Source organism: Anastrepha ludens, chromosome Y (genome assembly GCF_028408465.1).
Source record: "Anastrepha ludens isolate Willacy chromosome Y, idAnaLude1.1, whole genome shotgun sequence".
NCBI classification, from domain to species: domain Eukaryota; kingdom Metazoa; phylum Arthropoda; class Insecta; order Diptera; family Tephritidae; genus Anastrepha; species Anastrepha ludens.
In genome coordinates this window covers 4,822,806-4,894,894 of record NC_071504.1, presented here as the reverse complement: position 1 = coordinate 4,894,894, position 72,089 = coordinate 4,822,806, and the positions used below count along the sequence as shown (strand labels likewise).

At 36.2% G+C, this 72,089-nt stretch overlaps 2 protein-coding genes across 2 annotated transcripts; one reads left to right on the top strand and one right to left on the bottom strand.

Annotated features, from left to right (window-relative positions):
* Positions 1-45,307: 45,307 nt before the first annotated feature.
* LOC128870593 (WW domain-binding protein 11-like) lies at positions 45,308-47,575 on the top strand. The gene is made up of 2 exons (XM_054113245.1): positions 45,308-45,479; positions 46,656-47,575. Exons 1-2 carry the CDS (start codon positions 45,308-45,310, stop codon positions 47,573-47,575), a joined length of 1,092 nt encoding a protein of 363 aa, XP_053969220.1.
* An 11,193-nt stretch (positions 47,576-58,768) lies between these two features.
* LOC128870592 (uncharacterized) lies at positions 58,769-62,396 on the bottom strand. The gene is made up of 4 exons (XM_054113244.1): positions 62,015-62,396; positions 61,625-61,882; positions 60,022-61,508; positions 58,769-59,311 (listed from the first exon to the last, which is right to left on the bottom strand). Exons 1-4 carry the CDS (start codon positions 62,394-62,396, stop codon positions 58,769-58,771), a joined length of 2,670 nt encoding a protein of 889 aa, XP_053969219.1.
* Positions 62,397-72,089: the final 9,693 nt, after the last annotated feature.

The following is a 72,089-nucleotide window of genomic DNA, read 5'->3' as shown; positions in this document are numbered from 1 at the left end:
CCACTCAGAGTAGAAGAGCGCTCCTGGCTAAAGTTACCCAGTCTACGCTCATGTATGCAGCACCCATATGGGGTAAAGCCCTGATACAGAAAACATACGCGAAGAAGGCGGAAATAGTTTTTAGACTTATTTCCCTTAGAGTTGCCTGTGCTTTCAGGACAGTGTCGTTTGAAGCAGTATGTGTCATATCGGGTATCATGCCACCAGATATAATGGCCTCTGAACTGGGTAGAGTGTACGACAAAGCCAAAAGCCTAAACAGGAGATTAACGGCGGAAGAGCGTAAAGAAGAAAGACTGGGGAGCATAATTGAGTGGCAAAATCGCTGGGACCTAGCGACAAAAGGGAGATGGACGCATAAACTCATCAGAAGCGTACAGGCTTGGGTTGAGAGAGGACATGGTGACACAGATTACTACCTCACACAGTTCCTGACGGGGCATGGATGCTATAGAGAGTATCTCCAAAGACTCGGCCACGAGGACGCAGCTGACTGCTCGTTCTGCGGCAACGGTAGTGAGAACGTGGAACATGTCTTCTTCTCCTGCCCGAGATACGCATCTGAAAGAATGTGCATTGAAGAAATCATAAAAGAAAAAATAACCCCGGGCAACATTGTAGATCACATGCTGCGGTCGAAGTTGGTGTGGGCCAAGATGAGAGAATGGTCCGCAAATGCGTTACAGGAACTGCGAAAAAAGGAATGGGAACGCAGTAAAGAAAGAAGACAAAGAAATAATGAAGGCTAAACGGAGAAAGAGATAAAAGTGAAGAGCCATAATGGCCAGCTTGGCCCTGCGATGCAATGCTTAAACGGCGGTACCGCAGGGCAAACTAAAGCTACAGAGGTCGGAGTTAGGGTTTAGTACGTAGGTGTACTGTTTCGCAAGTCCAGTTTAGTAGTAATACTGACTGTGCGTGGTCCCGAATGAGGTGCACCCTTAGCGATCAGTATGAATCGTGCATGCCATCTATATTGACGGTATCTATGTAAGATTCCCCCTTCGGATAAAAAAAAAAAAAAAAAAAAAAAAAAAAAAAAAAAAAAAAAAAAAAAAAAAAACCCACTGCAGCAACAACGACCTATCTCACGACGCATTGCCTTATCATATTTATGTGCATTTGAATATGCATTTTTTGTTCCTTTGCCAAACGAAATTTTTTTAAATTTACATATGTATGTATATTACAGGGAATAATTCATATATGTATGCATTTTATAGAGAGTACAAAACTTTGAAATTTAAAATAAATAAAAGAAAACTTCAAAGGAACGTATTTTCATACATACATACATATATGGGACAACTAAGTTCTATTGCATCTTTAATAAATATAGTTAGTGTTGCACGCATATGTATGCACTGAAGCAACATGGCCTACCTCACGAGCATCGCCTTATCATATTTCATGCAATAATTAGGGAGTAAATATTCGAATGATCGAATTCCTGCAAATGCTAAAACAACTTCTTCTGCATATGCATCGACATGTGCATGTGCGTATATGCACACTTGATGCCCTAACTATGTATACATATATATATGTACGTTCAATTATCAAATCAAAAAATTCTGTATACAAAACGCTTCATTACCAGGCACACAGGAAGATGGCATATGCAAATATAAATATGTGAATTGAATTCAAGCAAAACAATTCTTATTAATATACACATATGCATGTACATACAACCGCACACACAGGGCATTCGCTTTATTCCTCAAAATGCGTATGTCGTTCAAAGCTAAAATTCTATGCCTAGCGACTACAAGAACAAAATGCAGTCATAGACGCAGGCGTAGCGGCCATCATTCTAGTTGCCATAGCGCTGAACAGTCGCGGCGGCGCCGAACAGTTTCAACTATTGTACTGTGCAACAAAAACTCATCTTCAAAAAATTCATTGATAAATTCGAGCTCATAGTTCTAAGAGCAAGAACTTTCATTCATAAAACGAGCCGCCCATATGCCAATTTTCTCGACAATTCGAAAATAGTCAATATTGGAATATTTCGCGTAGAATTATTTGCCAATATTTGATAAATCTTGAATTTTTGTCAAGTCGAGTGCCCGCGGCTTCGTACATATGTATGCATCAATATATGTACGTAAATATGTGTATATGTACAATGCTGTGCCTATGAATATGCGCTGCGCCATGAGTGCGCGCTGGATTTCTTGCGAAGTTTTACCGTTTTATCTTGAGCTGTGGCTGGTGAGCACACATACACACAGCATATACATATGCGCAAATGTATATACATAAATTCACAAATTCACATTTGCATATGCCATCTTCCTGTGCGCCTAGTAATGAAGCGTTTTCTATAGAGGATTTTGATTCAGTTGAAGGGAATTCAACAAAGTTTTACAGACACCAGACAGACAGACTTGGATGATTTGGAGAAATTCAAATATATAGGTCATATTAAAAAGCTACCTAACATTCTTTGCTTCTAATCACCAACAAATTCTTATCGACTGCTGCTAAATTTACATAATTCAGCACCTCACTGTTAATTTTTGTTGAAAAATGTGTCTATGGTGAAATTGTCTTCGCGAGACGAGTACCCCTCGAAATTCCATACGTTCCTGTCATTGAGACTTCTCTATACATTAACGTTCTCTGTGATTCCTGCATACGAATGTGGTATAAGGCGTGCAACGAGCAGTTGGCTCCAAACGTAAATTTTCCAACCACTTCTGTGCTACAGCCTTATCCCGACGCAAAAGAAACATTTGTTTGTTTTTTTCACTGCACCCGCGAACTATGCACTTCCGAACTTTAGGCATTTTGTTTAAAAATTAATTATTTTAAATTTTTTACACAAAACTATCGAAAATTGCTTAGCACGAGCGACCCACTTTCAAAATTTTGCGTTCTGATACACGCCAACTTTTCTTTCGAATTCCTTCTTTTTGGCGCATTTGTTTATTCGACTAACAGTTAACCTCTATGACATATGTATGTACTTGCAAATTATACAAAAAACAAGTGGAGTAAAGTTGGTGAAGAGAAATATGGTGTATTAATTTTTAATGGGGTGTTTTCATTTTATGGTGGAATTGTGGTGTTTCTAATTTTTGTGTGGGGAAAAGTCAGTGAGGTTATTGGGCATACATGCATATGTACAAGTTAACGCCTCCTATACCACACACCACTAACCCAGTATGTAAACAATTAACCATAGATTAATAGCGCAAGCCACTTCCCAAAAAAATAAACAATAAATATAAGCACTTACCATTAGCGAAAGTGTCAAACATGTCATTGACACTTTGCTAATGAAGGAAGTGGACATCACATATCACGTATGGTTCGCTTTCAATAGAATTAAGAACACAATAAATATAAGCGCTTACCTTAGCAAAAATGTCAAACATGTCACATATCACGTATGGTCCGCTTTCAATAGAATTAAGACATACTAACCTAAGATTTAAGCTTCAGATTCTGTATAAATATGAAGATTAATAAAGTTTCGGATCAGTTTTTGATCCGGTGTGCAACGAAGACTCACAATGTTTTTTAAAAAAGCTTTTGCTATTTAAGCAAAAGATAATTGGCGATCCTGCCAGGAGCGATTTAAGTTCTGGTGGACCAAATAAAAGTTGTGTACTATAGTAGCCTGTAAAAAGGCAGTGCACAATTTAAATAAATAAGTATCCCTAAATCGGAAAAGGGAGAAAAAAAATTTTTTAAAGACTAAAAAAAGGAGAAAACTAAAAAGTATCCTAAGTCTAAAAAATAATAAAACAAAAAGAAAAATTTAAAAAAAAAGGAGAAAACCAGAAAGTATCCTAATAAAACAAAAAGAAAAATTAAAAAAAAAAAAAAGGAGAAAACCAAAAAGTATCCTAATAAAACAAAAAGAAAAAATTTAAAAAAGGAGAAAACCAAAAAGTATCCTAGTCTAAAAAAATAATAAACCAAAATATCGAGCAATTCTACAAAATATAATAATTCTACAAGGAAAAAAGCAAAGGAGGAAAAACGCACTCAATAGAGGGAAATCACTGTATGCAAACATCTTTAGCAAGCAAACACCAAGTTGGACCTGAAGGGATCTTCCAATAATGAGTAAGAAATTAAATAATTTTTAAGAATTAAAAGTTGTAAATTATTAATTAATTAAGAATAAATATAGCATATGGGCAATAGACCTAGTAGCTTAGGTTACGAGAGATTACACTACTGTGAAAAGTGTAAAGAAAACCACAAAAATTGTGTAAAAAATAAAGAAGTGATTAAAAATTTTTCAAATTTTACCAAAAATAAAGCTGGAAGAGTTGAGAAGTAGATTTGCAGATATGTCTATAGTGAATAATAACAACAGCACGCCCAATATGGATGTTGTGTCGCGACTTATAGCTGCTAGCACCGCCTCGCTGCGTAGCGAGGTAGAACAAGTTAGACGTCAGTTGCAGGCTTTAAGTAATTCCGACAATGTTGCTGAATATGCAACAGAATCAATAGATTCAACGATCAATTGTGAGGAAAGTTTAGATGTCATAAAATCTCTTCCTGAATTTCGAGGAAAAATCAACAATTATGTTAGCTGGCGCGAGGCTGCTAACAATTCAATGTCATTGTATACTAGGGGAAGCAAAAAATATTTTGCTGCCTTGACTATCTTGCGTAACAAAATTACGCAGGACGCTAACAATATTTTAACGAACCACGGTACGGTTCTTAATTTCGATGCAATTCTGAGTAGGCTAGATTTTGCCTTCGCTGATAAGAGGCCGTGTCACATAATAGAACAGGAAATGAGTGTGCTTAGGCAAGGACCTGGTACCCTAATAGAGTTCTACAACGAGGTCAATAAAAAACTGACGTTATTAATTAACAAAACGATAATGACGCACGGAACGAATTCCGCAATTACAAAGGAGCTTAATACCAAAAACAGGGAAACAGCTCTTCGAACTTTCATTACAGGTCTTAACCCTCCGTTGGACCAGATCCTCTTCACGTTGGCACCACGTGACTTACCAAATGCTCTTGCCAAGGCGCAGGAGCTCGATGCCAATCAAATGCGAGCACAATTCGCATTGCATTTTTCAAGGAGTAATAATAATAGTAATAATAATATTACAATAAACAGAAACGCTCCTCAGGGCGTTCGTAGGGGTGCGAATTTTCTGAACAATTTAAGGTATCCACCAAGGAATACCCAAGCAAATGAGGTCAAACAAAATCGTCCAGAGCCAATGGACGTTGATCCATCATTACAGATCACAAATAGGCCCAAACCGGTACAAACGTACCAGCAACAGGTGAGAGGCAATAGAAATAATTGGCAGACCAATTATAATTATCAGGCAAATGCTGTGCCAAAGAGGTCGAATGATAGTGCGCAAATAAGTACGCAACCTCAACAGAAGGTGCAAAGAATTAATAACATGGGAGAAAACCATTTTTTAGAGTAAGGTCTGATTTGCCCTACATTGTCAAGACGGATAGGAAGACGGGGCAAATCTTCAAAATCTTAGTTGATACGGGAGCAACAAGCTCATATATACGGGCCGGGCTCTATGTAAACAAAAATGTTTTAGAAAATAAGAAGAGGGTAAGAACCATTCATGGTTCGACCATCATAAACTTTTTCCATAATATCAATTTATTTGATGTTCAGGAACGATTTTACGAGATTGAAAATTTAGAAAGTGATCTCTTAATTGGAATCAATTTCTTGAGTAAAATCGAGGCCAAGATTGATATTCCAAATCGGGTGTTGATCTATGGTAATAACAAAACAGAAAAAATTCATTTTCTTGATGATTTTGATATACCAAACCCCTCGGGACAAGAAGGTCCTGAAACGTCTGTCGAAGATGTTATCAATAAACCCAAAGGGAAAAATAATGAAAGAAATACCAAAAACGGTGTGAAGAAAATTAATCAGAAACTAGTAGGGAAAAAAGGTCAGAAGGGGCCTGCCAAAAATTATACTAGAAACAAAAAAGATAATAAAAATTTGCAAAAAAATATATCGGAAAACTTAACTCCTAAAACTTTTGCTGAGGTAGATACCGCGAAAATAAAAAAATTTAAAAATCAAGATAAGAATGAAGCTTCCCAAATTGGAAATTCATTGAATAATTTAAGGTCGGATTCCTCAAAGATATCCTTTGAAGTAGATAGGAAAGGGGAGTCGATCGAAGGGTTGCAAAATAAGGTGATTGAGGAAATTTCAATAACACATAGTGATGTTAATTTAGATTTACCTTTTCGTACCGACGTAAAGGCGGAAATACGAACTTTTGAAGAAAGGCCAATTTGGTCAAAACAATACCCTTACCCAATGTCAGTGAATGATTTTGTTAATAATGAGGTTCAAAGCCTGTTGCAAAAGGATATAATTAGGGAAAGTAAAAGTCCATACAATTCTCCAGTATGGGTGGTTCCAAAGAAAGGAGTAAATGATGACGGAAGTCCTAAATTGAGATTGGTCATCGATTTCAAAAAAATTAATGAAAAAACCACATCTGATAGGTACCCAATGCCTAATCCAGAGGTTATACTTTCGAATTTGGGAAAGTCTAATTATTTTTCTACAATAGATTTGGAGTCTGGGTTTTACCAGATATTAATGAAAGAAGGTGATATAGAGAAAACGGCATTTTCGGTAAATAACGGGAAGTACGAATTCCTACGAATGCCGTTCGGATTGAAAAATGCACCAAGTATTTTTCAACGGGCTATGGATAATGTATTAAGAGAATATATTGGAAAGTTTTGTCATGTTTATGTCGACGATGTTATAATTTTTTCAAAAAATTTGGAAGACCATAAAAAACATTTGAGTTTGGTAATTAATATATTAAGGGAGGCAAATATGAAAATATCCTCTGAAAAATCTAAGTTTTACCAAAGAGAGGTGGAATTTTTGGGATATATAGTGGCAAAGAATATAATCAAAACGGACCCAAGAAAGGTTGAAGCCATACAGAATTATCCTATACCAAAGACATTGCGTCAATTGCGGGGATTTTTGGGGCTGACAGGCTATTATAGAAAATTTATACACAATTACGCGGTTGTGGCAAAGCCATTAACTAAGCATTTGCAGGGGGAAAACGGAAAAATTTCCCAGTATTTGTCAAAGAAAAAGATAGTTAGTCTAGATCAAGACGGAGTGGCTGCTTGTGAAAAATTGAAGAATTTACTGGCTCAACAGGTTGAATTGACACAACCTGATTATAACAAAAAATTTGTTTTAACAACCGATGCATCAAATGTAGCTTTGGGTGCAGTATTGTCACAAGAGGGGAAACCTATTGTCTTTATATCAAAAACATTAAATTCTACGGAGCTTAATTATGCTACAAATGAGAAAGAGTTGTTCGCAATAGTCTGGGCTTTGAAAGCATTGCGTAATTACCTTTACGGTGTTAGTGATCTGGAAATACACACTGATCATCAACCTTTGTCATTTGCGATTTCGGAAAGAAATCCGAATATTAAGATTAAGAGATGGAGATCATTTATTGAAGAATTTTCTCCAAAAATTATTTACAAGCCAGGTGCAACCAATGTCGTTGCTGATGCATTGTCGAGACAAATGCTTAATAATTTGACGAATTCCGAAGAACATAGTGACTCCAGTGATTCGTTAGCGGACACACAACATTCTGCTGAAAGCAGTAATGAATATCAGATTCATGAAACAAAAAAGCCATTAAATCATTTTAAGCAACAAATTTTAATAGATAACGGGGCGAAAATAACCGTGTTAGAGACAATTTCTTATTTTAATAATAAACGATTTTTGATCGAATACGACATACCGGAAAATATTGTTGGAGTTTTAAAAGAATATATTAACCCAAAGTTGGTTACGGGAATATATTGCTCACCTGAGGTGCTTTACGAAATAAAGAACGTATTGAGGGAGGCATTTCCAACTGTAAAATTTTTTCATACGAAATTGTTCCCAAACGATATTACTAATAGAGAGGATCAGGGAGCGATTATTGAGCAAACTCACAATAGGGCACATAGAAATTATAGGGAAAATTTGGCCCAAATTAGGCAACAATATTATTGGCCATTGATGATAAAACAGTTCAAGCAATATGTAAAAAATTGTAACATATGCAACAGTAATAAATATGAAAGGCACCCGAAACTTATTCCGATAGGAGAGGCACCTATTCCGGAAAGAGAGGGGGAACAACTCCATATTGATATTTTTTTTTGCGCAAAAATTAAAATTTTTAACTTGTATAGATTCTTATTCTAAATATTTAATTGTAAAATATATTGGGGATAAGCTTAATTTGGAGGAAAAAATTTTGGAACTTCTGCAAACATTTCCAGATGTTAAAAGTATGTTATAGTTATGGATAATGAACCAGGTTTAAGTACGATACAATTCAGGTCTTTAATGGAAAGACTCAACATACAAATCTATTATTGCACACCACGTCATAGTACGAGTAATGGTCAAATAGAAAGGGTTCATTCCACACTTATAGAAATATCTCGATGTTTAAAAGAGGAACACAGTTTAGTTAGCGATTTCGAATCAATTATGAGGGCGGTGCAGCAGTATAATAAAACTATACATTCAGTAACAGGTAAACAACCTTGTAATATTTTGTTTAATAAAGAGAAGCATGAGAATATAAGGGATATATTAAAAAATAATCAGGAAAAAATGTTAAAATATCACAACAAGAAAAGGCTTCAAAAAAATTACCATAGGGGTGAAATTATATATGAAAAAGTATATGGGGAACGAAATAAATTAAAACCCAAATATGAAAAGCAAGTAGTAGTAGAAGATTTAGGAAATAAAGTTAAAATACAAAACAGAAACAGAATAATTCACAAAGGTAGCATTAAAGTTTTCGGAATTTAAAATTGTACAAAAAAGTAATTTAATAGTTGTTTACATTAAGTATCCAAAAGTAAAAAATGTTTGTAAATTGTATAAAGCAATAGCTGTAGCGCAAAATGATGGAAAATTGTTGATTGAAAATGAAATAATAAAATGTGGAGATAAATTTTATTCAGTCAAATTTTGTAAAAAGGAATTAAATAATGCTTTTTGTATGATAAAAGGAAATAACACATGTTTGTCCGATATGTTAAATGATAAACATGCCAACTGCACAAAAATAAATGAAGCAAATGAATCAATAAATATTGTAATATATATTAAAAGATGGTGCTATAATAGCATCAGGAAAGCATAAAATTAATAATCACACTATAGAAGGAGTTTATTTGATAACTTTTCAAGATGATGTTATAATTGACAACAGAAAATATGAAAATCCTACAGGAAAAATTTTAAGATATTTAAGGGAAGGAAAATTAAAATCTTTTTTTGTAAATAAATACATTGAAACAAAAAATATTGATTTAAAACTAAACAATGTTAATATACTCACACCATTAAAGCAAGAAATAAAACGAAATCCTGTTTGGTGGGCATTTACCACTTTAATTGTAATAATATTATCTGCATATTTTGTCTTTAAATTTATCATATACATTAATCTAAAAATTAAATTAAAAAATGCAAAGGAAAAAGAAGAATTATTATTGCAATTATCAGACAGAATTAATCACTTAACAGCTTTATATTCGAAGACGGGACGCTTCGATTTAGAAGAGGGGGAGTTAACGCCTCCTATACCACACACCACTAACCCAGTATGTAAACAATTAACCATAGATTAATAGCGCAAGCCACTTCCCAAAAAAATAAACAATAAATATAAGCACTTACCATTAGCGAAAGTGTCAAACATGTCATTGACACTTTGCTAATGAAGGAAGTGGACATCACATATCACGTATGGTCCGCTTTCAATAGAATTAAGAAAACAATAAATATAAGCGCTTACCTTAGCAAAAATGTCAAACATGTCACATATCACGTATGGTCCGCTTTCAATAGAATTAAGACATACTAACCTAAGATTTAAGCTTCAGATTCTGTATAAATATGAAGATTAATAAAGTTTCGGATCAGTTTTTGATCCGGTGTGCAACGAAGACTCACAATGTTTTTTAAAAAAGCTTTTGCTATTTAAGCAAAAGATAATTTACATATGTATGAAAGGAAGATGATGTTCTTGCGCTTGTGCATTATTGTTTTTCATATACAAATGTACATACATACATATGTATGTAAATGCTGTCGAATACATAAACTATAAATTGACATACAATATAAAATAAGTGTTGATTTATCTTAAACCGTTCTTTTTTTCTGAATGCAAATACCTCCTATTGACATGTACATACATATTATGTACTTATGTATATTATCATATAAGTTAACACAAAATATGTTGAAAACTCTTGATAAATCTTGGCACACATGAATTCAAGTCATATTCATATTTGTTTCCCAATATTTAGTTTACACGCGCGGTTATAAAAACTATGTTGTCAGCGAATATCGTTGACAAGTGTGTTGACGACATCCGCTGCCCATATTCCCAGACAAAAGTAAAACGAAATTGAAAACGCATTTCCGTTCATAAAACTGCAGCGTCTGACTTACAATGCGAAAGCATTAACTGCAATGCTTTCGCAAAATTCCATGGAAATCCGAATAGACAGCTTATGGCTCAGGTAGTTGATAAGTTTAACCTATTGTCTAAAATTAAGTCACTCTGTATTTGAACTTTTAAGAATAAACTTCGTTTTGATAACGGAAGGCATTTTTATTTCAAACATTGTCCGCGATCTTTCTCGAGGAAAGTTCGCGTTAGTTGTTTTTTTTAAGATCTTAATTTAAAAAGATCTAACTGGCGCCCGAGCAAATTATTTTGCTAACTCGAAGTTAGCAAAACCGCGAAAACGAGCAAAGTATTTTGCTAACTCGAAGTTAGCAAAGCCGCGAAACCGAGCAGCCTGGTATAAAAGATATACCACGGAACCTAAGCCTGTACGTGTCCGTCCGCAGGCACCCGTTCGTTTAGTGTACTGTAAGTGAATCCTTAGTAGTGACAAACAAAACGGAAAAAATTCACGCAGTCGGAACGGTTTTAAAACTAAGTAAATTTAATGATAATAAAAAATAAAAAAATAAAATAATCATAAACTTTTAAATAAAATACGTTATTTGGTGTGAAAACTATTCAATATAAATGCAGTGCGTTCTAATCTAAATAAACAATTGAAAAATCAACTTAAAAAAAAACAACAACAATAGCGTCACCACAACCACCGAGCCATAGTAATCTCCTGACACATGTACAACAACAGCAACAAGTGTATCACCATCAACAACGTGCCCTAGCTTTGCAAAGACATCAACAACAACAACCAGCAGCAGCACAAATGTCATCGGCAGCTTTAATTATTGTGAAAGTTAAAATATATTAATTTTTTGTTTTAAAGAAATATTGTGGAAAAATAAATCATTGAATAGTAAAAGAAAAATTTTATAAATCCTGAAACGAAAGAAAGGATAAAATTAAGAGATAAGACATATTGATATTGTTTAGAAAAATTTTTTTTGAATAATTGAAATAGAAACAAAAAGCCGAAACAAAGCTTGAAAGAAATTTATTATAAATACAGAAATTTAATCGAAAAATAAGTTGGTGAATATTGAAAAGCAAATTTTGTAAATTTTAAAACGAAGAAAGAGCGAAAGTAATAATCGCAGACTTTAATTTATTATTAAAAAGGAAAAAACATTTACTGTCAAAACTAAAGCTGAAGTAAATCTTCACGGGAAATTATTACTCGAAAAATGTCAAACCCAAGCAATCTGGTACGAAAAGCTAGGCTAAGCACAAATAACACAGCCAACCCAAATCCTCAGGACCCATCCGACTCCAACAATCCTCCAACCCAAAGCCAAATAAATTTTTCAGATCTAAGAGAACTAGTTTCACAGATAACCTTAGAAGTCCTTAGCAGTCAAGCACCAACAATTGTGCAGGCCGCACTAAATCCTAACGCGAATTTTGTTAACATGGTAGACCAAACAATAGAAACACAACATCTAGATAGTTTAGGCGACCTCGACAAAATTCCCGACGTTCTTAAATGCTTAAGGGAATTTTCAGGCAGACCAGGGGAGTTTAACTCTTGGAGGAAGAGCGTTTAAAGAATACTCAGAATTTATGAGCCCTTACGCGGAACAGCAAAGTACTATGGAATCCTAAATATAATTAGGAACAAAGTCGTAGGAAACGCTGATATCGCGTTAGAGTCCTACAACACGCCGTTGGACTGGACAGCCATCGCCAAATGCCTTACACTGCATTACGCAGATAAGAGAGATGTGTCAAAACTGGAATATCAGATGACAGGACTCGTTCAAGGCAACTCTACAGTACAACAATTCTATCAGGCAGTGTACTCTCATTTATCCCTTATCCTCAACAAATTAGGTAGTCTGGACACAGGAAAAGAAGCCTTAAGCTTACTTACCGAGATGCGGACCTTCCGCAAGCTCTACATTTGTGTCTCAAACTAAAGAATCAGAAATTTCGAACTCATTATGCTCAAAATCAAAACGACTTACCACTAAGGAAGCAGTCTTACTATTCACCACCACCTTTGCCACAGAGAGGCCCCAATAATCAAAGACAAAGACAGACTTTTTACCCCCAATTAGCTCACATACCTGGATTCCAAAATAACCCAAGACTTTTTAATTACGAACAAGTACCAACAAATAGCAACCAGCCAAGACAACCCCCACCTAGACCCTTAGCACCCAAACCACTACCACCGCCAGAGCCGATGGATATCGACCGAAGCATTCGCTCCCAACAAATAAATTACGCGAACAGACCTCAGGCAAATCAATTCCTGGGGAAAAGACCACCCCAACCATCCCTTCAAAGGAACATCCAGCCTAACAAAACCCATCGCGTATTTCACATTGACGCAGGCAGCGAAGACACTTACGAAGGAAATGACGATTACGACCAGACATTGACAGAATACGTCGATTCCATAGAATCAGAAAACAGGGACGAAGAATTGGTATTAAGCGACGTACATTTTTTAGGATAACCAGCTCTTCGCTACCATACTTCGAATGTAGAACGAAGAGCGGAGAAGTGTTAAAATTTTTGGTGGACACAGGCTCCAGTAAAAACTATGTCCAACCGAGGTTAGTAAAAAAAGAAATACCTAACGACACCCCATTCCTCGCAAAATCAGTTGCAGGAGACATAAAAATTCAATCGCATACTTATGTTAACTTATTCAATTTAGACGATAAGCTCAAATTTTACGTCATGCCTACCCTAAAATCTTTCCATGCAATACTGGGAAACGACAGCTTGAGAGACCTGAATGCAGTCATTTTTACTGACAAAAACTTCATGGTTATCCGCGACAGAATCAAAATTCAACTTAAGCAACTTAGTAGCCAAAGTATAAACTCTATCGGACTACAAGACGAGCACTTGACCGATTACCAAATGGAAACTGTAGACACTTTAGTAAAGAAATTTCCGAATCTCTTTTCGGAACTCGACGAAAAACTAACTTACACGACAAAAGTCACTGGAGAAATACGAACTACTACGGACACTCCTGTTTATAGTAAATTTTACCCATATCCAGCTTCGCTTAAAAGTGAGGTAGAAAAACAAATCAGTAAACTTCTAAGTGATGGAATAATTCGACCATCACGATCGCCGTATAATTCCCCAATTTGGATTGTGAATAAGAAACCAGATTCACAGGGGAATAAGCAGTATAGAATGGTGATCGACTATAGAAAGCTAAATTCACTGACAATACCAGACAGATATCCTATCCCAGAGATAGCAGACGTCCTGTCTCAGCTAGGCAATAGCAAGGTATTCTCAGTGCTCGATCTCAAAAGTGGATTCCATCAAATTCCACTTAGAGCCTCGGACGTAGAGAAAACCGCATTTTCCATAAACAATGGAAAATACGAGTTTACCCGTCTGCCATTTGGCTTAAAGAACGCACCCGCGGTATTCCAGCGTGCGTTAGACGACATCCTTCATGATTTTATCGGAAAGATATGTTACGTCTATATAGACGACATCATCATTTACAGTAAGTCAGAAGAAGAGCATGTACGTCACATCGAAAGTATTTTCAAAACATTGGAAAACGCCAATATGAAGGTACAACTCGACAAGTGCCATTTCTTCAAACAGGAAGTGGAATTTTTGGGGTTTGTAATATCACAAACCGGCATAAAAACTAATCCAAAGAAAGTCGAGGCGATAGTTAATTTTCCTGTACCAAAAACTTTGAAAAACTTTAAATCGTTCCTTGGCCTCTCCGGCTACTATCGTCGGTTCTTAAGAGACTACGCTAAATTGGCCAAACCTTTAACAACAATGCTAAGAGGCGAAGAAGGCCATGTGTCAAAACGTCAATCTTCTAAAATTGCGATAAACCTCGAGAGCGCAGCAAACGAGGCTTTTAACAAAATAAAAAACTCCCTAGTCTCAAAAGACATTTTATTATCATACCCTGACTACGACAAATAATTCGAACTCACGACAGACGCATCGGACTTCGCGCTTGGAGCTGTCCTTTCCCAAAAGGATAAGCCCATAACTTTTATTTCTCGGACATTGAGTAAAGCGGAAGAGCATTACGCGGCAAATGAGAAGGAGATGCTCGCCATCATCTGGGCCCTACACTCTCTTCGAAATTACTTGTATGGTTCCGCCAAAGTAAAGATCTATACAGACCATCAACCGCTTACTTATGCGCTCGGCCATAAAAACAATAACAGCAAAATGAAGCGCTGGAAGGCTATACTCGAGGAGTATAACTATGAGCTTCACTACAAGCCAGGAAAAAGTAATGTTGTGGCCGACGCCCTGTCAAGAATTCCATTAGAATCGGGAGTCCATACTATGTCAGAAATGACTAAAAGTGACAGCAGTTCAGTACAAAACCTTATCTGCAGCGTCGAAACACCTGTAAATGCATTCAAGAATCAAATTATTTTTGATCCGGATTTAACCATTACGTATAAATTTGAAATAGTTTTCCCTACTATTCACAGACATACAATAGTTTTGACAGATTATACTCCCGAACAGCTAATTTCTATTCTGAAAAAATACCTCAATTCATCTGTTATAAATGCTATTAAAGCTCCAGAATCGTTAATGGGAAAAATTCAAGAAATTTATCCTCTCCATTTTGCTAAAATTCGAGTAAGATTCACAAGCGTTCAAGTGGAGGATGTGAAGGATGAACGCCAACAGGATGAGATAATTATAGGTACACATAAAAGAGCACATAGAAATGCCAAAGAAAATAAAATACAAATTCTCGAAAAATTTTACTTCCCTAGTATGAATAACAAGATTAATAGAATTGTCAAACAATGTATAGTATGTAAGGAGAATAAATACGATAGGCATCCATCGAAACCTGTTCTCAAAGAAACACCGATACCGACGTACTCTGGGGAAATTCTTCATGTGGACGTTTACACAACCGAGAACCAACTCGTTCCTACAGCCTTAGACAAATTTTCAAAATATACACAGGTCAAGGTCATTAAGTCAAGAGCCGTCGAGGACGTGAAAGAACCCCTTCGAGAACTTATTTTCCTATTCGGCGTTCCGAAATGTATCGTTTTCGATAACGAAAAATCATTTAACTCAGCTTCAATAACCTTTATGTTACAGGACCAACTAGGAATACAAATCTACAAAGCTCCTCCTTATACGAGCACGGTCAATGGACAAGTTGAACGCTTTCACTCCACCTTAACGGAGATTATGCGTTGTCTTAAAACCGAACGCACTTACACTACTTTTATAGAATTGTTAAATAGAGCAGTTTATGAATACAACTATTCAATACACAGCACAACGGGCCAAAGACCACTTGAAGTCTTTTTCGGACGGAGAATAAGTACTGACCCTGAAACGTACGTAAAAGCAAGGCAGGACAACATTCAAAGACTAAAAGATAAACAGGCAACTGATCTAAGGATTCATAACAAAAACCGAGAGCCCATCAAACAGTTTGATCCGGGAGAAATCGTTTATGTAAGAATTAATAAACGCATAGGGACCAAACTATCACCTAAATTAAGAAAAGAAATAGTCAAAGAAAATAGATCTACCACAATAACTACAGAGTCTGGAAAAATAGTCCACAAAAGTAACATAAAAAATTTAAACAATATTTTATCTTATTACAGCACCTTTTTGACAATTTGCTTCTCTGCTGCAACCGATATGCAAATTTTGAACTATACGATGTCACACCTTGTGACTATTTTTAATGGACCAGCGAGAATACAGGACGGTACATTTAAACTAATCCACATCATAGAAATAGACAAGTACAGATCCATTGTTGACGATGCACAGGACCAAATCAGACAAATCATCCCAAAATCCAATCTCTTTTTCCCACTCCTAATGCATGAAATATCCCAAATTCACAATATCCTAATATAGAAACCATCGAACCTGTGGAATCATCCAGGAAAAAAAGAGCCATTAACACTCATAACGAAACATCGGTCAAAATGACCGATAGTGAATTTCGTGCTGGAATAGTGGCTAAACTGCTTGACCTTGACAGCTGCCCCTCCTCCTACCTTCCTCCCTCCCCCTACCATCGCCACTGAACAGGTTTTCATTTAGTTGGCGTGACGCTATTGTCTTGTGCACATCCCAAGTTCGATTTCGGTCGGTCAGATTTACCGTGTGTGCACAACAAGTGCTTCAGATGCAATGTGCCAATCTGCGGTAGCTGTCAAATCCGGTCCTGCTTTGAATGTGCCGCTTTGTGAAAGATTTGTTGAAAAGTGAGTAAAGTACAGTAATATGTAAAAATGTTATGTCGTTCACATGATTAGACTGAGTTTCTACAATATGCTTCAATTTATAATTTGTATTCAAGCTTTATAGGTTTCTTTAATTTCAGTTTCATGTTTTTTTTAATGATTGACATGTCAATTATGTAAAATAAAAACTTTTTTTCATTGTAAATGCTTAATAATTATTGTAGTACCTTATTATTTACCTCATTTTAACTGAAAAAAAAACATAACAATAAAAAACATAAAAAGTAACGATTTCGGTCAAAATTACCTTATGTTTCGCTTAGTGTCACAAAAATCATGTTTCGTTATAAGTGTTAATATAATAGGTACTGCCTGGAAATACATTGCCGGATCTCCGGATCACGACGACTTTGAAATGGTGAAATGCGCATTAGATCAAACTATCCAAAACAATAACCAACAAATCATTATAAACGACATTTTTACAGAAAGGCTAGAAAAACTTACTCAAATAACAAATCAAATATCCAAGGTTATGAAGAACAATAATGATTACGTAAACGAGGCTGCACTCACTATGCAAATCAAGCTCAGGTTTACAAAAGAAGAAATAACTAACATTAAATATGCTATACAATGGGCAAAACAAAATATTATAAATTCATTTTTGTTAGTTAAAAAAGAAATAAAAGTGGCATTAGAAAAAATAACAAATGACAATATTGTATTTACATCCATAGAAGAAGCTCTTGAATTTGTAAACATTAAGGTTCTGTACAATCAGAAAAAACTTTCATATGTTATTATTATCCCGCTCACTAGTAGAGAAGAATTTTATAATATTATAATTAAGCCTATAAAGAAAAATAATAGAATCATAAGTACTAAGTTTAATGAAATATTAAAGAAAAATAATAAAATATTTGGCATAAAAAATGAGTGTACTACAACGAAAAATTTTAAGATTTGTAAGAATGACGAATTGGTAAACATATCCAACGATACTTGCATCCCACCGCTATTAAACGGAATGAATTCATCTTGTCCAATTTCTTACGGTTACCATATACCTAAAATAGAAAATATTTCTCCAGGTGTAATCCTCCTCAATGATTTTATCGGGACAATAAATAATAAAACAGTTAATGGGACATTTTTAATCAAATTCCACAATGTTACGTTGCAAATAAATGACAAATTTTATAGAAACTGGGAAGCTCCACTTTTGGAAGCTTCACCACCCACAATTGAGCAAACGCCGGTTGAAGATGAATTCATAAACCTATTATCCTTGGAAATGTTAAACCACTTGCATATTAATAATACCAAGCGTATCCATGAGCTTAGGTCAGACTCTGCAATCACCAAATATACAACTTATGCATTATTCAACCTTTTAACTATTTGTCTTATCCTGATAAAGCTTTTTACAAGAAATAAAGAAAAGGTAATTATCCATACCATAGATCCTAACATGAAATTTATACAATCTTCGGTTGCTAGAACGAAATCATATGAGCCAAAGCCACAAAAAATTGATGACCTACCCTACTTCTAACGATTGGGGACAATCGTTTTTAAAGGGGGAAGAGTTAACACAAAATATGTTGAAAACTCTTGATAAATCTTGGCACACATGAATTCAAGTCATATTCATATTTGTTTCCCAATATTTAGTTTACACGCGCGGTTATAAAAACTATGTTGTCAGCGAATATCGTTGACAAGTGTGTTGACGACATCCGCTGCCCATATTCCCAGACAAAAGTAAAACGAAATTGAAAACGCATTTCCGTTCATAAAACTGCAGCGTCTGACTTACAATGCGAAAGCATAAACTGCAATGCTTTCGCAAAATTCCATGGAAATCCGAATAGACAGCTTATGGCTCAGGTAGTTGATAAGTTTAACCTATTGTCTAAAATTAAGTCACTCTGTATTTGAACTTTTAAGAATAAACTTCGTTTTGATAACGGAAGGCATTTTTATTTCAAACATTGTCCGCGATCTTTCTCGAGGAAAGTTCGCGTTAGTTGTTTTTTTTAAGATCTTAATTTAAAAAGATCTAACTTATACCATCATTTATTTACATATGAAGTACACGTTCATTTATGTACATATGTGTGTAATGAAAAACTTCATGAATTACTTTCAGAACTTTATTAAAATTTATTCGCGTCGCGCGCATGCACAAAACCTTTTGTTCAAAACGCAGGCGCAGAAATAAACGCTCTGCGTATTTATTCTCCCCACGTGACTCGCCATCAATTCTCGATGGACATTTTTTTTTTTTCGTTTTTAAATTTTTTTTTTAATGTAATCGTAAAAAAATGTGTAATAAATTTTATGTATCCGTTTATCATTTCAAAAGCAACAAAATGGTAAAAAAATAAGCAGTCGAAGAAATAAACGCACCGCCTAATTTTCCTCGCCACATGTGAGACTCGAGTTCAATTCCCGGCGCAAACTTTTTTTTATAAATTTTTTTTTTTTAAACCGTTGGTTTTTTATGTAATTGAAAAAAAAAAATTATGTAATAAATTTTACGTATTCGCTTATTATTTCAAAAATACGAAAATAGTAAAAATTTAATTGGTTTAATGTCAAGGTGAGAAATGTGTTGTGTGTTGAGGTGAAAGATGTGTGGTGTTTCTAATTTTTGTGTGGGCAAAAGTCAGTGAGGTGTCTATAAACTCGGTGTGCTAAATGACCTTATTACAAATCTTTCAAATCTCAATTGTACTAAAAAAAGTTTACAGTAACATTTGCACCTTCTCATTGCATTAACATTCTCTGTTACTACATTCATGCACGTTCATACATTCATGCATACAAATTATGTTTTCCTTACTGGAATAACATTTTTAAAAAAAACGTGCTTCAGTTGAAGACGAAGTAAAAACTAAACTTTATTCTATAAATTCCCTTATTTATATCTTTACAATTTGTTTACTTAAATCTATGTGTTTCACAATGATGGTTTGGCATTGCATCAGCCTGGTCAAAGAAGATATCAATTTCATTTTCAATTAATTTTTATTACGCAGCAGCATAATGCTGAGCTGGCGGATTTGTAAGATGCAAAATATGTTTTCTCAATTGTGTTTACATTTAGCATTGTAATGGGGTAAGTGGTATGCCGTTAACTCCCCCTTCTCTAAAATGAATCGCCCTCGATTCAACGATTTTTTTTTGATAGAATATTTATTTTATTTTGCAACTCAAAATATAATTTTTCTTGATTTCTTTGGAACTTTTCTTGCTTTTTCATTTGTATAAACAATATCAATTTATGAACTGTATATGCTATTATTGCCAGTGACATGAAGGTCAATAATGACATTGATTTGGGATTTTGAATATACGAATTTCCAATTTTTTCTAAGAAATTTATGTTAGTGAACTTTAAAGTGTCGTCATTTGAGTTTACAAATTGAAGTATTTCATAATTTTTAAAATGATTTTGTTTTATAAATTTTACAATTTTTCCTTTGGGGTTTTCATATGTTTTGTTATCTATATTCACACTTGTATTAAAAGTTAATATATTAAATATGTACCATTTATTACAATTTTATTAACTGTATGTTTCCCTGAAACTAATATAGCCCCATCTCTTATTTTATCTATTTGTTTATTATTTTCTTTGATTTTAGTGAAATTAGCTGGCTTTTTATTTAACAAATTTATAAAACATGTATTTTGTAATTTTTGCTTACAAAAAATATTACTTATTTCAATTTTACATTCTTCAATAGATATAAATGTGTTATTACATAATGCTACTTCATTCTCAATTATTAATTTCCCATCATTTTGTGATATTGGTCTGGCTTCAAATAACGTACAAATATTATTTATTTTGGGATATTTAATATACAATATAATTAGATCTGATTTTTGTATGATTTTAAATGTTGAAACGTCTAATAAGTCTGTCAAGGTTACTGCTTGTAATTCGTTCTGAATTATTTCTCTTGTTTCATCTGTATGAAGTATATGTGAGTTTAATATTCCTCCTTTTGCTAATGTAATAGTTTGCAAAATATTTTGTAATTCATATATTATCATTTTAATTCTCTGTTTACGTATTATTCTTTCATGCGAAATTCCTGTGATACTGTTTACTAAATTCGTTAAACGTCGTATTTCCTTAAATATTTCAGAATTTGTCGTTAGTTGTTTATTGCTATTTTCAATTAAATCATTAATTTTATTTGAAATAAAAATTTTAACTTTTAATGTTATCCTTATTCTGTTTCTGTTATTAATTACTACCTTATTTGCTAAGTTCTCTTTTACTTGTTGTCTCTTATATCTGGGCTTTAACTTATTTCTTTCACCTACAATTTTTTCATATATTACCTGACCAGAGTGGTATTCCTTATTTAATCTATTTTTGTTATGAATCGCAAGCATTTTCTTTTGCGCCTGCTCAAGAGTATCATGTAATTTTTCATGATCTATTTTATTATGAAAAATATCTGTTGGTCGGAATTTTGTAACGGAATGTATTGTAATATTATATTGTTGTGCAGCTCTTAGAACTGTTTCTAAATCACTTACTATGTTGTATTCCTCTTTTATACATCTAGCTATCTCTATTATCGTAGAATGAACTCTTTCAATTTGTCCATTAGTAATACTATGCCTTGGATTGCAAAAATATATTTCAATATTTAATCTCTGCATTAACGATTTGAATTGAGGTGTTGTAAAACTTGGCTCATTATCTAACGTTATTCGTTTCACATCTGGGAAAGTTTGAAGAATTTCTAAAACCTTTTCCTCAATATTAGATCTGTCTTCTATATTTTTTAATATTAAAAATTTTGAATAAGCATCAATACATGTGATAAACTTCAACCCCTGAGCATAAAAAATATCTAGGTGAAGCTGCTCTCCCTCTTTTTCTGGAATTGGAGCCTCTTTTATTGGAATTTTTTTCGGATGTCGATCATATTTGTTCCTATTGCACGTTATGCAATTGCGTACATATTCCTTCATTTTCTTTCTCATTTCTGGCCAATAGTATAGTTTTTCTATCTGTTTTATATTTTCATTGTAATTTCGATGCGCTCTGTTATGGGTTTGCTCAATTATACCTGCTTGATCTTCCCTATTGGGAATGTCCATAGGAAATAGCTTAGTATATACAAATTTATTTTGAAATGTTTCTTTTAGAGGTCGCTGTATCTCATACAAATCCTCTACTGTGCAGTGTATTGCTGTTACCAATTTAGGTTTTATGTATTCTTTTAAAATAGTAAGTAGATTCTCAACTGTATCATATTCAATCAAATGTCTTTTTCTTCCAAAAATTTCTATCATTTCATGTATAGTGAACCTATTTTTACATAATATAATTTGTTGTTTAAATTGATTTACAGGTTTGTATGTTTCCTGTATTTGATCATTTTCGCTACTTTCCGCTGAGTGTTCTGATTCACTTGACAAATTGTTTATTTCAAGGCGTGATAATGCATCAGCCACAGCATTCGTTTTGCCTGGCCTATATACAAATTTTGGAGAAAACTCCTCAATTAAAGCATGCCATCTTTTCATTTTAGAATTCGGGTTGCGCGTAGATAATGCAAATGTTAACGGTTGATGATCCGTGTGAATTTCAAGATTAGTTACTCCATAAAGATAATTACGAAGATTCTTCAGTTCCCATACAATCGCAAACAACTCTTTTTCATTTGTAGCATAATTTCTTTCTGTCTTATTAAGAGTTTTGGAAACAAAAGTAATGGGTTTATTTTCTTGAGAAAGGACTGCGCCTATTGCAACATTCGATGCGTCAGTAGTTAACACAAACTTTTTTGAATAATCTGGTTGCGTCAATTCCATTGCTGATGCTAAACTTTTCTTTAGCTTTTTAAAAGAAGATACCCCTGCTTCATCAATTTTCACTAATACCTTTTTTGACATATTTTTAGAGACTCTGCCATTTTCTGCGGATAAGTATTTTGTCAATGGCTTTGCAATCGTTGCATAATCTTTAATGAATTTCCGGTAATAACCGGTAACACCTAAAAACCCCCTTAATTCCCGTAAACTTTTGGGTAGCGGGTAATTAAGCATTAATTCAATTTTATTTGGATCTGTTTTAATTGTATTTTGAGCTATAATGTAACCCAAAAATTCTATTTCAGTTCTGAAAAATTTAGATTTTTCAAGAGAAATTTTCATATTAGCGCTTCTTAATATTTCAATTATCATTTGCAAATCCTTCATATGTTGCTCTAAACTTCCTGAAAAAATTATTATATCATCCATATATACATGACATGTTTTTCCTATTTGATCACGCAATATATTGCTCTTTGAAATATTCTGGGAGCATTTTTTAGACCGAAAGGCATTCCTAAAAATTCATATTTTCCGTTATTAAAATCTGGTGAAAACCTGACTCCAAATCAATGCTTGAAAAGTATCTTGATTTCCCTAAATTTGACAAAATTATATTCGTATCCGGGATGGGATAGCGATCGGGAATAGTATGAGCATTCAACTTTTTGTAATCTATCACCATTCTAAATTTTGGTGACCCGTCGTCGTTAGTACCTTGTTTTGATACCACCCAAATGGGTGAATTATAAGGACTTTTACTAGGCCTTACAATATTTTCATTCAATAATCTTCCAATTTCTTTATTTACGAAAGAATTCACAGACAGAGGATATGGGTACTGTTTACTCCATATCGGCTTTTCATTTTCTGTTCGTATTTCCGCTCTTACATCTGTTCTAAACGGAAAACTTGTATCAATATTTGCGTGTTTTTCCACTATTCTCTGCTTTATTAAAATTCTAAATTCCTCAAGGTTTTTACCCTGATTTCTCCTTTCTGGAGTTTTATAAGCTCTTACTAAGTGAGAGTCTTCACTGTTTTCATCAAAACTTTCATTGACTGCCTGATCTGAACCTTTTTCAGTTTTCATGGAATAGTTATCCCTTATATTACCTGAATATTCATCAGCTATTGCTTTAGGATCTTCAGGTGCCAAAGACAAACATTTATATGGCATACTTTTATCGGTAAATCCCTCGGTATATGCTGTAGAAATTTTCTGATCCACAGTGTTTATTTTATAATTAATTTTTTTATTATTTTTTCTTTTCTTATTGCCGGTATTTTCTTCGGCGGGCGCCTTAGGATCCTTCTGTCCCAAGGGGTTAAAATTTTCTTTTTTGTCATTTTTATTTTCATACTTTTCTTTTTTGTTGCAGGTACTATCATCTGCTGGCGCCTTAGGACCTTTTTGTCCCAAGGGGTTAACATTTTCTTTTTTCTCTGAGTTTACTCTTTCTTTATGGATGTTAACATTCATACTTTCATCCACCTTTTCGTTCTCATATTTTGTTTTGTAAATTATTTTGTTGCTACGTATATCGATACGTGCTTCTATTTTCTTTAAAAAATTATATCCTAAAAGGATGTCCGAATCCAAATTATCTATTTCATAGAATACTTGTCGAATTCCGAATAAATTTATTATATGGTAATATTTTATAATAGAATAACCATTTACAGTTCTCACTCTTTTATAAATGGCTAATTCATTTCTATTTTGATATACTCCCTGCTTAATATAACAAGAAGTTGCTCCGGTATCTACCAGTGCTTTCAATCCTTTATTGAGTTTTTTATCATAAACTATGATGTAGGGGAGGTCGTTCCCCTTTTCCCTAAAAAATGTTCTTCATTTAAATTGTTTATTTTAGGAGTTTTTCCTTGCGGTCGAAAGCTATTATTACTTTCTCTTCGTCTCTTGAAGCCTTGCATATGTTGGTTCTGAGACCCTGAACTTTGTTGAGTAGTATTTAACCCATTGCCTGAACTACTTGTCTGGGGTTTGTTATTCTGATTAAAATATCTGCCACCTTGTTGACCAAAAGGGTTGTAATTCTTATTGTATGACCTGGAGTCAGATGGATCTACGTCCATTGGTTCTGGTTTTGGTACGTTATTCCTTGTTGGGAACCTCAAATTATTATTGGGATAATTTGTTGTCCTAGCTCTGCTTCTTTCATTTGCAAAATTTTTAGCAAATAATGCCCTTTGGTTGTTTGATTCTAGTTCCTGTGCTTTTGCCAAAGCATCAGGCAAATCCTGAGGATTGAGAGAAAATATTATGTCTCTTAAAGGTGCATTGAGACCAGTTACAAATATTCTTAAGGCATGATCCCTATTCTTTTTATTAAGTTCTTTGGCTATATCGGATGAGCTACTATGAGTCATTATTGTTTTATTTATGAGTAAGGTCAATTTTCTATTGACCAAATTATAATACTCGACAACTGTCATTGATCCCTGGCGTAAGACACTCAGTTCCTGTTCTATAATGTGTATTGGCCGTTTGTCTGAATAAGCAAAATCTAATCGCGCAATTATTGCATCAAAATTCAACACCGTACCATGATTGGTGAGCGTGTCATTCGCATCTTGTGTGATCTTGTTTCGCAAAATAGTAAGGGCTGCAAAGTATCTTCTACTTTTCCTTATATACAGGCTCATAGCATTATGTGCTGCCTCCCTCCAACTAACGTAAGAATTTAATTTCCCTGAAAAATCTGGAAGGGATTTAACAACATCAAGAGATTCTTGGCACTGTATATTTTCGTCAATAGACTCAGTCACATAATCCGTCACCCTACGAGTATCTATCTCAACTTGAGATCGTAATCGTTCAACTTCCTGCCTTAAATTTATTGTGCTCTCCGCAATCGATCTTGTAATTAAATCAACTGTTAAGTCAGCCATTTTTATATCTTATTCTTTTGTTCACTTTTCTTAAAATTTTTCTTAAATAATATAGGGCACTTTTCAATTTTATGATCCCCACTACATTAAATCAACTGTTAAATCAGCCATTCCTATATTTTATTATTTTGAATACTTTTTATTCTTTTGTTCACTTTTCTTAAAATTTTTCTTAAATAATATAGGGCACTTTTCAATTTTATGATCCCCACTACAATATTCACAATATAATAATTTTGAATATTTTATTTCACTGGGAGTATTCCCCATTTACTTATTATATGTATATGGTATAACTTACATATATCATTTTTTATCTTCGGTGCATTTGTGTCTCCTCTTCTGCGAAGAACGTGCTGCGCCAGGAAAATGCCCGCTACAAGGAGCGCTGCCAAATCGGGCAAAAATGTCTTGTCGTTTCTATCACGGGGAGTTGCTGCAAAAGCTGCAAGCCAAGCCGCTGATGGTGTTAATGGCAAAATTGTTGCTGTTATTGTTCTTTGCTATTGAGTCGCTGTTGGTAACTTCGCTGAAGCTGCTTAGTTGAACCGGAGCTCGATGCCCGCACTGCGATCACTTTTAAACGCTCTGGAAGTGGAGAACAAGGCCCTTTACGTTGGGCGCCAATTATGTTTTTCCTTACTGGAATAACATTTTTAAAAAAAACGTGCTTCAGTTGAAGACGGAGTAAAAACTAATCTTTATTCTATAAATTCCCTTATTTATATCTTTACAATTTGTTTACTTAAATCTATGTGTTTCACAATGATGGTTTGGCATTGCATCAGCCTGGTCAAAGAAGATATCAATTTCATTTTCAATTAATTTTTATTACGCAGCAGCATAATGCTGAGCTGGCGGATTTGTAAGATGCAAAATATGTTTTCTCAATTGTGTTTACATTTAGCATTGTAATGGGGTAAGTGGTCTGCCGTTAACTTACATATATGCGCGAGCACAGCGCTCACTTCTAAAAGTGCACAAAAGCATATGCATATTAGCAGCAAAGAAATAAACTTACTGTAAAATAAGAGTGCGGTTTTTTTGTAGGCTACTGTGCAGACATTCAGCCTTCGCATGAAGCACAAAGTGCCAAACATTTAATATTGAAGAAATCACTGAAGCTTCTGCGAGTTGTGTTGATGTGCAGTATTGTTCATAACAAAGGAGACCAATGTCTCAAAATTTGTAACGAAAATTTTTCAATCAATATGTATGTACTTTTTATTTCAAAGCTGTAACACTTAACACTCGACATTAATATATGTATGTAAGTATTCATATACCAAATAATAAGTTACACTTCATACAAAAGATCTAAAAAGGTATCTAAGTACAATATATTATGGGGCAGTTTTGTTTTCGCTTCATAATTCATAATTTTCGGCACAATGCTGTGCCTTTGAATGCGCGCGGATTCCTTTTTAGCGAATCGTGTGTGAACAACCGCATATGTATTGTAGATATACCGTATTTTCCTGAAGGGTAAGGAGTAGGCGGCCACAGCGAATGGTTGTTGTTCTTTACATGCCCTGTGTCAAGTGCAGAGAACGTAAATTCATAGAGAAGGCGCAGGAACGAATGGACAGGTTAAATGTCAAAACACATCAAAACGAGGGTAGGAAATTAACATAAGAGAGTTAACATAGCGGAGCGTAGTCAACATAGCGGAGCGTAGTCAACAGAAATAAATATAGCGTTTGCATTGAAATGTAAAATGCCATGATTTGATGTTAGGGAAAAGAAAATAACAGCAGACTTGTACATTTTTCTTTCATGCTTATTTGCCGTCGGCATTTTGCATGCGCAAATGGATTTTTTCTTGTGAGATGAATAAATTAATTCTAAGTAACGCAATAGCACCGTAGGCCTAAGTAGCTAGAGTGCTCTATCAGTTAGTGTTATATTTCATATTTCTCTAATAAATAATAATAATAATAATTCTAAGTATATGCATGCACGAATATGAAATTTTAAGTATCTCATTGACTAAATTGTATTGAATTTAGGTCTATTATCAAAATTATTCAAATATCATAACACAAAAAATAACTTTGTAAGCCATTCATTTACATCAAGGTTTATTATTCAGCAAAGTGTTGAATTAATATAACATCTACCATCCATATTCATGTGGGCAGAAAAAAACATGACTTGCCTCAAAACCCAGCTCATACACCTCTCATACAGATCTACATATAAAGAATTCAAAGCAAATAGACAAACGTATGCAAACATATTTCTAATATACATATGTATGTATGTATGTATGCAAAAATCACATTTCTTTTTCATGCTTATTTCCCGTAGGCATTTTGCATGCGCAAATGCATTATTTCTTGTGAGATGAATAAATTAATTCTAAGTATATGCATGCATGAATGTGAAATTTTAAGTATCTAATTAACTTAATTGTACCTATTGATATTAAGTGCATTATCAAAATAATTTCAAAATATCCACATAAAAAATTGGCTTTGTAAACCATTCATTTGCATCAAAGGTTATTATTCAACAATATGTGTCCTTTTTAAATTTTTATATCCATATATATGTATATTCATATACAGTCTAATCTTGGTAATTCGGACACTTGATAATTCGGACAGCGCGGTAATCCGGATACCAAAACGTTTTCTATTGAAGTCTCTGTAATCCGGACACCACGTAATTATGTACCTCTAAAATTCGGACACTTCTTTATTTTCCAGTGAATATGCTGAAATAAAAAGGAATTCCGTTATTTTTATTTTATTTTATAAAGGGGACTCCCCTGCTAACTGCGAATAGTGCGTTTAAGTGCTCGTCAGCCTCCTAGTTCATATTCATAAGCATATTTGCGTAACGTGTAGTTCAGTAGCTAATTTCAAACATTAACTCCATCATTTCTTTAACTGTGGACTGTATAAATTTAACTATGGCACCACCAGCTAAGAAAAAACATACGTTTTTAACGATAGACCAGAAAAAAGAAGTTCTTAAGAAACTAAGTGAAGGACAGTCAATTCGACAGCTAGCTGCGCAATACAATGTAGGTAAATCTACAATTTCGGACATAAAATCAAGTGGATTAAAGATTGATAGGTAAAAAATGAAAACATTTTGTAAGAAGAGTTTACACTCCTTTGATTATATTTTGCAGTTACATTGCTAGAACAGAATGTGGCCTTTGAAAGCGTAAAACTATGCGACCTGCGGAGTTTGAAAAGATGGAAGACCACTTGTATAAATGGTTTGTAAACGCAAGACGAAACAATGCACCGATTTCCTCGGAAATCATCAAAGAAAAGGCCAAACAATTCTGTTCCCAAATTTACGGACAAAGTGTGGAATTTGTGGCTAGTAATGGTTGGTTTAGTAATTTTCGCTCCCGATATGGAGTTAAATTCTTAAAAATATCTGGCGAAAAACTTTCTAATGATTCTACTGCTGTGCAACCCTTTATTGAAAAATTGCGAAAGAAAATTGCAGAAGTGGGCATTACGTATGCTCAGGTTTATAATGCAGATGAGACTGCTTTGTTTTGGAGAAAACTTCCAGAAAAAACCCTTGCATTGCATAATGAAAAGTAATAACACTTCTAGTTTGCTGTAATGCAACCGAAGAACATAAATTTCCATTGTTCATGATAGGGAAAGCCAAAAACCCCAGAGCGTTTAAAAAAGTAAACCTTCCTCTTGGGTACTCCCATACCAAAAATACTTGGATGACAGAGCAAATCTTTAAAAATTGGTTTGAAAACTCATTCGTAGAAGTAAAGCGTTACTTAAAGCAAAAGAATTTACCAGCCAAAGCCATTTTACTGCTAGACAATGCAACTTGCCATCCCCAATCACTGTCGGATGTCGATAAGGACATATACATATGTTATGTTTTTGCCACCAAACTGCACGGCTCTTATACAGCCAATGGACCAAAATGCTATCCGAATTTTAAAGACAAACTATCGGAAGAGTTTTTTGTCTCTACTTTTGTCCAGCCCAACGAGCAATCTCCCGGAATCTTTAAAAAACTTTACATTAAAAGATGTGGCTTTTTTATAGTCTAATGCTTGGAAAAATGTGGATGAACGCGGGCTCAGAAAATGTTTTAACAAAATTCTTTATGACGAAGAATGGGACTCAGACGATGATTTGCCTCTTGCGATGCTACGGCCCAGCAGCTCAACTAAAATAATTGATCTTCTTCTTGAAATATCCCCTGATGTATATAATGATAACGAGATTACGGAGTGGTTGAATGACGACACTGATTTCGATATCAACGAGATTGAGGAAGAAGATACTAAATAGATATAACATCTACCATCCATATTCATGTGGGCAGAAAAAAATCTTGACCTGCCTCAAAACATAGCTCATATGTATCTACATACAAAAATTTAAAAGCAAATAGACAAACGTATGCAAACATATTCCTAACATATGCAAAAAAACTCATCTAAACGGTATTCGCGTACATATACATATGTATGTATGTATGCATATACATATGAATACATATGTTGGGACAAAGTACATATGTACGTAAAGGTTTCTATTCTAAGCAAAACAATGAATATTCGTATATACCTACATATAACCGCACATACTTACTTTATGCCTCTACATGTGTATGCTTCCAAAACTAAAATTCTAAGCCTAGCGACTACAAGAACAAAATGCAGTCTTATGCGCAGGCGTAGCGGCCATCATTCTAGTTGACATAGCGCTGAACAGTCGCGGCGGCGCCGAACAGTTTCAATTCTTGTACTGTACAACAAAAACTCATCATCAAAAAATTCATTGATAAATTCGAGCTCATAGTTCTAAGAGCAAGTACTTTCATTCATAAAACGAGCCGCCCATATGCCAATTCTCTCGACAATTCGAAAATAGTCAATATTGGAATATTTCGCGTTGAATTATTTGCCAATATTTGGCAAATCTTGAATTTTTGTCAAGTCGAGTGGCCGCGGCTCCGTACATATGTATGCATCAATATATGTATGTATGTAAATATGTGTTCTAAATTCTCGACAGCAATAGCAAATCGAAATATTTTTTTTGTCGCAAGTGCTCGCAGACTCATATGTATGTATGGCTATGGAACTTTGTATGCATGTATTTATGTATATGCGTGTTTGCTTTTGCACGTCCATATGAACGATTTTTCATATGCAGGTATTCATTTGATTTTGCTGAACGAATATATTGCTTTTGTAGGGAAATCCTGTCGAATTAAATTATTGGTATATGTTCATTTAAGTTCTTTTTACCAAATAAATATTATTATCCTTAAGAAAATTTAAACACTAGTTTTTTTAATCTCTATTTTTTATTTTTACCAACAAGTAAGTTAACTACTCATATATGGTATATATATATTACAATACTATAAATAATAGGTATTTATTGTACATTTCCTGAAATGAAAAAAAATATAAACTTGTGAAAGCACGAATTGCGAAATTGTTCTTATATTATAACAATTGCTTGGATAAATAAGAGCCTCCGTCAATTTTGGGCAAATTTTAAAATTCGAATTCTTCTGATCAATATCAAATAATTTCCTAATGACCTTAAAGCTTGCAGTGGCCATGGGCGATTGGAATATTTTTTTTTCGTAAATACATTACGGATGGACTTTATGAGATGGCAATAGTCAAACATGCAAAAATTGGATATTTATGCACGACAACGATCCCAAACATACTGCGGGAGTGGTCAAAAACTGGCTTTCGCAGGAAAATATTACCCAGCTCGATTGGCCAGCACAATGTCCGGATTTAAATCCAATCGAAAACTTGTGGAATGATGTGAAGACGATGGTTGGACAAAAAAAATTAAAAAATATCGATGAACTTTGGGAAGGTGTACCGAAAGCATGGAACTCTATTCCTTTGGGCAGGTGCCAAAAGTTAATAGAGAGTTTACCACGCAGGCGTGAAGGAGTTATACAGAATAACGGCTATTCTACCAAATATTGATATGTTAAATAATAATAGTCAACAATCTTTTCTCATTTCTTACAAATATTTCATATTTTTTACAGAAATCAAAACTGCGCTAAGTCTTTGTCCAAATCCCACTATGACCAAATAAGAATTACTTCTATTCTATCATATTTTTTCTAGGGAAAACTGTCTACTTTAAGTTATTTTGTCTTATAATAAAGTGTTAAATATATTTAGTTAAAAAAACTGGATTTATTTTGGTTTCATATCATTTAATCGAGCATTATATTGAACTCTTTTTAAGTGCGCTAAACGTTTGACCATAGCTGTATGCATACTACAATTACGCGCAATTTTCATAAAAAGACCAAATCTGTACACATGCATACAAATCATATGGATATATCAAATGAACAAATATGTTCTGTACGCAAGCAAATGTAAGCTAATGTAAACTACATTTTTTTACATTTACGTATCACTCTCTCCCTCTCATTTCTCTCCGGCAGCCATATTAATTAATTTCCTACTGTTAACTTGTGCTTTCCTACCCATATTTTGTTAGGAGGAACGGGCCGGGACTGCGCCTTCTCTATGAATTTACGTTCTCTGTCAAGTGTGCGCAGAAGCTTGTGTTCTGGGTTTGTTAGAATGGTGGTAGTTTGTACATATATTTATACACATACATATGTGAGTATGCGCGTTAGGCTTCCTGGATGGATATTGGAATATTTTCTCATCAATATGTGTATGTAAGTAGTTCAGATTTGACTGAAGAGATTAAATACATACATACATATATGAATGCATATTCATATGCATTGCCTTGATGGCTTTTTTACATATAAAGAAAAATATCTAAGGGACTTGACCCTGAGTCAAATATGGGACGATGTACTGCATACACGACACGTCTTTTACGATTGCGCTAAACTACAATTACTAATGAAATTTTCTAAATCACTCATTTATTCGATGCGCAGTTTTATATGCACATATTCTGCGCTAGTTGAAAGTTTGTAAGCGTAATTATATGCATATGTATGTGTGTATGCGCGTTTGCCTTTCTGGAGGGATATTAGAATGATATTTTCTCATCAAAATAATTTGGATTTGATAAAAGAGATTAAAGACAGATGTACATACATATGTACATATTTTCTGTTTTGATTGTTGTACATATTTTCTGTTGTTTCTGCGACGTTAATATTATTGACATTTATTCAACACGGCTTACGTCCCTGGTATATTCGAGCAAGATGGCATAGTATTTTGCTTGCTTAACCCTGTGTATAATTTCGTTAATAACTAATTTAGACATTAAAGTAGTTAATTCGTTTTGGATGTCGTGGCTCAGATAAAGTTGATTAGATAACAACTTAACTAAGTCTAGAAAATTGCCAGAATTTTTACTATTGTTCAATTTCAAGGATTCTCGATGAGCTCTAAATGCCAAATTGTGTGAGGCCAAGTAGTTTATTATATCTATCAATCTTTCAAACAAATTATACCAATACTTTTGGGATTCCCTAATCAATCTCTCGTTATCCTTATATATTGTTTTACCGTGTTTGATTCCTTCAAAGAGTTCCGTCCATTTCATCATGCACTCCATGTGTCCTTGACTTTGTTCAATCACAACATCCTTCTTTTACTATCTGTGTCTGCAAATGTGAAAAAAGTCTATATGGAAAGCAATAAACTTTATCTTGAGATATGGAGTAAGGTAACCATCTGCGATGTTGCGTTTCGCCGTTACTGAATTTTCTAGTATAATGAAATTTAGAAAAATTTCTTTTACTTTGGTCTTTTGGGTAATTTTCATCAGATCACTCTAGGTCTTGATCGGGACGTTTTGAATTAAGAGAAGGCGCTGCGCATCATTTAATGGCAATACCCACTTCCCCGGATCTAGGTCTATTAAGGGCTCGCTTAAATTAACTTCTTGCTCTTGATTTTCTGACTCACACATATACTCACTTTCCAACTCTTTATTGGATTCGGAAATTTGGGTCACAGCAGATTCACTCGATGTTGAAGGTAAAGTTGTATCAAAAATTTGACTAAAAGTTTCATTGAACTATGTAGCTGATTCTGTTTCAGAAAATAAAGATTCATCACATAAGTCTGAAGCAGTGGCACCTGAAGAAGGCTTTTTAAGAAATTTCATCATACTGGAACTCAGAGCTTGGTTGTATACAACCGTTTCAGCCTTTCTTTTTCTTTTTGACGCACCGGATTCCCATTTTCTCCCTACATCTCTGTCTCTAGAGGGTCCTCCAGACATGATAACCTTAAATATTTTTTAGTTAAGTTTGGTAAGAACGCAATGTTACAGGATACAGATTATAAGAGTTGGTTGATGATTATTACACAGGTAGGTCTTGGATAAAGTGAAAATACGAAAACCATGGATTACGATACATACCCGGAACATTTTTTGTCAAACTTTTTGTCGGAAATGAAAAAAAAACCGACTATACAAAATTTACGAGTCAGCTGCCAACTTTGTATCATCATCATCATTATCTCAACCGGTAGGCATCTACTGCTGGATATGGGCCTCCCCTAAGAGCGCCACCTTGATCTGTCGCGGGCCGATGGTCTCAATGGTATTTGCACTTTATACATGACCACCCTGTATATGTATGTACGTACATCCCACAGATCGAATATTTTTATTTTATAGTCACTATTAAAGAAGGCAAAGGTAAGTAGTACCAACCTACTTATTTTGTTGAATACGTAATGCAGAAGCAACTTATTATAAGCAAGGTCTTTCTATGGAGAAGTGAAATAATTCGTTGTAGGAGCCTATTCATTCTGACCGCATTTGACTCCAGGAAGAGCGACTTTTGAGGCCTTCTCGAGCCGCAGCGCGCTCTAGCGGATTACAAGACTTTCGTGGCCGGCTCGGCTTCGTCTCGGCTACCATCTCACACCCGCCAAGAAATCCAACTTTCTGGCCTTGGGTTGTAATATACTATCGTTAAAGTCGTTAAAAAGTTGATGTTGACTTACCTTAACATTAGGTATGAAATTAATAACAAATAACGTAAAACTTTTATCCACTAGAACCAGAGAATGTTAATGCAATGAGAAGGTGCAAATGTTTCTGGGAGCTTTTTTTAGTACAATTGAGATTTGAAAGATTTGTAATAAGGAAATTTAGCACACCGAGTTTATAGACACCTCACTGACTTTTGCCCACACAAAAATTAGAAACACCACACATGTTTCACCTCAACACACAACACATTTCTCACCTCGACATTCAACCAATTAAATTTTTACTATTTTCGTATTTTTGAAATAATAAGCGAATAAGTAAAATTTATTACATAAGTTTTTTTTCACTTACATTAAAAAAAACGAATTTAAAAACAAAAATTAATAAAAAAAGTCTTCGCCGGGAATTGAAATCGAGTCTAACATGTGGCGAGGAAAAATAGGCGGTGCGTTTATTTCTTCGACTGCTTATTTTTTTACCATTTCGTTATTTTTGATGTGATAAGCGGATACATAAAATTTATTACAGTTTTTTTACGATTACATTAAAAAATTAAAAAAATTTAAAATGAAAAAAAAAAAATTTGCGCCGAGAATTGATGGCTAGTCACGTGGGGAGGATAAATACATTAAACCAATTAAATTTTTACTATTTTCGTATTTTTGAAATAAGAAGCGAATATGTTAAATGTATTACATAATTTTTTTTTTCAATTACATTAAAAAAAACGAATTTAAAAAAAAAATAATAAAAAAAAGTTTGCGCCGGGAATCGAAATCGAATCTAACATGTGGCGAGGAAAAATAGGCGGTGCGTTTATTTCTTCAACTGCTTAGTTTTTTACCATTTTGTTATTTTTGATGTGATAAGCGGATACATAAAATTTATTACAATTTTTTTACGATTACATTAAAAAATTAAAAAAATTTAAAATGAAAAAAAAAAAATTTGCGCCGAGAATTGATGGCGAGTCACGATAAATACGCAGAGCGTTTATTTCTGCGCCTGCGTTGTGAACAAAAGGTTTGTGATGTCGACGTAGATACATACATATGTATACGCGCGTCGCGAACAAATTTTTTATAAATTCTGAAGGTAATTCATGAGGTTTTTCATTACATACATTCATAAATGAACGTATACTCTATATGTAATATACATAAATGATGGTATATGACAATAAAAAAATAAATAATTGATTGGCGCGTACACTTCTGTTAGGTGTTTGGCCGAGCTCCTCCCTCCTATTTGTGGTGTGCGTCTTGATGTTGTTCCACAAATGGAGGGACCTACAGTTTCAAGCCCACTCCGAACGGCAGATATTTTTATGAGGAGCTTTTTCATGGTTTTTACTATTGTTGTTGTTGTTGTTGCTGGAAGTAAGTCAATTTACAATAAAATTGCTTATTTACTAAATTCTTATTTGTGTAATTCAATATTACTATTGTTGTAGTTGTTGCTGGAAGTAAGTAAATATTGGCTAATTGCAAATGGAACAGATAAGTAGGGCTCTTCACATTTTGTCGCGATCACTTCCGTTCGCACAAAATGTGAATTTGCTGTTCTTGCATTTTTTTGAGCAGCGAATATTGACTGTGTTAACTCCCCCCTTTTTAAGTATCAGCGTCTCGCTGATAAAATAAACAAAGATGATATAATCTAGCATTTACTTATTGCGATTGGTTTGAAATCTATTATTGGAGGAGTGAATTGAAATTTTCTGTGGTAAGCTGATCTGGTGTGGAAATAGAGTATTATAAATAATACAAGTCCAAGAAATATTGCTAAAAAACTGTAACTTATTGACATAATAAACTTGGATGAGATGTAATTTAATTTTGTTACATTCGTCAGATGGAGTTGGTGAAGGTATTCTAAATCTATTTTTATCTCTTTTTCAGTTAAGTCGCTTGAGAGTATAGGAGGTAGGATTTGGTGACACGTAGTTTGCCAATTTGTATAATTTATACCGCCTATAGTAATAGTTTCGTTATAAAAATTTATGATAAAGGAAAGAAATGAAGACTGTTCCATCTGTGATTAATTCTATTACAGGATCATTTCGAACTTGATAGTCGCAAGTTGCTTTCCCTCCCGCAAGGATTTGTGGAATACAATGGTTTTCATCCAAAGGTTCTAATTGATTTCTTTTGCAAATTGTTATGTCGTCTATGATCATGCATTTTTCACGAATGCCGTATTTTCCTTCCTGTGCAATAAAAAAATTATTAAATTGAAGATAAATTTGTTTGTTATTTTTTACTGTCGACCGGATGAGAATTTTGTTATACAAAATATCATCGGTTTGTGGCAAGGATATGACGTATAGGAGAAGCGAATCTTTGACTATCATTGACGGCTCTGCGTATCTGAGAGCTTCTAATTCATTTTTGAAAGGTAGAGTTTCGGTTTGGGAAATTATATTGGCTATATCTGCTTTATTTAATAAATGAGAATGAACTATACCTTTTTTTGCAAGTTGAGTAGCTAAAACTATTTGCGAGATTTCATATTTTATTAATCCTAACTTATTATATAAAGATTGTTCGAATCTAACTGTATCGTTTGCGTCGATTTCGTCAAGTATTCTATTGTAATTATCCAGTATTTTATTAGTCGTTTTAATTAAGTAGTTATTGATCGTGTACTGTTTGTTGCTATTTCCTGTGAGGTCATTCGTTGTAGTCACGATTTCGTCCCAGTCGGTTGCGTCTGGATTACCCGCGAGCCATTTCCAGGCTGAGCCAATCCAATCGATTGATCGTTTGTTCTTTTTAACGTTTCTAGTCCGTAACTGGTCTACAAGGTTATCGATTTGCGAAATTTGGTAGTCGAGTTGCGGAGTTAGAGGACTTGTTCTGCTAGTCTGATAGCGTATAATGGGTTTAATGTCATTGAGAATACGTTCATAATCGTCCAAGTCGATGGCGTGTATGATTTTGTAGTAACCGTTTGATATTTTTCCTGTGCCCTGTTTTATAGTCACCAATGGGCTTTTGTATTCGTATATGTCCACTATTGCTTTTGTAAACCATGGTTTCAACCTAGTAAACGAAAATTGTCAATTTTTCAGATGAGATTTATGAATCTTTCTGTTGTTAGTAGTGGTGATTGTTATATTATTGTCTTTCCCTACGGTTTCTTTTTTATAAATAGGTTTATTTTTCTTTTTTATTTGTTTGTCTTTCTTGAAAACGATTTCGACTGGTTCATATGTTTTAATTTTAGTTCTTTTTTTGTTGTGCCAATTTAGCATATTTTTTTGGTTCCTGGCGAGTTCGTGCTTGATATCGTTATTAACAATATCCTTGAAGTCCTTCAGTTCTTGATATTTTATTCTGTTAATCCTGCCAAGGAAGACGTCAGATGGTTTCTTGTTCGTTGCCGAATGGATTGTATTGTTATATCTGTCAACAGCTATGTTAATGATTTCATTAACAGAAAAGTCGGGGTATTCGGCTTGAAGACATCGAACTATTTCGATTATGGCACAGTGGACGCGTTCCACCGCACCGTTTACTTCGCTTTTCTGAGGAGGGGTCAAATAGATTTCTATTCCTAAGGCCTCCAAGTAGTTCAATGTGATTGGGCTAATAAAACTGCCCTCATTATCCATTACCAACGTTTTCGGGACAGAGTAGAAATGAAGAAGTTTTATCAAATTGTCTCGGATATGTAGAACAGATTTATTTTTTATTCGAAAAAATTTCACAAACTTTGATAATTTATCTAAGCAGGTTATATATTTTTCCCCTGCAATTTCGATAATATCTATATGGAGAATCTCAGTGGGATATGATGGAATGGGTGTGGCTTGGATTTCGGGTTTGGGAGGTCGGCGTTCGTACTTGTTACAATGGCAAATTTCACACGATTTTGTGTAATCTTTGATTAATTTGGCCATTTGAGGGAAATAAAATTTTACCAGTATTTGTTCTTTATTTTCTCTCCCGTTCCGATGAGCTCTTTTGTGTTCTTCTTTAAAGATGCGGAACTTCTCTTCATCGCTAGAGACATCGCTCACTATCTTCTGGGTGATTCTAATTCTAAATTTTGAAAAGTATTCCTTGACGATTTCTTGTAACAAGGGAATGTGTTTTTCTGGGATTTTGACCCCATTGACTAAATTTGGGCTGAGGTTATTTTTTAATATTGTTCTTATATCCTCCTTGTTAAGTCTTCTTTTTGACACGTAGTGTCTTTGATAATTTAGGTGTGGCCGTTCATGATGTTCTAGTTCTTGTCCTTCAGAGGAGCCTCGCAATGAGGAATCAAATCTGTATTGTCCTCTTCTGCGCTATGTTGGGAATTATTATCTGAAGACGTTAAAACGTTAACTTCAGTTGGTAATCGCGATAGAGCATCGGCCACTGTGTTAGTTTTCCCAGGTTTGTAATATATAATAATTTATAGTTGTATTCCTCTATTCTTGCCTTCCATCGTTTTAGTTTAGCATTGTTATTGCTATTGCTTAAGGCGAAGGTAAGGGGTTGATGGTCAGTTAATATTTTTATTTCCTTAGCACCGTAAAGGTAGGTCCTAAGCTTGTCGAGTGCCCATATAATAGCAAGCATCTCCTTCTCAATCGTTGAGTAATTCTCCTCGGTTTTATTAAGGGATCTGGAGACGTATGTAATTGGCTTATCTTTGCCAATTTCGCCCTGAGAGAGGACAGCTCCAATAGCTACAATGGAAGCATCTGTTGTCAGGATGAAGGCTTTGGTGAAGTCCGGAAATGTAAGGATCTCCGAAGACACAAGTAACTCTTTTAAGTCATTAAAAGATTTCATAGCCTCTTTGTTTAGTGAAATGCTAACCCTTTTCGATTGATTTGCTTTTGTTTGAGCGTAAATACCTCTTTTTGGGTTTGTAAGGGGCTTAGCAACTTTCGCGAAATCCCTTATAAATCTTCTGTAGTAAGAAGCTAAACCTAGGAAGCTTTTTAGTTCCTTCAAATTTTTGGGTGGCAATATCCTCTTTATGGAGGAAATTTTTTCAGGGTCGGGTAGGATTCCATCCTGTGTGACAACATGCCCTAAAAATTCTACGTTTGTCCTGAGGAATTTCGATTTTTCGTAGTTGACTTTTAGTCCTGATTTTTGAAGTAATTCAAACACAAGTTCTAAATTTTTTATATGTTCTGCCATATCTTTCCCTACGATGATAATATCATCAATGTAGACGTAACAGCTTTTGCCGATTAAGGGTTTCAGAACATCATTAATCATCCTTTGAAAGATCGATGGCGCGTTTCTAAGTCCAAACGGTAGCCTGGTAAATTCGTATTTACCATTGGCCGTTGAAAACGCTGTTTTCTTTATATCCTTTTCCTTCATTTTGATCTGGTGAAATCCAGATGTTAAATCTAGTGTGGTGAAGTACTTGGATTTGCCTAAACTTGCTAATGTGTTATTTATATCCGGTATGGGATATGTGTCAGGAATGGTTACTGCATTTAAGCGTTTGAAATCACCAGTTAGTTAGTTAAAACCAGACCCATCTTTCGTGCTATAATGCAGCATATTAGGAATAAAATAAGAGGACCGGCGGATACAGCCCTAATCTCTTACAACATATTTAACGATGACTGGGAAAAAATTAAGACCTGCCTCTCCAGACAAGCGTGATCTCAGAACTCTAGAATACGAACTAACAACATTAAGCCAGAGAAATTCTAGTGTAGACCACTTTTACGCCAGGATTAACTACCAACTCTCACTTATAATAAACTAGCAACCCGCCCAGCTTCGCACGGGTATAAAATATATACCCTATGTCACTCACTGAAAAAATGATTAAAATCGATCCAGTAGTTTTGGCTTATTCATTACTGCCCGTGGTCCGCACGCGTTAAATTTGGAGTAAAACAATTCTCCTTTCTTTATAGCATGAAGATTTCCTGCTATCTTTGGGATATCTAAATTCATACCCTACATTTTTGCATATTAACTTTTTGCATTTTTGCATATGTATTCATTTTATTTTTACAATAATTAATATGGTATATTACAGAATGTCTTTATATACAACGTTCATAGCCTTCTTGTCATTAGACAATACAAACATGTTTTCTCTAGAGGTTACTCTTGAAAGAGCGACATACAGTTGGCCATGTGAAAAACAGTCAACACTCAAATCTAAGCCTGCAACGTTGAAGGTTTGACCCTGAGGTTTAATAATGGTCATTGCAAAAGATGTCTTTACCGGAAATTGTAAGCGTTTAAATTGGAATGGTAGATCCGATGGTATCAGAGGGATTCGGGGAATCAATACATCTTCTCCGGTACCACATCCTGTGAGTATTGTGCACTCTATTATGAAAATTTTCAGTGATTTTACCAGCAAACGCGTGCCATTGCAAAGTTTCGGTGGACTTAGGTTTCTTAATAAAATAACAGGACAACCTATTTTCAGCTTCATTTTGTGAGGAGGGAGTCCAGACGGGTTCAAAGAATTTAGAAATTCTGTAGGAAAATGAACAGCTTCTTCCAAATCGAGAACAGTATCGACCGAGTAGTATATTTTCGTCGGCGCATCAATCTTTGAAATAATCAAGTTATTTACTTTATCTACTTGTTCGTTAGTTGGTGACAGAATAGCTCTTTCTTTAAACCAAGATATTGTCTTATAACTTATGTTATCAATGTCAGGATAGACATTGTTGACTAACTCTTGGATGTTGTCTATCGAAACACAAAGGTTTTCTAGGTTAATCCTTTCTTCACTTTGTGTAAATTCTCCATTACCAACTTTTTACAGCATCTCTGCAAATAGCCTGTCCTCACATGAAGATGGCGAAACCCTCATATTAGTTTTAAGCTCTAATTTATTGACATACGACTACAGGTGGGATCTTTTTAGCGAAGCATTTATTTCGTCAGCACGTGTTCCTCGAGTCACAACTGGTAGGATTTGACGGAAATCTCCTGAGAACAGAATTGTACATCTACCCATAGGTGAATTGTTGTTGCGCAAATCGCGCATTGTCCTATCCAGTGCTTCCACAGACGTCTTGTTTGACATGGTAGCTTCGTCCCAGACTATTAATGAGCAGTCACGCACCAATTTTCCTGTATTGCTCTGTCTAGAAACACTACAGACGCTGTTATCATCATCGGTTGCGATTTTCAGCGGGTGCTTGATTGTAGAGTGTGTGGTTCGGCCTCTTTCCAAAAGAGTAGCGGCAATGCCGGATGACGCAATTTTTCCGGTAGATCTCAATTACTAATTACTGATGTAATATCTTGATAAATATTGTTTTTAATTATATGCTGTAAAGAGCCATATACATAGATTTATATGAAAACAATAATGTATTTAAGGTATTTAATTGGATAAGGATTAATGTTGTACCTATTTGTTGAAATCGCTTCGAAAATAAGCTATTAGTTGTCGTAAAAAGTAAATGACAAAAAATGTTATTGTATGGAATCGATAGCAAACTAAACGCGTTCCGAATCAATAAAAACTATTCAAAAACTGTATTTTAATTATGTGCGATTTACTAATATAGAACGTGAAAATAGCGTTTTATTTCGCTGTAAAATTGTATGTACATATAATAACATGGAATTCAGTACATACATAGATACATATGTACATACGTCCAAAATGAAATAATGCGAGCGATTCGTAAATACATACATACATACGTCACCATACGATGTAATTCAACATTAATGAGGTGTGGTGAGATTATCGCTTAACGCCTGTTGCTTCATTCGGTTGACAGCGAACAAACACACAAACAGCTTTTTTTGGAAAAAGAGCTGCTTTTGTTTAAACAATTTTGGTTAAATAACAAATAAATCAATTATTTTTTTTGATGCAGAACGAAAGTAAATATTTCAAAGTTAAACTTCAAGAAAGTTTCATTTTAATTGGTTGATTCGTTTATGATTTATGGCCGTGAAAACAAAAAATTTATGTTTTTTTGCCACATTTTGACCGATTGCCACGCCCCCTTTATATATTTCTTCACATTATATAGATATAAACCTTCCTCTTCAATCAATCTATCTTTAAAAAAAAACCGCATCAAAATCCGTTGCGTAGTTTTAAAGATTTAAGCGTATAAGGCGACATAGGGACAGAAAAAGCGACTTTGTTTTATAATATGTAGTGAATATATATTTAATAATAATTTAGTTGTGATTTTTTGTATAAAGATACAGTACTATCTCGATAATCCGGACACCCTTAATGTTAGGGGTCGTCCGGATTATGGGGGTGCCCGGATTATAGATGATTTTTGTTTTTCAACTAAACGTTGTTTTTTTGAAATGAACATAACGCAATTCAGATATATGTATGTACATAAATAGTTTTATTAAATACAGTACAATCATACTTACATAATAATATGTACATCTGTACATAATCAAACATTTTTTTATTTAGTATGTACTATTTCATTTCACATTTAATCGCGAATTTTCTAATGGCATCACGTTTCTTTTTTATGTCAAAAACAGTAGATTTGTTGACACCAAATTCTGTTTCAAGCCATCTTAATGATTTTCCTTTATCAAGGAGATCTAAAATTTCAAATTTTTTCTGAAGAGTAAGGGTTTTATGAGCCCTTTTATTAAATTTTCCACTGCTCATAATAATAATGTCCACTCAATTCAGTTTGTCACTAAAGAATAAACACAACGCGTTATTTATGCTGTTGCATTTCGTATACATATATAGTTGTTAAAGTACCGCTATTTTACGAAAAACTCACAAAGCAAACTACAAATTAAAATACATACATATGTATGTACATATTGGGAAGCAAATTTGAAAAATGTCCGGATTATAGAGTAAAAAATGTTAAACTGTCCGAATTATGCAGTTGTCCGGATTATAGATGCGACCGGACTACCGCGTGTCCGAATTATCGAGATAGTACTGTAATTTCTTAATATATTAACTTACAATAATACGAGGAACAGCGTCACTTTCACTTTGGTCATCACTGGACGTCCTGGTTCTTCCGTTTTCGAAGGCTTATCTCCGTACTCAGGTACATGTTGTGTCACGGTAGTAGGCGGCTGCAGGCGGTTGTACAATACTTCAATGCGGTCTCTTGGATATTTGATCCTGATGAATTTTTTGTGGTTTAAGGATTTTATTACCAGGTAAATTTGTATCCTTTCCAAATAAAAATCTTGTAGGATTTATCCGTTTCAGCTTTTTGAAAGCTAGGATATTGATAAACTTTTCGTGGTTTTAAGGTTTTATTTCACACTCTCTTTTTTTTTTTTGAGCTTAATTAATTACTCAATAAACACTAGAAAATGTTGTATCCTTTTTTGTTTAAAAAATCTTCTAGGATTTATCCGTTTCACTTTCTTGAAGTTTTAATTTATGTTGGGCGCCAGTTATCGACTGCGGGCCACGACCATTGAAAATGATTTTTAAGTTTAAACTGAACCTGATTACTTTATTTACTGATGTCTTAAATAGTAAAAAATTGCTTACTCGCTAATACAATTTTGCTTACTTACTAAATTCTTAGTCTGCTAGAATTTACAATAAAATTGCTTATTTACTAAATTCTTATTTGTGTAATTCAATATTACTATTGTTGTTGTTGTTGTTGCTGGAAGTAAGTCAATTTACAATAAAATTGCTTATTTACTAAATTCTTATTTGTGTAATTCAATTCTACTATTGTTGTTGTTGTTGCTGGAAGTAAGTAAATATTGGCTAATTGCAAATGGAACAGATAAGTAGGGCTCTTCACATTTTGTCGCGATCACTTCCGTTCGCACAAAATGTGAATTTGCTATTCTTGCATTTTTTTGAGCAGCGAATATTGACTGTGTTAACTTATATACATACATATATACCTACTTGCCTTCTAAACTTCCTACAAAATAATTGTATTCATATGTTACTACATTCATGCACGTTCACACATTCATGCATACATATATGCGCGAGCACAGCGCTCACTTCTAAAAGTGCACAAAAGCATATGCATATTAGCAGCAATGAAATAAACTTACTGTAAAATAAGAGTGCGGTTTGTTTGTAGGCTACTGTGCAGACATTCAGCCTTCGCATGAAGCACAAAGTGCCAAACATTTAATACATATTGAAGAAATCACTGAAGCTTCTGCGAGTTGTTGATGTGCAGTATTGTTCATAACAAAAGAGGCTAATGTCTCAAAATTTGTAACGAAAATTTTTCAATCAATATGTATGTACTTTTTATTTCAAAGCTGTAACACTTAACACTCGACATTAATATATGTAAGTATTCATATACCAAATAATAAGTTACACTTCATACAAAAGGTGTAAAAAGGTATCTAAGTACAATATATTATGGGGCAGTTTTGTTTTCGCTTCATAATTCATAATTTTCGGCACAATGCTGTGCCTTTGAATGCGTGCGGATTAATTTTTAGCGAATCGTGTGTGAACAACCGCATATCTATTGTAGATATCCGTATTTTCCTGAAGGGTAAGGAGTAGGCGGCCACAGCGAATGGTTGTTGTTCTTTATATGCCCTGTGTCAAGTGTGCGCAGAAGCTTGTGTTCTGGGTTTGTTAGAATGGTGGTAGTTTGTACATATATTTATACACATATGTGAGTATGCGCGTTAGGCCGGAGTCACACTATGCGTTTGCACCGCTGCGTTGAAAACGCTCCGGCGCGAAAGGATGGCAATGACGTACGCGTTTGTATGACAGTTGTCACACTATGCGTTGTCGCCGCACCTACCGGACGGTTGCCGCAACTTGCTGCGGCGATCCGGCTTGACCGTAAGACCGGAAGACATCGACGACACAAGTATTCTTACGAATACCGTCACACTGTGCAGTTCAAACGCAGCGTTTTGCAATCATGTTCGATACGGATAAATTTATAATTTGCATTCAAGAAAAGCCGGCCCTTTGGGATAAAAGTGCAAAAGAATATAGTGATAAGAATGCAAGAGAAAAAGCGTGGATAGAAGTTGGCGAAAATTTTTATCAAGAGTGGGCGGAATTGGATGTTAATGAGCGGGAAGAAAAAGGTAAGAGATTTTTTTATTTTCATTTCAATTGTTAGTTTATCTATATAATTAAACAAATTATAATCTTAATACATATATTGGGCCTGAAAAGGCACGGCTCCGGGACCCATAAAATAATTCGCGAAATAATCACGAATTTCTAATCCATGTCCACGTGGGCATTGCCCAACTTCATCACAGTCCACTAAGGTGCATGTGTCACTTTCTTCGTAATTAATCCCATCTCTTTTACGAACAAAATTATGCAAAATGCAGCAAGCTTTAACGATTTCATCAATGAAATCCGGTTGTACGAGAATAGGAGTATGGAAAATTCGCCATTTGTTGGCTAATAGTCCAAATGCACATTCCACGGTCCGTCGACATCTCGTAAGTCGGTAATTGAAGACCCTTTTGCATGGATCAAGGCCTCGTCCCCAACCATTACGAATGGTTGAGGATTTTCGTCCGTATTTGGCAATAATTGAGGAGGTGGTAAATTTAATTGACCTGAGTAAAGTTTTCTGCCTAATGGACTGTCCCTAAATACTGTAGAGTCTCCTTCACTTCCATAGGCGCCCACATCAATAGCAATAAACCTCAGGTTAGCGTCGACTACCGCCATTAACACTATAGAAAAGAATTTCTTGTAATTAAAAAAATTGGACCCTCCTTGTCGAGGATTAATACAACGAATATGTTTGCCATCTATTGCACCAACACAGTTCGGAAAATCTGTCTTTCTATAGAATTCCTCAGCGATGTCCAACCACATATCTGTCGTAGGCTCCGGCATTTCCATTGTTTTTAGACATTGCCAAATAGCATTACACGTTTCTCGAATGATTGCTCCTATTGTGGGTCTTGCGATGTAAAATTCAAATTGTAATGCCGAGAAACTATTTCCTGTAGACAAGTACCTGCAAAAAAATAAAAAATAATGAAATATTAATAATTATAATAAATTCTATAGTAGGGCTTACCCATATTTAGATGTATAATTAAAATTTATAGTATTAATTATCATGAAATTTATTGATTTTTTTATATTCTTACAGGAAAGGAAATGAAATGCAAATGGCGCCATATCAGGGACAACTTTTTAAAATATCTAAATAGAGGGAAAAAGTGGCGATCCAGCAGCAAAAACAAAAAAATATATATACGCTGATGCTCTTCAATTTCTATTGACTACAGTAGAAAAACGTAGGACATCAGGCAATATCGAAACCACGGATAGCAGCGAAACCCAAGGACCATCAGGAAATACTGTTGATGAGGAAGAGGACCATCAGGTGCAACCACCGTCAACCAGTTCTGGTAGCGGATTGCAAACACCATCACGATCTGCATCTCGTCAGCGACAAAATGAGCGATTTACACCGTTTCAAAGTGCTCTATTACAAAAATTAGACTTGACAAATACCGACCAAGGCGATGAAGATCCAGATAAAATATATATTCTGTCACTTTTATCTGATTATAAAAAATTAAATGACGATGAAAAAATGGATTTTAAATTTCTGACGCTGGACTTCTTTAGAAATGCACAACGCAGGCGAAGCTCGCACTATTCTGGATTTAACACATCCATGCAAAATGTTCCACCATCAACTCAATCATCGATGTATGTTTTTTCGCAACCGGGATCCAGATCGACTGATTTTTCTTATCAATTGCCGCCGTCATCATATCCCATTCAAGGGTCATATCCAACGCCATCGCCAAATTCTATGCAACCACCATCACCCATGCATCAATCGTCACCATCGCCGTCATTTGGTCAAATGCAAAGACCTCCACCAATACCAACACCATCGCCAACTTCCATGCAGCCACCGTCGCCCATGCATCAATCGTCGCCATCACCGTCACTTCTCCCAATGCAAAGTCCACATCCAATACCATCGCCATCGCCGACTTCAATGCAACCACCATCGCCCATGCATCGATCGTCGCCATCACCGTCACTTCTTCCACTGCAACGTCCAAACCCAATGACAACACCATCACCAACTTCAGTGCAGTCACAGCCAGCAAGAGAAACAACACAACATTCTTTTCATGAAGAATCTTCAGAATCCTCGACTTCCATGGACTTTTATTACCATCATTAATGTAGATTACTTTTTACTTATTCATTATTGATGTTATTTACGAAAATAATATATTAACGTATTATTATTTTGTGATGATATTATAATTTAATATACATATATCGATTTTTTACATACCTGAGTGTAACTGTCAATCTTTCTTCTGCACTTATGGAGTTTCGAAATTGTGTATTTTCTCTTGATATCAGAGGTCTTAAGATTTCCAGCAACTCGTCAAAAGATTTTATTGACATTCGATAATATTTAAAAAATGTATCACTATAGAGGCGAATATTTTCAAAAAACCGTCGAAATTTCTCAGTTGATTCACGATGAGCAAAGAATGGATGGACCCATTGTTGGCGATTCACTGGCTCTCTCAATAATCCTTCCGCTTCCAATAGCGAAATTGCAATTATTTTTTTTCTCAAAATTTTCCGGGACATCTTGTTGTGCTTACAGAATGCAGCAGACTGACGCAGATTGACGCTGACTGACCGTACAGTGTGACCGGTCGATCCGGTGCGGTGAAAACGCACAGTGTGACCCCGGCCTTAGGCTTCCTGGATGGGTATTGGAATATTTTCTCATCAATATGTGTATGTAAGTAGTTCAGATTTGACTGAAGAGATTAAATACATACATACATATATGAATGCATATTCATATGCATTGCCTTGATGGCTTTTTTACATATAAAGAAAAATACCTAAGGGACCTGAGTCAAATATGGGACGATGTACTGCATACACGACACGTCTTTTACGATTGCGCTAAACTACAATTACTAATGAAATTTTCTAAATCACTCATTTATTCGATGCGCAGTTTTATATGCACATATTCTGCGCTAGTTTAAAGTTTGTATGCATAATTATATGCATATTTTTTTTTTCTTTTTTTTTTTTTTGGAGGTGGCAAAAAGCATTGAAAGCCGAAAAGTGTGAGACTTGTCTTTCTACTCACCCACTAAAAACCCCACCCCAGCTCCGTTTCCCTCCCGCCGGACGACCGTTAGGTAATACTTCACGGGAGGGAGAGCGGCCTATTGCCTCTTCATGAAAATCTGTGCTGAAGTTCAGCACGTCGCAGTTTGGTATTTACTTATCGTTAAGTATTAATTCTGGGAGGCGAGCGGCCTATTGCCTCTACTTGAAAATCTGCGCTGTTGTTCAGCGTGACGCAATTTGGTGATTCCTAATACCGTTAAGTATTACTAGGTACTACTTCACGGGAGGGGGTGCGGCCTATTGCCTCTACGTAACAATCTTCGCTGTTGTTCATTGCGACGCAGCTTGGTAATTACTATCCTTGCCATGTTACTGACAGCGGACCAATATTCTTCTGAGTCAAGCATGATATCTACTAGGTTGCTAACCATTATTGGCTTCCCCACCCTGTCACTCAATTCTACTCTTTCCAGCTCGAAACGAGGGCAGACAAAGAAAACATGTTCTGCATCTTCAACTAGACTGTCGCAAAAGGTGCAGTACGGGTCATCTTCGTGCTTAAATCTATGCAGATAAGCCTTAAAGCATCCATGCCCACTAAGTACTTGGGTCAGGTAGAAATATATTTGGCCATGTTTTCGATTTATCCATCTTGTGATATTCGGGATCAATCGATATGCCCATCGTCCTTTCATGGAGTTCCTCCATTCCTCCTGCCAAGTACGGATGTTTCGCTCCCGTTCAGTCCTTCGGTTAGTCAGCTGTGCTGGATCCGCTCGATGTTTTTTTATTTCAGCGAATTCTAGTGCAGTCAGCTTAACTTGTAGCATACCCGCGAGGACTAATATAGCATCTTCCGATACTGTGCGGAATGCACAGCACACCCTGAGGGCACATAACCGGTATACTGATTTAATGCCTTTCATGTATGTGCTGCAGTTAGTTGCTTTGACCCAGGCTGGTACCGCATATAGCAAGCTAGATGATACCACACTGCTAAGCAACTTCCTAGAAGCCTGCCTAGGTCCTCTCGTATTCATCATAATACGTGTCAATGCGGTTACAGCTTTCGCTGCTTTATCGCTGGCGTTTGTTACATGCTGTTTAAAGCTCAACCTGTGGTCAATCATTACCCCGAGATATTTGATGTACAGCTTAGATTCTAGTGCGTGGTCCCCTACTCTGAGATTTGCTGTTTCAACTATTTTCCTGCTACTGATGAGAACTGCCTCTGTTTTATGGTTTGCAAGGCTTAAACCACTAATGCGCAGCCAATCTTTTGTGATATTGATTGCTTGGTTGCAAATCGCTTCGGCCTGGTTTAGGAATTTAGCAACGACTACGATTGCAATGTCGTCAGCAAACCCTATGATTTGGGATCCTGGAGGTAGTTGGAGACGCAAAACTCCATCGTACATTATATTCCAGAGGAGTGGGCCCAACACTGACCCCTGTGGTACTCCTCCGGTTACTCTGTACCTTTTCATTCCTTCGTCGGTTTTGTATTGCAGCACTCTGTTAGTGAAGTAGCTTGCAATAATTTTCCGAATGTAGGCTGGGACTCGGAAATTCTCCAGCGCATTTAGGATTTTGCCCCAGTTTGCTGTATTAAATGCATTTTTTACATCTAACGTTGTGACTAGGCAATACTCTTTATCTCCGTTGAGCCAGCGAGAACCTTCAATCGCTTTGTGAGCAATGCGCTAACCGCTATAACAGCATCTGTGGTAGAGCGTGTTTTACGGAAGCCATATTGGTGCGGCGATAACCCTCCGGCACTTTCGATGCAAGATTCCAGGCGATTTACAATTAGCCTCTGTAGTATTTTCCCTGCCGTGTCCAGTAAGCATAGTGGGCGGTATCCTGAGGGATCTTCCGCCGGCTTAGACCCTTTTGGTATTAGCACTAGCTTTTACAGTTTCCACACTTTCCATTCTTCTAAGCAGGAGTTATAAACATCCACAAATATTTCTGAATGCTTTTGGATTGCCAACTTCAGAGCTTCATTCGGGATCGCATCGGGCCCGGGTGCCTTATTGCCTTTGATCAGTTTGCATTGTGCAAAATTTCGTCAGCGTTGGCCAGGCATCGATTTCCATCGTCTTCCATACAGCTGGCAGCATTGGCTGCGATGCCTTGCTGTTGGGGGAACAATGTTTTGACCACGTTGCGCAGAATAACCGGGCACGTCGTGGGCAGCGGTTTGAAGGCTTTTGTTTTTTTCATCACCAGCTGGTATACAAATCCCCATGGATTGCTGTCAGCATCCTCGCATAGTTTTTGGAAGCACTGGCGTTTGCTGCTCTTAATTGCATTTTTTAGCGTTTTCCTTTTTTGTTTAAATAGAAGTCTATTCCTTTCAAAGCTGGTAGTACCTCTCGACCGCTGATATGTTCTTCTTGCTCTATTGCATTCTTCGCGTGCTGCAGAGATTTCTTCCGTCCACCAGTAAACGGGCTCTCTGTGGTTTTTATTAGGCCTTGTTTTACTCATAGCTGCATCACATGCTTTAGTGAGTTGCCTCATGACTTGGTTAGTTTTTTCAGCCGCATTTCCAGTAGGTGTAAAATTTGCCATCATTATCTCGAACACTTCCGGGTCCAAAGTTCCAACCCGGTATCTGACCTCGTGCGAGTTAGATGACTTCGGCCTATCATGTTTGCCTATATCGCAGAGTATTGCAAAGTGATCACTACCAGTGTAATACTGGCTAAGGGACCATCTCGCACTACTCACGAGGCTCGAGCTAACAAATGTCAGGTCGATTATTGACCCTTTCCCTGCTCTTTGGAATGTTTGCTGGTTTCCGGTATTCATAAGCGCTATGTCAAGCATAGCGAACGCTTCTAAAAGGGCTTTTCCTCTAGGGGTGGTTCGAGGGCATCCCCAGTTCACAGCCCAAGCGTTAAAGTCGCCAGCTACAATGGCCGGACTATGATCTTTAATGTCATGTGCAAGTTCTTCCAGTGCGTGTATGGCTTCCGCTAGGGTTAAGCTAGGTGGAAGATAGCAGCTGTAAACAAACAGCTTAGCAACATTCGTACATAGCCACGTGTTGCGTTTATATTCGTCATTCGTGACCTGATCATTCCACAATTCCATATAGCCGATTTGCCTGTTGTGTCGGATGCCCAATCATTCCCATTTCCGTATTTATAGGGTTCGCTGAGTATTGCAATATCTATTTTGTGCTCTCGTACAGACTGTTCGAGCAGGCTTTGAGCCTTCTCGCAGTGATTTAAATTCAGTTGGAGAAACTTCATTTATGTCGCATTTCTTTGAGTGCTCTTTGATATAAAGGGCACTTGTTGCTAGTCATCGCGTGTGCGGTGTCGCTTATTTGTTTCTTTTTGCAAATTAAGCAACTTGCTATTTGGGTACAACTCTTCGCCTGGTGATTTTTACTGCCGCATTTAAAGCAGAACTTGGTGAAGTCGTCCGTACTTTTGCATCTCGCTGCGACATGCCCGTACTCCATGCACTTGAAGCACCTTTTCGGGTCAAGTTTTTCTCTAATACGGCAGATAACTAGGCCAATCCGTATTTTGCCTGCTGCTGTAAGCTTAGTGGCGATCTCTGGTGTAACTTTAAGGGTCGCCGTTTGCGTCCCACCATAAGCTTTTCGCAAGTTAGCAACTGCAGACAAAGACACATTTAGTTCCCTGAATTGGCTAGTTATAGCTTCATGGACTTCGTCTTTCGTCGTGATTTCGTCGAGGTCACGAATTTCGATTTGGCGTAGTTCAGTTAGGGCCCTTACTTCCACTACATCTCCTAAGGCAGCTTTAACTGCTTCGTTGATCTTCTGAGTGTTTGGATCACAAGATCGCTCAAGCACCAGTAGCAAGTCCCCATTTGCAGTTTTCTTAACACCGTATACCTTTGAGTTAAGCTCCTGTAAACATGGCCTTGTTTTCACACGTTTCAGGATGTCCGCGTATGAGACATTGCCAACGCTTTTCACAACGATCGCGTCTTTACGGGGCGGTCTCTGTCGCCTGCGATTTCCCCTCGTGTTTGCTTCGTCTTTTTGCTTCCCGTCTATTTTTGGACTTTTATTTTTTTCTTTACGGTTTTTCTTATTTATTACCGTGTTCCATCCTTCGGAGCTGGTTTGCTCTTTTGTTGATACCGGCGTTGCCTTCAGTGTTCCCTCGCGGTCACTTTTGCTCTTTTTTGCCGGGCTTTTCCGTGCAGCGACTGAGTCTATACATCTCTTTGGCGTATCATCCGTGACGCGCTTTATAAGAGGCGATGTTTGCGTGCATTCATTTTTCCCTTCGAGAACCACACTTTTTGACCGTTTTAGCATCCTTATTCTAGAAGTCAGAATAGACCTTTCTAGCTTCTTATGGAGCTCAGAAATGCTCGAAACCAGATCAGGCATTGGCTGGTTAATGTTACGCTTTGGGAGTTCCATCATCTCCGTTAGCTCTTTAATTTTGGCACTGATGCTGCGGTTGAGCTCTTCTGTTGTGGCCTCCTTTGCGACACTGCTGTACGGCATGCATGGTGACGCAGATCGGGTTCTTCCAATCAACGGAGGCGAATGAGCCAATCTCGAGCTCCTTTGAAAGGGGTTTTTTACCAGCTCCCCACTGCTGTTATTGCCGTCTGTAGTCTCCTTTGGCAAATCCAATGATGGTTTGATTGTTGCTATTTTAGCTTCTTCTAAGATATTTATATTCATATTTTGGTTACTTGAATTCATGGTTGTTGGACGCCAACTCGTAAGCCGTTATCCCTAACCCGGTGCGTAGTCACTTATTCATGATTCCATGGTTATCTTTGCAAGCAGGGAGGCCATGCGAGGGTTGATGAAGGCTCCTTATGAGAGCCTAAGTTCAGAGCCGAATCAGTGCTAACTAGGAATGTTACATCTAGACCTACGCCGACACTTAATGGCGACGGGATATGGAGCGTTCTTAGAGATTTGCCATAGTTTTAACGGGGTGGGGGCGGCTGCACCATTAACCTGAATGCCATTTCAGCTAGATTTCACTCTGCTTACTAAAGAAACAGAATAGTGCAGCCGTCAGCTCATGGTATATTAGTATGTTCCAAACATTTTCCAGTATATCGTAATTAAGACCTTACTGTGCTCGGTCTTAATGTAGATCGTATTAAATTAGCAGCCGCCCCTAACATGGGGGACAGACGCTGACCAGGGAGCCGCCCAATATGAGTCAGTCGCTTCTGGATTTTTGTATTTTCACCATGCCTTTGCATGGTGAGGGGGACACTTATTTTATTAAAGGCGGTGTCGTTTCGCCTTTGTCACAGAAACCTCTTCGGATTAGCTAGCTTTTAGACCGCTTCCTCCGTTTCTGCCGCTCATTGTCGGGGGCTGCTTATTTGTTAGATCTTATTCGCAACTAACCTGCTACTACAGGCCGTCCGGCTATCCGCAACCTGCCGACCCCCACGGTAGCTTAGAGCCCAGCTTTGTCGCCCGATCCCTGGGGAGCGCGGCCTCCATACATATGCATATGTTGTGTGTATGCGCCTTTGCCTTTCTGGACGGATATTAGAATGATATTTTCTCATCAAAATAATTTGGATTTGATGAATGAGATTAAAGACAGATGTACATATTTTCTGTTTTGATTGATTTATATAAAAATCAGGTCATATCCAGTATGAACTATTTTATACCGAAAAGAAATTTCCATTTATGAAATACAAAAAAAAACAGTATTTTAAAGAAATTCTAATTAAAATAAACTCAAAAATTTTACCAAACTTTCCTGGTTTGAATTGTAAAAAAAATGTGCAAGGAAAAAAATATGACTTCAGGACTTGAACCTGAATTAAATACGTGTCAAAAAACAAAACGAATAATTCCGCCGGCTTTAGCTTCTGCACCACAAATTAACTGCCGTGCGGTCTTCTTAATCGCAAATTTATTCGCTTCGATGTGGGCATGAAATAAGTCGATTTCCTTAGTAGTGTGCCGAAAAATCGTACGAAATTCCTCAGTAGTTTGGTAAACACAGAAAAAATCTGAATTGCTGTCCTAGCGTGGTAAGTAAATATCCCTCCACTCGCGTCACTCGCGTGGTAAATATCTGCAATTCCCCACGCGTGAGGAAAGTTGAATTTGAAATTACCTTATTATGAATCTACAAATTAGAACTCGAAAAAAGCTCATTTAACATTTGCTCCTTCTCATTGCATTAACATTCTCTGCTAGAACGACGCGTCGGGGTGATTACTTTACAATACAATAAAAAGAAACTTTACGCTTGCGAGTCTGCAAGTTGCCGTATGAAGAAAATTACTCTCACAGACAAATGAAATATATGTAGATAAATAAACTAAACAACACGGGGATTCCCCGTCCAGAGCCTCGCGCGCCGTGCCGAAATCGAGCGCTCCAGAGAACGTTAAATATAGAGAATTCTCACGAGCTAAGAATAGTGCGAATTGTCAAAAATGAAGTCTATCCGCCGCCGGAGTGTAGTGAAACTTTTAACAGAGATGTTTACAGCGATTTCTCCTTTAGCATATTGGCCCTGCACAGTTTTTGGCTTCTGTAGGAAATCAAATTGACGAATAGCCGACGGCATTTTGCAAAGTATTTGCTTGTGCATTTTTATGTTCCCTTGATAAACGAAAATTTATTCAATTTGAATTTTCAAACAAAGGTGATGAAGAAAAAAAAAATGGTTGAATATTTATTATATGCGCCAACATTTCAAATCAAAGTAACTTTAATATTTTGATTTAATTTACCTCTCACATTTTGGTATGTGCGTTTTAGTAAATTTAAAACTAAACAAATTTGATGAAAATTTTTACTAATTTTTTGAGTCGAAATTAATTCATAGCATAAAGTGTTTTGGTATATCGACATACATACTTTTACTAATTTTTTGAGTCGAAATTAATTCATAGCATAAAGTGTTTTGGTATATCGACATACAATGTATTTACATTTGAATATGCACTTATTTGTTCCTTTGGCAAACCAAATTTTTTTCAATTTACATTTTATTACAGGAAAACTTCAAAGAAACGTATTTGCATATATGGGACAACTAAGTTCAATTGCATCTTTATAAAATATAGTGTTGCACGCATACATATGTGTGCACTGAAGCAACATGACCTACCTCACGAGCATCGCCTTATAGCTATTCTATGTAAATAACCTAATGATCAAATTCCTGCCTCACAAATGCAAAACAAATTTCTTTTGAATATTCATGTACATAAACAAATCAAAAAATTCTGTATACAAAACGCTTCATTACCAGGCACACAGGAAGATGGCATATGCAAATATAAATATGTGAATTGAATTCAAGCAAAACAAAGCTTATTAATATACACATATGCATGCGCATACAACCGCACACACAGATCACTCACTTTATTCCTCAAAATGCGTATATCATTCAAAGCTAAAATTCTATGCTAGCGACTACAAGAACAAAATGCAGTCATAGACGCAGGCGTAGCGGCCATCATTCTAGTTGCCATAGCGCTGAATAGTCGCGGCGGCGCCGAACAGTTTCAACTATTGTACTGTACAACAAAAACTCATCATCAAAAAATTCATTGATAAATTCGAGCTCATACTTCTAAGAGCAAGAACTTTCATTCATAAAACGAGCCGCCCATATGTCAATTTTCTCGACAATTCGAAAATAGTCAATATTGGAATATTTCGCGTAGAATTATTTGCCAATATTTGATAAAATTAACGTTCTCTGAGCGCTCGATATTGGTATTGGACGCTCACAATGAAGAGGACACACACACACATTATGTTTGTATATATGTATGCTAAACTAAGATCTTTTGCACGTACAACTGATTTATTTATTGCATGCACAGGTTTACCTGCGCCCATGAATTCAATCAATAAACAAATGATAAATGCCACATACATATGTACATTACTTAGAAACATTTTCACCCAATACAAATATCGTGTCGGGCAGTGTGTGTGAAAACGCTCCTTAGGGCGAAGCCACTTTGGCATCTTAATTTATCAGACTCCTTTTACTTTTCGTAGCCTACTTTATACATTTCGCTTTTAGTAGTTTTCCTAGAGCAAAGCGAAACAATGGTGGTAGTTTTGCAAATGGTTTCCACCACAACCATTCTGATAAGTCATACGTGCTTGTGTGGCGCCTCTTTCACTCGGTCAAACCTGACCCAGCAAAACAATTTCAGCCATAATACTTGATATTGACAATCTTACAAATTGGCAATCATACACTCATAAAAAAATTTATCAAATTGTTCATCACGGTCATTCTAATATACCACACGCCGGCGGGTGATGCTCTTCACATTCATTGATCGCTTCCATTCTGCATTCATGTCTGCTATTCCAACAGCTATAAGGCTCAGGGTGCTCACACTCACCGACGTAAACGTACGCCCGTATAAGCTGACACGATGAAACTAATGAATTCTTCCACCGTTCCGTTGCGTAGTATAGTAGATCGTTGAGGTGGGATTTTGGATTGTTTCCGTATAATCGTGTCAGCTGATTGCTCTCTCACCACACAATGTTGCCAAACAGTACATTTCGAAACCATTTATAAGATAAACTTAGACATTTTTTTATTTTTATTAACATAACTTAAAAACAATGTTGAATAAAGTTAAAGTTAAATTAACTAATTGCATTTGTTGGTTTTTGGCTTTGGTTTATTATACAATGAAAAATTATAACTGATAACGTGGATGTGTGCAAAAGTGTGTATGCAAAAATACCAATGGCAACATTGTGTCGATACACCCAAACACAAACACACACAACCCGATGTATTGTGTAAATATGTAACTAAAAGAGCGCAGATGTTTCCTACGGGATAAGTTTCGCTCACTTTTGTGTATGCTACGGGCAACGGAAAGGGACTACGATACGTTGCGGAGTGGGTTGGTGCTCACAACGTAAACGTAAACTCCCATAACCAAACTTACGAGAACCCCATGTAAAAGAAAACTCGCCATCATTCCCTATATTTTGAAATCACTAACGAAATAAATTTATAGAAATTAAAATTTTTATGAATGGTCATTTCAGCACTAACCAGAGCAAACTCTCCTCAATTCCCACATATTTACACCATTCCCACCTTTAATAAGCGTTAGAATAAACTCTTTCTCATTCAAATTTATTAAATGCTTCATTCCAACACTTCACCACAGTTACGATATTAACTGCTTCCCTTCAGCACTAAAAACTTTTCCAGCAATTAACAACGTTAGAAAACACTTTCCATAATGTACCTTACTAACAACTTCTATCTAGTATCAATGTTAACCATTACCAACCTCATGCTAGTAACTTTATAAAATAATTCCATGTTCACCATGCCCTCTAACCCAATCAACAAGTCTGCAAATTGTATGCAGTTTGAAATAAGCAATTAGCAGAAAAACAATTACAAAAAAGTATTCCTTAGTCAACATCAACCGCATCTAAACTTCACAAAATACGTGGCGTAAAGGGTCATGAGCGTATTTGTAGGCTCTTTTGGAGTTAGAATTCGAAAAGACGTATCTGCCGCCATCTAAAATTTCAAGAATTTGGACTGGTCCTTTAATTTGTTTAACTAAATTGTATTTCTCATAATTTCTTTACAAATTCTCATTTAAATACTTTACACTTTGGATTTTTTCAAGGAATATTTTTATTTATTATTATAGGCAAATTTTAAGTGTATGTACATGCAAATATTTATTACACAATCAAATATTAATAAATGATAGAAATGTCTCTTTTAGCTGCGAACGATAAATAACACCAACCAAGCAACCAACTGCTATCGAATACAATCAAACTTCCACTAACTCTATCAACCTGCACTAAAGCAACGTATACACGCTGCCTTGTTGTATCAACAATCCCTACGGCCAGCACACACGCTGCGATTGTTGTATCAACGCGTTGTACAGTGCGTACATGCAATTACAGGCAATGCCCCACATCACTCCCCCACCAGTGATCAACCGATCACGATACAAAAGAAACGAAGCGCTGTGGTCTTACAATCTGTCTGCCAGCGCGAGTGGTTTTGGTGGCCATTGGATGTGTGGCATCCCCATTCTTATTATTAATAGTTTGTTTTTCGTAACTTAAATCTAATGGCTGTACATTTTGCTTATGAGTAATTGTTGGTTGAGCCTCTTGATTTCTATTGTTCTAGGAGGTAAATTTTGGTTAATAAAATTTGAGTCTAAGCATGCAGCCTTGACTCTATCTGTGGTTACCGTCACCGATCTGCCTCGAATGTCAATGTCAAGACACGTCATAAGGACGTTTTAACGATTTGCGAACTGAATCGTCGCGTAAGAAAACGTGAGTGCAGTTGGCAAGCCCACTCTGAATGTAGCTTTTAATATTGGAATGGTTGGACGACGCGATCGGACGTAACTGCTCAATGGTACTCTTCAATCCGCTCACGAATTCGGTCGAATACTCAGGTTCTTTGGAATACTCAAAAAAATCACTGGGGAGACGCAAGGTTGTACCGTAAACGAGCTCGGCCGGCGAGGCGTTTAAATTCGTTTGTGGATGATACGGAGTCGTGTGATTGTGTTTGAATCCAAGAATGTTTGATTTGGATTCAAACTGCCTACCTTGATCCGTTGTGATAACGCGTGGAACACCATAGTGAGAGATCCATCCGTTTAAGAGGGCATTTGCGACAGCCTCCGCCGACATATCCTGCAGTTGAATGGCCGTGGGCCATCGGGAGAATCTGTCAATGCAAGTGAGACAATAACGGAAACCATTTGAGACCGGCAGAGGACCAATCAATCGATGTTGACATGGTGAAATCTACCGCCAGGAATTTTAAACTCAGCAAGAGTTGCTCGATTATGTCGAGAAATTTTACTTTTTTGGCAATCGAGACATTGACTTGTCCAACGCGTAGCGTCTTTTTTCATGTCTGGCCAGAAATAGCGTTCTGTGATAAGCTTGCTGGTAGCATGTTTGCCGGGATGACAAACATTGTGTACCAGATTGAAAATTTGTTTCCGTAAAGCTTGTGGAATGAAAGGGCGAACCCTCTCCTGGGAAATGTCGCAAAATAGGGGTAACTCGGAATCATGAATTGTGATTTTGTGAAGCTTGATATGAGTGTTGGAATCTGGACTCAACAATGATGTCAGCTCCTCATCATTGCTTTGCAACTGAGCGATATCACGATGGCCGATTTCGCTTTTGGAAATGGATTCGATTCTTGATAGAGCGTCTGCCACAACGTTATCTTTGCCCGATATGTACCGGATGTCTGTGCAATATTGGCCAATCAAGTCAAGATGCCTCAACTGTCTGAGCGAAGCTTTTTCCGGTTTTTGCTTGAAAGCAAACGTAATGGGCTTGTGGTCGGTGAGAATGATGCATTCACGACCCTCGATCATGTATCTCTTATGCTTGACAGCCAAGTAGATTGCCAATAATTCACGATCTTAGGTACTGTATTTCTTTTGGGTCTCAGACATTCGTTTGGAAAAAAAACTTAGGGGTTGTAAATCATTACCCACTCGCTGTTGTAAAACTGCACCAACCGAAAAATTGCTGGCATCAACATTTAAAATCAGTTGAGCATTCGGCAAAGGATGTGCCAGCAGTGTAGCCTTAGACAGATCAGACTTGCATTGTTCAAACGCCTGGGACGCATCTTCAGTCCAGATCAATGGCGTTCTGTCTTTTTTTGTATTTCCGACAATGATAGATTGTAGTTTACCCTGCGTGTAAGCAGCATTAGCCAAAAAACGACGATAATAATTGAGGAGTGCCAAGAAACGGCGCAACTCATGAGCTACTGTCGGCTTTTTGAACTGACAAATGGCCTCGGTTTTGGCCTTAGGAGGCGCGACGCCATCTGCCGTAATCGTGTGGCCGAGAAAAATTATTTCGGGCTGGCCGAGGGTGCATTTGACGAGATTAATCTTCAAATTGTGAGCACTTAATCTCTCGAAAACTATGCGAAGATGCTTCCGGTGTTCGGTTTCGTTAACCGAAGCCACGCAAATATCGTCTATGTAGACGAAAACGAAATCCAAATTCATGAACAGCTTGTTCATGAACCTTTGGAATGTTTGAGAAGCATTTCCGAGACCGAATGCCATGACGTTAAATTCATATAGGGCAAATGGGGTGATTATGGCCGTTTTTTCCTTGTCAGCCCTATCAATTGGAATTTGGTTGTAAGCACTAATCAAATCAATGATCGAGAAAATTTTGCATCCAGCAAACTTTTGTGTAAAGTCATGGATATGAGGCAAGGGATAGCGATCTGGTACTGTAATGGCATTGAGGCGCCGATAGTCACCGCAGAATCGCCAGCACCCATCTTTTTTGGGAACCATATGTAATGGACTTGCCCATGCACTTTTGCTTGGACTGCAGATGCCAGCATTGAGCATGGCTTCGAATTCTGTTTTGACAATTTTAAGTCGCTTCGGGTTGAGACGACGTGCTGCCGAAAATATGAGCTGACCCGTGGTAATGATTTGATGAGTAATGTCATGAGATGGGACTAAATCCGTATTGCTAAAAATCGGTGGAAGCGTCAGAGCCTTGAATTCGCTAATGAGATCAGCCATATTGTTATTCCCGACATTGATGGTGGATAAACGTTCATATGGAGTCATAATTGAATTGCATTTAACCACCAGTTGGGTTTTTTCGTCAATAATTTTACGCGTTTTGGCATCAATAATGAGACCGTAGTAATTTAAAAAATCTATGCCGATGATTGGCTTATCTACATCGGCAATTATGAATGGCCACGTGAAATTACGCCTAAGGCCAATGTTCAGGCTAAGCTGATGTTGGCCGAAAGTCTTAATGGGAGTGCCGTTTGCGGCAAATAAACGATATGAGGACGGGCCGGCCGATTTGTTACCGAAAATACGCGGTAGAATTGAGATATCGGAGCCGGTGTCAATGAGAAAATTCCTGCAGGTGTTTTTGACCGTAATGAACAATCGACGACTGGTCATGACTTCCGTTTCGTCTGTCGTCCCTAAGGAAGCGGCTTTTAGTTTTCCGGCTTTTTATCATTAAATTTGCACGGGGGAACACATTTGAGTGCTGCGCCACCGAACTTGTAGTGGTATCGGCAAAACGGTTTGGCATTACCGTTGTTGCCGGAGCTTGAACGTGCATTCTGGTTGTTGCTACTTCGTGATCGTGACCGTGAACGATCACCGGGGGTGGTCAACTGGGCTGCCAAATTAGCAACTGCCTGTGTCAAAGCTTTAATATTGTTGAGGATTTCCTCAAATTGTTCATTTTTATGTGGTGTACTGGCACCAGCTTTCACTGCCATGACTTGTGAGGATGTGGATCCAACAAAGTCCATGATCGTATCGGCGCGTTTGGCGCATATGTCTAAATCTTAATCACCAATTATTAATCAAGCTCGAAGTGTAACAGGCAATCTTTCAATCCACCAGCTTTTTAAAATTGTTTCCGAAACTGAGCTTCCGGCCAGGTCACGCATGTGGCGCAATAGCTGAGATGGTTTACGGTCACCAAGCTCAACGTCATTAAGTAACTTTCGAATTTTTTTCGATTCGGATTCCGCGAATTCCGCGATAATTCTATTTTTGAGACACTCGTATTTGTCCGTCTCGGGAGGATTGCGAAGAAAATCACTGACCAGTTCGAGAATTTGCGCGTCTAATGCGCCGACCACGTGGTCGTATTTTGTATCATCGCGAGAAATGTTAGCGCGTCGAAAAGACGTCTCTATTTGAACGAAAAATATATGAGGGCTACTTTTCAAGAAAACGGGTGGCTTAACCGCAATATGACTACTTTGTAAAGGCTGATCGGTGAAGGTACTCGCATTTAGTTGTCGTTGAGAGGCTCCTGATGAGGTTCCAGGTGTGCAGTCTCCTTGGATCATTGTGGTAAATATTGATTGTAGGTTCCCTTGAATGGCTTCCAAAACCTCGATTGGTATTTGCTCTCTTGGTCGTAGATAAGGCTTCTCGTTGTTTGATGATATTCTCATTCGAAAAAATATTGGATCCAAAATGTTGTATTTGCGCGTTGAATTACGTTTTAAAGTTGTATTAATAGTTCAATTGTTTGTATGGTTGAATAGAATTGTGAGTTAAATGCGGAAGGTAATTCCTACCAACCGCGTTGCATCAATAAAAACTCCTTTAAATGTTTGCGTTAAATTTCGTCGTTAAGTTCCGAAGTTTGGTGTAGTACCACAAGCGTTGGTTACACGTGGTGGAATGTGCGGTTATGCTAGTATGCCGGTGAAGGTGAAATTTAGGTTATGGTCGATGCACGCTCGCCGTATTAGAAATGTCCACAATTTTCTCGGAAAACACTTTTTTATGAAAATGTTCTTTGTTCGGGGTCACCAATTTGGATTTTTACAATGAAAATTTTTATTTATTATTATAGGCAAATTTTAAGTGTATGTACAGGCAAATATTTATTACACAATCAAATATTAATAAATGATAGAAATGTCTCTTTTAGCTGCGAACGATAAATAGCACCAACCAAGCAACCAACTGCTATCGAATACTATCAAACTTCCACTAACTATCAACCTGCACGAACGCGAGGAACAAAAATACTAAAGCAATGTATACACGCTGCCCTTTTGTATCAACAATCCCTACGACCAGCACACACGCTGCGATTGTTATATCAACGCGTTGTACAGTGCGAACATGCAATTACAGGCAATGCCCCACAACACTTTAATTTGCAATATTACTCTTGTTGTACGAGTGCTTGTGAAGCAACGGAAAAATACTCAAACAAATGATATTTTTACACAAGAGGAGAACATGAGCCAATGTGGGTATTGATGCAGTATCGTATTGATATGCAACTTACATTACAAAAATGTGTGTATGTATATATATATATGCATGCTTGTTTGGACAATACTAAATGTTGATTTCATTTATTTAATCAGTTACAATGCTTTAAACCAATGGCAGGTAAGGTTCATTTGTAATTGCGCTTTGTAAAAATTCGTTGCAAATATTACTTTTATATGTAAGATTTTACCTTGTTATGCAAAGGAAAAATAGTAACCATCGAAAGCAAAGCAGCACGGCAGTAGGGAACCACTTGATTTTTTACATTGGATTGTTGTTATTAGCTTTATTTTTAATCAGTAAAGAAAACTTTCTGCTTGTATTTTTCCCGTCGGACTGACTGATTTATCGTACCGTTGAAAAATGCTATAGCTGTTTCAATTTCGACACTTGCTTTTAAAGGTACTTTCAAAGTTGCGCAATGTAACTTCATTGGTTACGTCTTCCGGTCTGCGGTATGAGTATACAGTGATCGATTTATCATTTCCTGTAGTAAACTTTGAGTTGCCAATATGATTGGCGAGTGGTTAAAAGAAAGTTCAAGGCAAGGTATAATTGTCAATTGTGTTGGTATTTGTTTACTGTCTGAGGGTCAGAACCTAGTTCTTCTTCTAGATACTTTTGAATAGACAGCCTTCTGCTCTTACACATATGCTGTTGTTAAGTGGGTTTCCTTTGGTAGTTGTTTATCTAGAACACTATGCCATATTTTTTGCGGTATAATCTCCGCCGGGAATGAATATGCTTCCGAGCGTTTTAAGACAATTTATATTATGTACATTTTTGTTGTTGTTGCAAGTAGTCATTTGTGTCTTGTTGCCTCTGTGCTAAATATACAATGTCGCCTTTTTTATAATTTCTCCTTCGCCAAATAATTGAACACAACATAAAAATGTTTTAATATTGCATATCGGTTAGTATGTGTACAAAAGCTGACTTAAATGTTTAGAAACACAATTTAAATTATTATATCAGTAATTGTATCATAAATAATAATTACACCAAAAATCGCATTTAAATTAAAAATTAAATTAGAGTCTATGTATTATGGAGATTCCCGATGAATGTTTTTCAATTTAAAATTCTCATTTAATTCTTTTTCATATTATTTTTTCTTCCAGTACCAATTAGTTTCCTTATAAGTATTTACTTCTTATTTTAATAAAGTCATCTGTAAGGCGAGAGCATATAACTCCTCTGAGCTGTGAGATATACTCAATTTGCAATATCCTCTTATAATCAATTGTAGCCAATTCGTTCGACATATCATAATTAGTATCTTGATCGTCTTAATTGTAGTCGCCGTTAGGTTCAATTTTAAACACGGTTAACAATTATTTTTAATGTACAACAATATTTAGTTTCTAGATGCCTGCAATTTAAAATAAAAGTACTAATAAATTCATAAACTTCTCTATACAATTCTACCTCCATATGAACTTCGTTCTTTTTTGAGGTATCTGGCAACACTAACTTTTCGCTTTAAACCTCCGGAGGGTGGGGTTTAAAGTTTAAGGATGGATATACCCCTCTCTTTTCCCCTTTTAGATCCTTTTTTTAATGGCAGTATATTGAATGTTCCCCCAGTGCAGCAAACGAAAATATTCTTATATCTATATATATAAAATTCAAATTATGTATGTATCTATAGATCGACTTGCGTCCTAAACGCATAAACCGATCGTAACCAAATTTGAAACACGAACTGGATACCTTACCGGGATGGTCATAGGATAAAAAATATTTTCATATATATAGGGGGCGTGGCACCTCCCATACAAATGGAATTTTTAACAGTCCGTGTTTCTGGAAGTATTTACGTTAGACTACTGAAATTTGGGAAGGGGTTATATGAGGTTAATCCCTAACACCTCCAAGAAACCTGAGAAAAACGAAAAAGCTGGCTTGGCACCTCCTATATAAATGCAATTTTTCATTGTCCATATCTCCGGAAGTATTTGGGCTAGACAGCTGAAATTTCGTAAGAGATTATTTAAGGTTAATACCTAACACCTGCATTAAAACTGGTGATAGCTAGAAATGGGGTGTCACACCTCCTATACAAATTGGATTTTTCATACTGCATATCACTGGACGCATTTATGGTAGAATACCAAAAATTGGTAAAAAGTTTAATGAAGTTAGTATTTAGTACTCCTAGAAAAAATATGAGCTTAGAGAAAAATGGGGGTTAGACCATTTGATATAGAAAGAAATTTATATTATCAACGATAGAGGTATTGCTGAATTGAATGCATTTTCTTATTGGTAAAATATGTTTGCAAATACATATATGAATAAGGGCAGCGACATGGCAGTTCTGGAATAATTAACGCTAATGATGAACGCAATTCCAAATGGGGTGATACATTAACAGCAATGGAGCAGTTTGGCGCATACTCGGTTTTTCCATCCACGAGAGGTATCCACCAGTTGTTCACCTGTCAGTTCACCTTGAGAATGGTCAGCGTATGTATTTTGCCGAGGCGAACGTGTTGGCACGAGCTTTAAATCCACCCGACACTACATTGACTGTTCTTTTCAAGTTGTGTTAGCATGACAGTTTTGCCAGAACATTGCTGTATGTAGAAGTTATATCTGGAATTCCTCCAAAAAAGAATTCATAAAGAGAAAACAAGGCGCAATTGTCTCCGGTACAGAAGCTCGCCAAGGAGACTCTCTAGGACGTGTTTATACAATCCATCCAAGTAACGCTGAGTGCTTCTACCTAAGGCTATTGCTACACAAAGTTAAATGACCGGTGTCCTTTCAAGCTCTGCGAACTGTGGATGGGGTATTATGTTCCACGTATTGACAAGCTTGCCAACATTTAGGTCTACTGAAAAACGATAATCACTGGGAAATTACATTATCTGAAGCTGGACTGTCACGCCTTCCTTCGCAGCTTCGCAGCTTATTGGCAATAATATTGACAACCTGCTCGCCATTAGATCCAAAAGCACTATGGGAAAATCACAAAGATAACTTTAGTGAAGACTACATGAGAGCAGCACGAGCTGAAAACGAGAATACAAACCTGAACTGCTCTTTGCAAATTTACAACCAAGCGCTAATCGACATAGAAAATATGTATATGTATTTCAATTAATAGCAAATCCTTGGAGCATTTGGGATTACTTTCTCCCGTTCGAGACAGAATCGATTTGGCCGACAAAGATATCTCCCGGGAGATGAATTACGAATCGAGGTTCTTCGTACTTTTATAAGCAAAAGCAAACCTTTATTGGTTACGGATCAAAAAGCCGCAGACAAAACTATTCAAGGAATGATTATTGAAAATAAGGGAGGATTGATTTTTTTGGATGCGCCTGGAAAAACAGGCAAAACATTTCTGCTTAATTTGATATTGGCTGATATAAGAGAAAAGAAAGAAATCGCTGGGGCAGTTGCTTCTTCAGGAATAGCGGCTACCCTTTTGTGTGGCGGACTCAGGTCAAGGTAGGGTTCTAAATACATGTAAGCTAATTGTGTGGGATGAGTGCACAATGGTCCATAAAAAGTCGCTGGAAGCTTTAGACCGATCTCTGAGAGACTTGTGAGGTAATGATCAACCCATGGGTGGTGTCTTACTCTTACTGGCAGGGGATTTTCGACAAATTCTTCCAGTTATTCTGAAAGGAACCGCCGCAGATGAAGTGAATGCCTGGTTAAAATCGTCATACCTATGGGACTACGTTCAAAAATTGACTCTTTCTACAAATATGAGAGCACATTTGGGAGGAGATGCTTCAGCAGAAGTTTTTTCTGAACAACTACTTACAATAGGCAATGGAAAAATACCAGTTTCTTTACCACCAAATTAATTTCTTTTCCTCCAGGTTTTTGTCAACTTATGTTATCAGTCGATGCTTTGATAGAAAGGGTATTTCCCAATATTTTAGCCAATCCCACAAACTATAGATGGCTTCGAGAAAGGGCCATTTTGGCACCTAAAAATGTCATTAATTCCAAAATTCAAGAAATACTACCAGGAACTGTCAGAACTTATCATTCCATTGACACAGTCGTCGAAGAATCCCAGGCTGTTCATTATCCCGTTGAGTTTCTTAACTCCTTGGACCCATCAGGCATTCCTCCTCATCGACTGATGCTGATACATCTATCTAAGAAAAAAAAAATTAACTCGTTATTTAATTAATTTAATTATTTAATGAATAAATATTATATATTCATAAAATTGTGACACCATTTTGCGTTCTAGTAGTCGGTTTGTGTGTCTTAAGCTGTTGTTGCGTATTTCTTCATGGACTGTTTATACTTTAAGTTCTCGGTGGATATTATCATTTAGTATATACCACTCTGCTTTTGATATTATACGGAGTATCTTATTTTGCGTTTGTTGTATAATTTTTATATTTGTTCTGCTCGCAGTTCCCCAAAGCTTTGAGCCATATTTCCATATTGGTGTAATAATTTCTTTGTATATTAGTATCTTATTTTCTAGTGGGAGCGTTGAATTTTTTCCCAAAAGCCAATGAAGTTGTTTAACCTAGTCTTGATTTCGCGTCGTTTTTGTCCAATGTGTAACTTCCAGTTAAGTTTATTGTCTATAATCATACCCAAGTATTTTGCCCTTGTGTCGTGGTGGATTTGTTTATTCTTTATGAATATTGGATTGTATTGTTTTTTCTCTTGTTAGTGTATGTGACGTGGGCGGTTTTATCTTCGTTTATTTTGAATCCCCACTTCTCGAACCATTGAGTGGTGTTGTCAAGTAATTCCTGAAGTTTATAAGCAGCCTTTCTTGGATCTTTGTCTGATGCTAACAAGACAGTGTCGTCTGCAAATGTTGCTATTAGAGAATTCTTAGTTGGCGGTGTAGGGATATCAGCTGTGTAAAGAAGGTAAAGAAGCGGCCCAAGGACATTACCTTGCGGTACACCTGCTTCCATTGTTAGTATTTCAGAATACTTATCTTCGAATTTTACATAAAATTGTCTTCCAGTTATATAACTTTTCATTAGTTCGTAGTAGTCTGTTGGGAAATAAGTCAAGAGTTGTTGTAGAAGTCCTGCGTGCCATACACGTTCGTTTTTTATCGATGTCTTCAAAAATTTTGTTTGTAACTCTGTGAACTTGTTGGATGGAGGAATGTTTTTGCCTGAATCCGAACTGGTGGCAAGGTATTATTTTGTCCTTTTGTATAATGGGATCGATTCTGTCAAAAAGTAACTTCTCAAAAAGGTTATAGGTCTGTACGAAGTTACTTGTGTAGGATCTTTGCATGGTTTTGGTATTGCTATAATTTGAGCAATTTTCCATACTTTTGGGAAATATTTCAAGTTCAAGATTTGATTGAACAAGTTCCTTATATAGATAAGCCCCTTCTCTGGGAGTTCTCTTAAAATTTTTCCAGTTATTAGGTCGTATCCTGGCAACTTATTAAGATCAGTTCTCTTACATATGCATTGTTTTATTTCTTCTAATGTAACATTTTTTGGTTTGCATGGATCTTTTTTGCGTGGGTCGGGAGAAGGTTTACATTAGGCGTATTGTTCGTAAAAGTACTTTTGAAGTGTTTTGCGAGAACTTCAGCCTTGTCAAGATTTGTTCTAGTCCAGCTGCCATCAAGTTTTCTGATAGGTGGTTTGTATAAAATTTTATTTTCGATTTTGTTTGTAGCTTTCCATAGTGAATAGTTTGCCGTTATACCGGGTCCAAGTTTTTCGATGCGTCTCTTAAGTGGCAGCCTTGTTATTTGCCAGCGTTTACGTAAGCGGTTTTTGATTTTGATTTTTTCTTGGATGTGCGCAGGTATATTGTAGCTCGAAGAACAGATAGTTTTTTGTGGAGTTGATTTCATAGTGGCGTTCATTATTGTGTGATTAAAATAGGCTATCGCACTGTCGATTTCGTCAAAGGTCTTTAAGCTTATTTTATTGTTAAGATTACAGATGACTATTTCTCTAAATGTATACCAGGAGGTTTTTGTCTATACTAATATTATAAAGAGGAAAACTTTGTTTGTTTGTAATGAATAGGCTCAAAAACTACTGGACCGATTTTAAAAATTCTTTCACCATTCGAAAGCTACATCATCCACGAGTAACATGGATTATATTTTATTTTGGAAATAGGGCTCGAGATATAGGTCAAAACGTGGATCCGGGTAACCTTCGGATGTGTATGTACAATATGGGTATCAGATGGAAGCTGTTGGTGAATGCTTTAGTTCAGAGTATTATTCATGCCGCTCCGTGACTAGGGTATCGAGATAGAGACCAACACGTGGACCCTAGAATGTGTTTGTACAATATGGATATCAAATTGAAGCTGTTGGTGAATGCTTTAGTACAGAGTATTTTTCATGCCGCTCCGTGACTAGGGTCTCGAGATAGAGGCCAAAACGTGTAGCCTAGAATGTGTGTGTACAATATGGATATCAGATGGAAGCTGTTGGTGAATGCTTTAGTTCAGAGTATTTTTCATGCCGCTCCGTGACTAGGGTCTCGAGATAGAGACCAAAACGTGGAGCCTAGAATGTGTTTGTACAATATGGATATTAAATTGAAGCTGTTGGTGAATGCTTTAGTTCAGAGTATTTTTCATGCCGCTCCGTGACTAGGGTCTCGAGATAGAGACCAAAACGTGTAGCCTAGAATGTGTTTGTACAATATGGATATCAAATTGAAGCTGTTGGTGAATGCTTTAGTACAGAGTATTTTTCATGCCGCTCCGTGACTGGGGTCTCGAGATATAGGTCAAAACGTGGACCCGGGTAACCTTTGGTTGTGTATGTACAATATGGACATCAAATGAAAGCTGTTGATAAGTGCTTTAATACGGGGTAATTTTCATACCTATTGATGACTAGGGTCTCGAAATATATGCCAAAACGTGGACCCGCCGTGTCTTTGCGCCGAATTAAACCAAACTTACACACATTGTTAACACTTGATGATCATGTCAACGCAAATGAATAACTAAGAAACAATCGTCAAAAAGAAAAAAGAAATTTATTATTTTTTCAATTAACAATCGCTCACGTGCTTATATTTTTCTTATACATTTAGGAATTTTCACGTGGTAAATTGGAATTAATTAATGTAAGTTTTCATCAAATTTAGTGGATTTATGTTTTCGGTTCATATGCGATAAACTACGTTGCACCATGAGTGAATCATATAATAAAAAAAAAATAAAAAAACAAAAAATATAATCCACAAAATTTCAGAATACCATAATTACAATACTGTAATAGTACAAATGTCAAGACAATCGCGTATTCATATTAGTCGCTCGACAAATAATAATAGGCGCATGAGAAATGCTCGGAATAACGTGACATCAGAAGAACGTCAAGAAGAAAATGAAGCAAATCGGCAACGAATGGCACGGTCCAGATCAAATCGACCAAGAGACATCAATTTGAACAAAGCTGCTATGTAACGGAACTAGACTTGTAGTCAAACGATTGATGAATAATGTTATCGAAGCAACTATTTTAATTGGCAAATTCAAGAATGAAGACGTCCTAATACCGAGAATTCCAATGATTCCACCTGAATTGCCATTTGAATTCAATCGTTTGCAACTGCCCACTCGTTTAGCATTTGCAATAACTATCAATAAATCACAAGGGCAAACTTTAGAAATATGCGGGATGAATTTAGAAGAACCACTGTTCACGTGTTGGGAAGCCAACAGCATTATATATTTACTCAAAAACAAAAAATATTGTGTATGCCAAAGCGCTTGAATAAAGAATAAAGAAATAAATAATATGAAAACCATATCTTTTCTGTTCTAAACCATATATATACTATTTTAGTGTGCCCAGCGAAGCGGGCGGGGTTTGCTAGTATAATATATAAGCATAACATAAATAATTGGCGCGCACACTTCTGTTAGATGTTTGGGCGAGTTCCTCCTATTTGTGGTGTGTGTCTTAATGCCGTTTCACAAATGGGGGATCCTACAGTTTTAAGTCGATTTCTAGCGGCAAGTGGTTTGTTATGAGGAGCTTTTTCATGGCAGAAATGCACTCGGAGGTTTGCCATTGCCTGCCGAGGGGCAAGTACTACTATTCGAACCTACGCACTCCCGAATAGTAGTAACGTACTCACCATTCGGCTACGGCGGCCGTCGTATACGTAAATGAATATTGTTCCTTTTCATTGTAATTTTTTTTTTTTTTTTTTTACCCTTTATTATTGTTTCTATTTCAACTTAAAATATTTACAATTTTTCTTTCTTTGTGGGTTTCAACAGTATTTAGATGCCAATACCACTATATACATTTATCTAAGAAAAAAAAAAATTAACTCGTTATTTAATTATTTAATGAATAAATATTATATATTCATAAAATTGTGACACCATTTACATCTGCAGGTCAGTTGGTCGTTTGCGCTTAAACCTCCTCGTCTCGGTTTCCTCTTTTAATGGAAGTTGCCGAATTTCCCTGTTAGAATGTTCTAGTAGTCGGTTTGTGTGTCTTAAGCTGTTGTTGCGTATTTCTTCATGGACTGTTTTTACTTTAAGTTCTCGGTGGATATTATCATTTAGTATATACCACTCTGCTTTTGATATTATACGGAGTATCTTATTTTGCGTTTGTTGTATAATTTTTATATTTGTTCTGCTCGCAGTTCCCCAAAGCTTTGAGCCATATTTCCATATTGGTGTAATAATTTCTTTGTATATTAGTATCTTATTTTCTAGTGGGAGCGTTGAATTTTTTCCCAAAAGCCAATGAAGTTGTTTAACCTAGTCTTGATTTCGCG

Coding starts and splice junctions, on each gene's coding strand:
- LOC128870593 (XM_054113245.1), top strand. CDS start 45,308: ATGTTCGATACGGATAAATTTATAATTTGCATTCAAGAAAAGCCGGCC. Junction 45,480..46,655: donor TAATGAGCGGGAAGAAAAAG/GTAAGAGATTTT, acceptor TATTGACTACAG/TAGAAAAACGTAGGACATCA.
- LOC128870592 (XM_054113244.1), bottom strand. CDS start 62,396: ATGATCCAAGGAGACTGCACACCTGGAACCTCATCAGGAGCCTCTCAA. Junction 61,883..62,014: donor TGACGTTGAGCTTGGTGACC/GTAAACCATCTC, acceptor TTGGTGATTAAG/ATTTAGACATATGCGCCAAA. Junction 59,312..60,021: donor GTGCAGTTTTACAACAGCGA/GTGGGTAATGAT, acceptor TCCTGGCGGTAG/ATTTCACCATGTCAACATCG.